General features: G+C 43.3%; 1 long non-coding RNA gene across 1 annotated transcript; it reads left to right on the forward strand.

Annotated features, from left to right (window-relative positions):
* The first annotated feature begins 17,762 nt into the window (after positions 1–17,762).
* Positions 17,763–48,754, forward strand: LOC144682514 (uncharacterized). The gene is made up of 3 exons (XR_013577064.1): positions 17,763–17,911; positions 40,148–40,303; positions 48,689–48,754. It is a non-coding gene; the product is annotated as an uncharacterized LOC144682514 (long non-coding RNA).
* The last annotated feature ends 23,335 nt before the right edge of the window (positions 48,755–72,089 follow it).

The following is a 72,089-nucleotide window of genomic DNA, read 5'->3' on the forward strand; positions in this document are numbered from 1 at the left end:
GCGTGGGCAGGCGGGGGCGCTTGGGGTGCTGACCGCTGACCGCGATGGAGACGATGCGAGTTTGATAATCTCCCTAAGGCACGGAGCTGCCTCCGGGAGATGAAGAGTTGCGAAAAAAAATTGAAAAATGTAATAAAACATGTGACCCTCATGTGACCCTCATGTGGTCATGTTATTAATTCAATTTTAAAACTTTTTTGTTTGAGATTTATTTGCTTTAGTTAAATCCCATCCCGCCCGTGGATGAGGTTTCCTTGGCCTTTTCGTCTGGCCGCCACCCGTAAGGTTCATGCTCGGGCGTGTCGAGGGTGCGCCCGCTCGCTGAGCTAAATATTTTGCCCAACCTCTTTGCTTTAGGTTGACTGAATTCAATCAATTCTGTTTTTAATACTTGAAATATTTGAAATCCTCGGATTTTTTTAAACCAGAGTTTTGGGAACGAGTTTTGGCAATTTGTCCCATTTTTTCAGTGATGCCTGGGATGTAGAAACCAGTATCTGCACTGAGGGTGATAGGAACTTATCAAAGTTTCTCAATACAGGCAGTCAGCTGCCAATATTTCACTGTGTGCATATCAGGGGAAGACTATGTAATAGAGAAGTGCACTTTTGCGAGTCTGGATGAGAAATTTCCAAAGGAGAACATGAGCATCCACAGCATGAGACATGGTCGCTTGCAGCCACACTGCTATGTATCTGCCTCTTTACAGCCCATAGTATCTCAATATTGTGAAGGGGACAAATTTCCAGTCTGTCAACATTCAGATGTTTTGCAACCATTAACTCAAAATCATACATGTCGAATGAAAGTTGGCATTTGGCTGAGAACAAGAGATATTTTTGTATGAGGGCTATCCAAGGGATAGGGAGCAATGGCTGGTAAATGGGGTTGATGTAAGGATCAGCCACAATCTAATTGAATGGAAGAACAGTCTTAAAGGACTGAATGACAGCCTTGCAAAAATTGAAGGAGGAAAGTGGGGAAAAAGTGACAAATCAAATTAAAATCAAACACCCCAGGTGCTGTTCTGAGTTTGTGAGCACATGGTTCTCAAGCCCCTCATGTGTTGCTGCAGAAGGTGGCTGTAAGGACAGTGAGCCTATTAGCATCTCTGGGACATATGTCAGCACTGCAGTGTGCACGGAAGGAGGTGGAGGCAGGGTTGGGCTGACATTGTTAACTGTCGGGGATCTTTGTAGCAGACAACACATCTCGAGGGAGTATAGTCTACAAGTTGGAGCCACCCCTTTCTGGATTGAAATTAGGGAGCACTTCTACATGCAAGGATGGTAGAAGTTTGGAACACTTTTCTGCAAGTTGCAATTGATACTAGATGAATTGTTAATTTTAAATCTGAAATTGATTGATTTTTGTGAACCAAAGGCATTAGGAATATGGAGCAAAGACTAGTATGTGGAGTTAGATCACAGATCAGCCATGATCTCATTGAATGGCTCAAGGGGCTAAATAGCCTAATGCTTTTCCTATGTTCGTCTGCATCTGGCTCTGTACTGACCCAAAGCCTGGAAAGACAGTTCAATTATTACCATCTGTGACACTGCATGTACATATAGCTGATGATACCTCAAAGGGTAAAGCTGATCAAACTTCAAGATTGCAATTGGGTACCTGCTCAGATGTGAGCAGGTGGAGAAGTGAGCAGACTGTCTATCTAGTATTCCAAAATGCACACCTGGCATGTAATCCACTGTGCCACATACACCAAAACTGACAAATGTACCCTTTGGGCTTTTATTTGTTTTGATGTAAGGGTTTGGTTTTCTTTTGAGGAGGGAGATGTAAATATTTAAATCACATCATCGTCCCTGACTATTCTTTGTTCCGGAAGTTGTTTCAGCTGCAAAGTGGAATCAAAGATGGCTGTGGACAAATGAACCAATTTAATTAGCCCTGGAAGCTTTGTTCATTATTACTGACTGGTGTGTAATATCCAACATTACAACTTGACAACATTTAACTCTCCTCCAATCTTCTGGTACTACCCCTGGGTTTGATGAGTTGTGAAAAATCTCTACTTCTCCCTTTGTATCCTTAAGCACTCCTGGATAAATTCCATCTCATGAATATTCAACTATTCCAGCTTTTAATAACCATTTCATTACCCATCTCTATCTACTCTATGAATACAGATAACTCTCATATCACTGCTACTGCCAGACAGAATGTACCAACATCCTTTTACAGTGAAAAATGTTGCAAGAAATATTTAATTGCAAATCCTCCCCTGCAATCTCATCGTTCACTCTCTGTGGTTTCTTCATGTTCCTCAATACACTCTGTGATGTGTGCTCACTCAGAAGTGTTGTTATTTATCAGGCTACCCATTGCAAATTTTCCAGGATTTGTTTTTACGTTTTAGTTTAAACATTTTTAATTTAACCTCCGTTTACAAGCTTTCTCATTTCCTTTTCAGTTCTTTTTTGGACACCATTGAACCATTGGGGCTTATTTCAATATCATTCCATTGGTATAAGAGCATGATTCATTTTACTTTGTCTAATCTACCTATTTATAATATATTAGAAGTCTTGCATCCAGTGCAGATTTTCATAAAGTATCATATGTTCTTCCTGAACCATTTATTTACTTTATTGATATTGTTCTAAAACAATGACACTTCTGACTCATTGAGCAGTGCTATGGAATATGTGCTGGTATGGGTATTTAATATATGTAAAAATCTCACAGCTCCTGAGACAGTAACACCTGCCAGTGCTGACGTTAGAACATAGGAGGAGGCCATGTAGACCCTTCAGCCTGTTCTGCTGTTAATTGAGATTATGGCTGATCTGCTACCCAAATCCATATACCCACCTTTTTACCATATTCCTTAATATCTTTGGCAAACAAAAATTTATCAATCTCAGACTTTACAGTAACAATTGACTCAGCATCAATTACAGTTTACAAAATGGAATTCCAACCCCACCATTGCCCAATGCCAACTGGAAACACTGGGACAAGCCGAGGTGACAGAAAATGTGGGGAGGTAGAGATTTGAACAAAGGAAGAGTGAGAAATAATTGGGGACAAATAGAGACAGAACCAGAATGTAGAGAGAAAGAGAAAAGAATAAAAATAAACAGCAGGACAAGGAGAGTGACAAGTAAAGAATTAGAGAATGGGAACAAATTAGAGAGAAATTTGTTAAAAGTTAGATAAAATGGAGTATATATTTGTCGTCCTTGCCAAGTAGTAATCTGTTTCAGCTAATCGCTGCTCTGTTTTAGAACCTTGGACTTCATTTAAATCAAGAGAATGAAAATCGAGCGGTTTCTATAATATGGGGGCAATCTGCTGCCCAGGGTACTGCATAGACAAAGATACAAATGAGCAATACCTTGAGATATCAACAGGCATCAGTTCAATGTCGTTTCCTTTCCTTTCCCATCTCACTTTGTTTTCCAATTTTACTCTGGTTTGAAAATCAACCTTGCTACATTTCAGTATATTTTTTAGTCCTTGTGCTTCTTCAGGTCACAGTGTGAAATATGGTGATATCACCATTAGTGCTACTATATTCCCCATTGTTAGATTCTCCACTATCTCAGGTTGTCTGCTGAATATGAAATCGAGTCTGTTTTAAAGTGTTTGGCTGGGAAGCAGTGAGGGTCTGAATCCACCCTGACCTTTGGAAGATTATTCTTTCTCATTCCATTTCAAATTAGGGTAGTTAAAAGCCACTATAATTACAACCCTCCCTTTCCTTGATGCAGTCTTTATTTGTTCAAATAATTCCATATCAATTTCCTCCTCTTGTCCGACAGTGGATAGTAATTCCCAATTATTAATTTCCTAGCCTTTGTGTTGCAGATATCCACCCAAACTGGCTCAGATCAACCAACAAACAAAGCTCAATTTCTTCTATGCCACCCTAGCTTAGTTATTCTACCCATTCTGGTTCAGTAGCGTTTAGTTTGGCCTGCCCAGTACTGCCTGCTTAACTTCCTCCACATGAACTGTGTTTCTGATATACCATTTGCCATTTACTGTAAAAACAATCCAATCTGTCAATGTCCTAATAATCACTTAAATTACTTGTTAAACTATATTTACATTTGCCTCCTTACCCTGAATAACATTCCCTTCTAGGCTTTTTTAAAAACAATAACATTAACCTTTTCATTTATGTTTCTCAACCTCTCAACCACCTTCTTGGGTTAAGAGCTAAAGAAAGATTTATGTTGTATAGAACCTTCCATGACCTCAAGACAATCCGAAAAAGCATTACAGCCAATGAAGTACTTTTTGAAGTATAGTCAGTTCTGTAATGTAAGGGAATGCAGCAGCCAATTTGTGCACAGCAAGATCCCACAAACAGCAATATGACAATGAGCAGATAATCTGTTTTTGGTAATGGGGTAATGTTGGTTGAGGAATAAACATTAGCCAGGACACCAGGGACTGCTCACCTGATCTTGATCAAACAGTGCCATAGGAACTTTTACATCCATCTGAGAGGGTTGATGGGGCCTCGTTTGAATGGATCTTACAAAAGGCAACACTTCCAACACTGCCGTCCTCCCTCAGTACTCCTCTGGAACTGTTGGCCTGGATTTTACATTCAAGTCTCTGGAGTAGGATATGAACTCAATCTACTGACTCAGAGATGAGAGCATTGCTCACTGAGCCACAGCTAATACATTTTGTTAGGAACAATGAAATATCAGAAGTAAAGTCCCTGGTCTACAGGAAAGAAAGTAAAATAGCAATCAGACAACTCGCTCTAAAGCCAAAACCTCTTTGTTAGGAGAATTCTTCAACTGACCTGAGAATCAACTCCTTCCCTGGGAGTCTGTTCCACATTCATTATCCCATGGGATAAACGTTTTTCTAATTACTAAATGGCAGGGTTATCTTTCTAACCAGAACCTCTCACTCATGAAAGAAGCATAATGAAGTCCCACTCACCTGCAAAATACTGGATTCTCCCTCCTACAGGCAAATTGATCATGGGTGTGGGGGAGGGGCATAAGGTAATCAGGTTGCTATGGCTGCACCACCTTGTGCAGCTTAACCGAAAGCTTGGCCTCTGAAGCTGTAGAGGAACCTAACAGCTCTGCTCTGTACTTTGCTGCAAGAATCCATTCATGGCTATGATTAATGTAACCATAAATAAGAATATGATTTAATTTGTTTATGATTTATTATTTAATTGTTTATCATTTATTATTTATGAATATGATTTACTTTGTTCTTTTGGGAAAACCCATAATTCTGCAAAATGGACAATAGGAACAGCTTAAAAAATTATTTCAGCAACATTTACTTATCAGTCTGGTCTGGAAGCTCCACTCCCAGTTTGGGTCACAGAATGGCCCTATATCTAACCTGTACTTGCATTGGAGAACAGATTAACCTGCAAACTTCTTTGATTCCAAACACAAAGTTAAACTGAAGCAAATGATATAGAGAATTCATTTTTCTCCATTCCTTGTTCACTACTTATCATGTGGATGTGCTGGAAGGACATCTTCAGCTAAGATCAAACACCTTAATACCCCCTCATCTCCAACTTAATACCCCCTCATCTCCCTGTACAAACATCATGATTCAAAAACCCTTATTCATGAAATAAAAATTTTGATCTGAAGACATAACAAACTAAAGTTCAGGCAGGGATTCCAGATCCTTAGTATCTATCTAATCCACCTGCCACATTTAGTCTGAAAGAGAACAGGCACTGAAAGCCAATGGGCCTTTTCTGCGAGTGTAGGGAATGTGGAGTGGACATCACACCCTCCCTAACTGGAAGGAACTGCAGGGACAAACTCATTCACAGGTTCACAGAATCACAGAATTGCTGCAGCACAGAAGGAGGCTATTCAGCCCATAGTGTCTACACCGACTCCATAGGAACAACCCACGCAGCGCCACTCACCCACCTTCTCCACTAGCCCTGCACAATCTTCTTTTTCAGATAAGAAACCAGTTCCCCCTTAGCATTCCAGAAACTAACACTCGCTGTGTGAAAAAAAAATCCTCGTGTCTCCGTTGCTTCTTTTGCCAGTTGCCTTAAATTCCTGCCCTCTGGTTCTCAATCCTTTCACCAATAGGAACAGTTTCTCCCCATCTACTCTGTCCAGACCCCTCATGATTTTGAAAACCTCCATCAAATCTCCTCTCAATCTTCTCTTCTCCAAGGAAAACAGCCCCAACTTTTCCAATCTGTCTCCATAACTGAGCTTCTTCAACCCAATGACCATTCTCATGAATCTTTATGCACTATCTCTAATGTCTTCACATCTTTCCGAAAGTGTGGTGCCCAGAACTGTACATAATACTCCAGTTGAGGCTGAACTTGTGTTTTATACAGATTTAACATAACTTCCTTGCTTTTATATTCCCTGCCCTATTAATAAATCCCAGGGTTATGCATGCCTTATTAACTACTCTCTTAAACTGTCCTGCAACCTTCAATGAGTTATGCATATATACACCCAGGCCCCTCTGTTCCTGCATCCCCTTTAGATTAAACCCTTTATTTTATATTGTCTCTCCGTGTCCTTCCTATCAAACTGCATCACTTCACATCTCTCTGCATTAAATTGCAACTGCCACTTGTCCACCCAGTCCACCAACCTGTCTATGTCCTTTTGAAGTTCTGCACTATTCTTCTCACACTTCACAATGCTTCCAAGTATCGTATAATTGGCAAATTTTGAAATTGTGCCATGTGCACCAAGGTCTATTTCATTAATATATATCAGGAAGAGCAAGGGTCCCAACACCAAGCCCGGGGGAACTCTACTACATCCTCCAGTCCGAAAAACCACTACTCTCTTTCCTGTCACTCAGTCCTTTTTATTCCATGAGCTATAGCTTTTCTCACAAGTCTGTTTTGTGGCCCTTTATCAGATGCCTTTTGGAAGTCCATGTACACCACATCAACATCATTGCCCTCATCGACCTTCTCTGTTACCGCTTCAAAAAGCTCCAGAAAGTTAGTTGAACACAATTTGCCCTTAACAAATCCAAGCTGGTTTTCCTTCATTGCATTTGCCCAAGTGATAATTAATTTTGTCCTGAATCATCATTTCTAGAAGCTTCCCCATCACCAAGGTTAAACTGACTGGCCTGTCATTGCTGGGCTTTTCTTTACACCCTTTCTTGAACAAAGGTGTAACATTTGCAATTCTCCAGTCCTCCAACTGGAACTTCTGAGGAAGACTGGAAAATTATTGCCAGGGTCTCCACAATTTTCATTCTCCGTTCCCTTGATATCCTTGGATGTATCCCATCTGGTTCTGGTGTCTTATCAACTCTAAGTACAGACAGCCTATCCAATACCTCCTCCATATCATTTTTAATCCCTTCAAGAGTCTGAATCACCTTCTCTTTCACTATGACCTGTGCAGCATCTTCTTCCTTGGTAAAGACAGATGCAAAGTATTCATTTTCTACATTAGCCATACCTCCTGCATACATGCACAAATCCCCTTTTGGGTCCCAATCAGCCCCACTCCTCCTTTTACTACCCTTTTACTATTTATACGCCTATAGCAGACTTCAGGATTCCCTTTTATATTAGCTGCCAGTCTCTTTTCATACCCCTTCTTTGCTTCTCTTATTTGCTTTTTCACTTTCCCACTGAGCCTTCTATATTCAGCCTGGTTCTCAATTGTATTATCTACCTGACATCTGTCATAAGTACACTTCTTCTTCTTCATCTTAATCACTATCTCTTTTGTCATCCAGGGAGCTCTGGGTTTGTTTGTCCAGACTTTCTATTTCAAGGGAATATCTTGACTGTGCCTGAACTATCTCATCTTCAAAGGCAGCCCATGGTTCAGATACCCTTTTGCCTGCCAATCTTTGATTCCAGTTGATCTGGGCCATTTCCTTTCTTACCACATTGAAGTTGGCTTTCCCTCAATTAGTTATTCTTTCTCTGGATTGTTCTTTTCCTTTTCCATAACCAACCTAAACCTTATGTTACAATGACCACGGTCCCCTAAATGTTCCCCTACTGGTGCTTGATCCAACTGGACCATCTTTTTCTCAAGAACCAGGTCGAGCAGTGCTTCCTTCCTCATTGGGCTGGAAACATACAGCCATGGAAAATTTTCCTGAACACACGCTAGGAACTCTTTCCCCTCTCTGCCCTTTACACTACTACTATCCCAGTCTATATTCGGATAATTAAAGTCCCCATTATGACTAATCACAAATCTATCATTCTTGTACCTCTCTGTAATTTCCTTTGCAAATTTCTTCCTCTACATCTTTCCCACTACTTGGAGATCTATAGACTACACCGAGCAATGCCATTGCAGCTTTTTAGTTCCTTAGCTCCAGCCAGATAGATTCTGTCCTTGACCCCTTTGGGACATCCTCTCTCTCCAGCACTGCAATGCTCCCCTTAATCGATACTGCCACCCCTCCCCCTTTCCTAACTTTCCTGAACACCTTGCATCCAGGAATATTTAATACCCAGTCCTGCCCTCCTTTCAACTAGATCTCTGTTACTGCCACAACATCACATTTCCACATGGCAATCTGTGTCTGTAACTCACCAATCTTATTTATCACACTCCATGCATTGACATAATTGCACTGTAACCCTGACTTAGACTTTTATTACATTCTGTCATAGTCTGAACCCCCCTAGTAACTTGATATTTCCACTTAGTCTGCTCCTATCTAATGTGGAATTATTCCCTTCTCTAGTACTCCCTAATGCACATTATTCATCTTTTGCACTTCTATCTGCTGGTGCCCATCCTCCTGTTGAGGTTTAACCCATCCCTTTTGAATAGGTGCCTTCTGACCCAGAACTGGCCCCAATGCCCAAAATCCTGAAGCCCTCCCTTCTGCTGTATTCTTCAAGCCATGCATTGACCTTCAGTATACTTGCTAATGCATGGCATTGGGAATATTCCAGAGATGATGACCTTTGAAATCCTACTTTTCAACTTCCACCCAAGCTCCAGAAAACCTGACCATAGGACCTCAATACCTGCCCTCTCTCTGTTGCTGGTACCAATATGTATCACAGTTTCTGGCTCATTCCTTTCCCCCTTCAGAATACTCTGCACCCTCACTATGATGTCCTTTACCCTGACACCAGGGAAGCAACACACCATGCAGGGCCCACAATAATTGTTACAGAAATGTCTATCTGTCTCCCTGACTATGGAATCTCCTATAACAACTGCATTTCTGCATGTTACGACCACAGCTGATGTTATTCACTGAGCAAGCTAAATCCCAGAGGGAAACTTGACTTCCTGAACATAACCTTTTTTTATATTTTGAAAATGAGGGGAAGGCTACTGTTCCCAGAAGCATAGAATCCCAGTAGCACTTTTTTTGGATTTTAAAATTAAACGATTTATTAACAAGAAGGAAAAAAAAAACTTAAGCACACAAGATGAAAGCTACACAGTTAAAACAGTCTTACAAAACATTCCCCAAAAAAACCCATGTGGTCAGGACACACAAGTAAACTATGGGCAAAATTGTTACCTCAGTGGACAGGTGCGCGTCCGACCTACTCGAGTGTGAAACGATGCGTGTTGATGTTGGCCAAGCGTGCCAACGTCAATGCACAGTCATGTGATAGTTCAGTCAGCGGGCACATGCCAGAGTCAGCAATGTGCCTGCCGACAATGAAAAGGCCTGTTAAGGCCACTAAAGAATCAATTAACTTAAATTTTTCGCTGCCCGTTCAACCTTACAGTTAGCGGGCAGTCAAAAAGGCCAAGTGGCCTTTGCATATTTTTGGAAACCTCATCCACGAGCGGGATGAGGTATCCAAAAGCAAATAAAAATAAAATAAAAGTTTTAAAATTTAATTCATAACATGTTCCTGCTCACGTGACAGAGTCACATGAGAGGACATGTTTTATTACAATTTCCAAATCTTTATATTTTTTTAATAACACTTCATCTCCCTGAGGTAGCTCTGTGCCTCAGGGGGATTATGAAGTGTGCACTTGCAGACATGCGTGAAGGTTGCACTCCCCCTCCTCCCCCGCCCGCACAGGCAGTGCTGAGCGCTGCCGCTCGCATTTTACGCCAAGCCCACCCGACATAGGATAAATTCTGCCCTATGTGGCAATAGCCCCCTTATAGATTTTTAACCATAAAGATCCAATAATATTACCCAAGGCAAAACTGCCTTCACTTTAGTAAAGGTATACCACACGGCTTCTCACTCTTTTCTACTCTGCTGTGGAAATTCAAAAGAAACGTTCAGAAACAGACTCTTTCTGAGAACAAAGACTGGCTTGAAAACATGATGGTTGCTTCAAATTGACAATTCTCACACCTTCTCCCAGCACAGATCTGGTCTCAGGACATCTCCCCCACACAGCCACCACAGCTCAACTAAAAATCTTCCCTTAAATATCTTTTTTCCCGTTCATCTTAGATTCCATTATTCTCAAACATCTCTTTGAACTCAACTTTTCCAAAATATAAAAATCTTTCATGTTTTCCTATCGCTTCCACTTTTGGGTCAATTAAATATTAATAACCTTCCCTTGTTTACCAATACAGCTTGCAAAGGTTTCATAAGTCCCTTGTCACTTCTAAACTCCCCTTTGAAATTTAACAGCTGAAAAGTCATCTCTATTTATCTCATAATGCAAATCTTAAAACCCAAAAAGTAACATCCATCTTCACATACACATTGTTGTTCCCTTGTTTCACTGGTGCCCTGGTCTGGACTGCACTCCTTCAGAATATCATCACTCCCAACAGTCTCCAATGCTGAGTACCCATTTGAAAGTGGCCCACACCTCAAAGATTCCTGTTCTTTCTGCCTCTTCCTACTCTTCTGATGGCCACCCACCTATTATCCTGAACACTTACTGTATGTGGGATAACCACCTCCTGGAATGTACAATCCCGGAAATTCTCATCTTTCCTGATGCGAAGCAGAAACTCCAGCTGTCCTCAAGCTTGGAAGTCCTGAGCTTGAGCTCAAACAGTTGGAGACAGTACCTATCAGGTCACACAAGACAAGAATAAGACAAGAAACGTCCTGAATTTCCCACATGGTTGCACATGGCCATCCACGATGTAAAAATAAACCCTCGATTCCCTCTTTAACAATCTAGCTAGGTTTAGAGTGTTTGGCTGCGGAAGATGAAGTAACACACAACCAACTGCTCCATTAAGCCTGCCCAGACGCTGTTCCTGAAGGGAAATCAGCTCTAAAAAAAACTTTGAATCCAATCAGAGACATAATTGTGGAATCTGGGACCTTTCCTGGAGCCTGTGAGACTGTTTGAGGGAAGGAATCTCTTGATAACCATGACTTAAGCTTGCTGCAGTAAAACTGTGAATTTGAAGACACCATCTTGAACTTCACTTAAGGACATGGATGAGGTCCAGGGGTGACAAGTTAGCCATCCAGTTATACAGTCATTGCACAACAAGACCAATAGACCTTGTAAGCAGAAAGAATGTGAGATACATAGGAGCAGGAATAGCCATTCAGCCCCTCAAGCCTGCTCCACCATTTAAATAGACCATGGCTGATGATCTACCTCAACGTCACCTTCCTGCACTATCCCCATATCCCTTAATGTCATCGTTATCTAGAAATCCATGAACCTCTGCTTTCAACATACACAATGACTGACTGAGCCTCCATAGCCCTATGGGGTAGAGAATTCCAAAGATTCACCACCCACTGAGTGAAGAAATTCCTCCTCATTTCAGTTCTAAAGGTCAACTTCCTATTCTGAGACTGTGACCCCTGGTAATAGATCCCCAACCAGGGGAAACATCCTTACTGCATCCACCCTGTGGAGCCCTGTACACCTCAATGAGATCACCTCCCATTCTTCTAAACTCTAGAGAACACAGGCACAGTCTTCTCAATATTTCCTCATAGGACAATCCCGCCATCCTAGGGATTAGTCTGGTGAACCTTTGTTGCACTCACCCTGTGGCAAGTAGGTAAGGAGTCCAAATCTGCACACTATACTCCAGGTCTGGACTTGCCAAGGCTCTAAACAACTGCAGCAAGACTTCCTTACTTCTGTACTCAAATCCTTTTGCAATAAAGGCTAACATACCATTTACCTTCCTAATTGCTTGCTACACCTGCAAGTTAGCTTTTAGTGACTCATGAACAAGGACACCCAGGTCCCTTTGGACATCAACATTTCTCACTCTCTCACCATTTAAGAAATACTTTTCATTTCTGTTTTTCCTACCAAATGGATAACTTCACATTTTTCCACATTATATTCCATCTGCCATGTTCTTGCCCACTCACTTTGTTTGTCTAAACACCCTTGAAGTCTCTTTGCGTCCTCCTCAAAATTCACATTCCCACCAAGTTTTGTGTCACCCGCAAACGTGGAAATATTACATTTGGTCCCCACATCCAAGTCATTGATATATATTGTGAACAGCTGGGGCCCAAGCACTGATCCCTGCAGTACCCCACTAGTCACAGCCTGCCAACCTGAGAATGACCCGGTTATTCCTACTCTCTATTTTCTGTCTGTTAACCAATTCTCAATTCATATCAGCATATTACTCCCAATCCACATGCTCTAATTATTTTTGCTAATCTCCTGTGTGGGACCTTCTCAAAAGCCTTCTCAAAATCCATGTACACCACATCCAATGGTTCTCCCTTATCTATCGTGCTAGTAACATCCTCACAAAAATTTCAACAGGTTTGCCAAACATGATTTCCCTTTCATAAACCCACGTTGACTCGGCCCAATCTCACCATTATTTTCAAAGTGACCAGTTATCACAACCTTCAGAATAGATTCTATCATTTTCCCTAATACTAATGTCAGGCTAACAGGTCTGTAATTCTCCATTTTTCCTCTCCCTCCTTTCCTAAATAGTAGGGTTATTTGCCACCTTCCAATCTGCAGGGACCGTTCCAGAATCTAGTGAATTTTAAAAGATGATCACCAATGCATCTACCATCTCTACGCCCACCTCTTTCAACACTCTACGATGTAGATCATCAGGTCCAGAGGATTTCTCAACTCTCAGTCCCGCTAATTTCTCCAGTACTACTTTATTATGTTATTTCACAGCAGTTGGTAAAGGCTGAGTTTTTTAAAATCCCAGAGGGAAACTTTAAACAACTGTCATAACCTATATTTTCAATTGGTATGTTTGAGATGCAGCTCTGACTTCAGTAATGAAACCACCCAGCCTTCAGAGGTTTTTTTAATATAAGTTAAATTAAACATTTATTAATTTTACAAGGTATTAAATACATACACATCTACAAATTATTACCATAATAACTATTAAACAAATCCCCAAATTTATCACTCCTAAAATCTTCACCAAGGCAACAACAGACACCAGGCAAAGCACATCTTATCTTACAAATTCAAAATGAGGTCCCTTGCAATTTGTTCCTTCGCTGGCACAGTGATAGGCTTACAGGCTGCTTAGATATTACATGCCTCTGACTCACACACTAAACTCTTCTGTATGTACCTAGCCTTCCCTTTGAATGTAAATTCTCATTGTATCACCAGGCCCTTTGAACTCCACCTCTTCTAACAATAAAACCCCTTTCATAGTACTTATTTTATTAGTAATATAAACATATTGCTTGGTGTCTCCTAGCTAGGTGCAAGAATTCACCCCGAGTCCTTGAATAGTTTATTCAACAAAATGCAAATGTACCTTTCCTTACTGTTAACATCTCAAAACTACTATGCATCAAAGCACCCAGGCTAGCTGGCTTTAATCCAATTAACACACCCACAGATACAGACCCTACTACAAGTCCAATTTAAAAATAATTTCCAATAACATTATATACATTAATATCTCTTCATGACATTTACTCATCCAAATTTCTTTCAGGTCCTCAATCTTACTAGTCCCTTGGCTCCCCAATATTTCTGGGAGGTTTCTTGTACCTTCTCCCATGAAGACAAACAGAAAGTATTTCTTTAGCTTTTCTGCTATTTCTTATTCCCCATTATAAATCCCCCATTCTCTGCCTGTGCATTTGTCTTTACTAATCTTTTTCTTTTTACATACCTATAGAAGCTTTCACAGACTGTTTTTATGTTCCCTGCTAGTTTACTTTCATATTTTATTTTCTCTTTCTTTATCAATTTCTTGGTTCTCCTTTTGCTGAATTTTAAAATGCTCCCAATCCTCAGGCTTACTACCTTTTTTGGGTAAGACTTTTCCTTTTGTCTAATAGAATCCTTAACTTTTATTGTTAGCCATGGTTAGATCACTTTTCCTGTTGGATTTTTGTGTCTTAAAGGAAGGTGAATTTGTTGTAAACTATGTACAAATTCTTTAAATGATAGCCATTCCCTGTCTACCATCATATTTTTTAATGTAGTTCCCCAATCTACCTCAGACAACTTGCCCCTCATACCTTCATAATTTCCTTTGTTTAGATTAAAGGCCCTAGTTTCTGATAGAATTTTACATGAAGTTTGAAAGTGATGTAGTTCAATCATATTATGGTTGCTCTTCCCTAAAAGACCCTTTACAATTAGATTATTAAATAGTCCTTTCTCATTGCACAATGCTAGATTTAAAATAGCCCATTTTGTTGTTGATTCCTCAACATATTGCTCTAGAAAACCATTCTGGGAATTTGTCCCCGACAGCATTAATGCTAATTAGGTTTACACACTCTGTGTAGATTGAAGTCCCCATAATTACAGTACTATCCTTGTAGCATGCACCTGTAATCTCCTGATTTTTAAAAAATTCATTCATGGGATGTGGGCACCACTGGCTAGGTCAGCACTTATTGCCCATCCATCACTTGCCGTTGAGAAGGTGGCAGTGAGCTGCCTTCTTGAACCGATGCAGTCCATGTGGTGTAGGTACATTAACAGTGCTGTTAGGGAGGGAGTTCCAGGATTTTGACCCAGCAACAGTGAAGGAACGGTGATATATTTCCAAGTTAGGATGGTGTGTGATGTCAAGAGGAACTTTCAGGTGGTGGTGTTCCCAGGTATCTGCTGCCCTTGTCCTTCTAGATGATAGTGATCATAGGTTTGGAAGGTACTGTCTAAGGAGCCTTGGTGAGCTCCTGTATTTCTTTCTACCATGCCTTACATTACCACTATTGTTTGGTGGCCTGTAAACAACTCCTACCAATGTTTGCTGCCCCTTGTTGTTTCTTGGCTCCACCCAAATTGACCCTACATCTTGATGTTCCAATCTAAGATCCTCTCTCACTAATGCACTGATCTCAACTTCTATTAACTGTGCTATCCCATCTCATTTTTATTTTTGCCTATCCTTCCTAAATGCTGAATAATCTTGAACATTCAGTTCTCAGCCTTGGTCACCCTGCAGCCACCTGTCTGTAATGGCAATTAGATTATACCCCTTTACTTTTGTTTGTGCCATCAATCCATACTTGATAAAATGGTGAGATATGGTTGGCAATGTTGTCTTTGATGTGAAAAGGGAACAGATTGTGAAACAACAAGGTCATGGGAAATTCCTAAGGAATAGAAAAGATGAACTACTTATTGCAGGACAGATAGGACCATGTGAGGGAAACATTGATACTTGTGAACATCAGTTTGATGGAAAACCATCTGATGTTAACTCGTTTCAAAGTTCACAGTGACACGTCATGTCAAAGGCTTTGGAAAAAGGTCAAGATAATGACAGGTCAGGACAGAGTTGAAGAAGTGTACAAAGTCGATAAAGATCAGTCTCTCACCATTAAGAAAATGTTCCCATTTGTCTTTCTTAAATCCAGACCAGATGACCTCACACTTTCCCACATTACACACCATCTGCAATAATTTCCCTTTCAACTTAGTCTCATCTGCAAACTTGGCGATGGAACCCTCTATTCCTTCATCCGGGTCATCAATATGTGCAATGAAAAGCTGAGATGCCAGAACAGATCCCCGTGGAATGCCACTTGTCACATAATCGCTTTCATTCTACCAGTATCTACTGCCTACTTCTGACCTAACCAATTACCAATCCATGACACAGTCTAGGTTAGCAATCCTGTGTGGTACTGGGCAGTGTGTCACTGTCAGAGAGTGCCATCTTTCAGATGGGATGTTAAACAGAGGTCCTGGTTGCCCTATCGGATGGTTGGGTGTAAAAGATCTCACAGCACTATTCAAAGGAGAGCAGAAAAGTTCTGGTCAATATATCTCCCTCATTGAACATCATTAGAAAAAAGATGACCTGGTCATTAGCACATTGCTGTTTGCTGGAGCTTGCTGTGTACAAATTGGCTGAATTATTCCTTAAATTACAACAAAGACTATTAATCAAAAGTACTTCATTTGTTGCAAAGTGCTTTGGTATATCCTGAGGTTGTGAAAAGTGCTGTGTGGGTCGGTTAGCTTAGGTAGCTAGAGTGTGATGCAGAATGACTCAACACCATGGCTTCATCTGTGAAGTTCATGGAGGCCTGTCTCCATGCCTCATGCTTGGGAATTTTACAGGGGATGGGGTGAATTGGCCATTAATTGTCCAATTAAGGGACTCAATAGGTATGAAGGCAGGTGGATTGGCTGATGCTTTACCCAGCCATCATATTATGGGGGGCAGTTTGGGGGTGGGCAGGAAGGAAGTGGTCAAGACACCTGTCCTATTTTACTGTCCCCCTGCAAATAGGCAGCTGGAGAGGCTGTGAAATCCCCCTCTTGATGTGGAGTGGTGCCTCTCAAGCTATATAACCAATTAATAACCAATTGTCTCTCTCTAATGGAGACAGACGTCCTTCGTGGATTATGGCTAATTACCATTACCGATGTGCTGTATAAATGCAAGTCTGTCTTTCTTAATGAAAGAATTGCTTCCTTGTTGGTGGAAATTAATACAAACTGATTTTAGTGACTTTACTTATTATTGGATCAGGAGAACAGTAAAATGTAACAGCTTTTTTTACAATCACGGTAGTGTTTAATACTTTAATCAGGCTTTCACTGAAACAATGTAGTTCAAGGCACTAACAAGTCAGTTTGAAATATTTTACACAAAATGGGATCAAATGAGCCCAGTGAACTGTCTAGGCAGGGCTAGCAAGTGTGGGGATATTTAAGGGAAATATTTGAGGAGTGGGGAATTCAGGGGATTTTTATTTGGGAGCCTTGGAGGAACCGGGGAGGACATGACTTTCCCATGTTTCCATTAGTTAGTGTTAATTACTTGTATTTATTTAACATAAATCTTGAATGAGCAATCTTCACTTTAGAAGCAGATCATAATCATGCAATCATTTTTTTTTATTTACTCGAAATTCATTTCGTGAAACAACCATCACATTGGTTATGCTATTATTCTATTTCATTTCCGCATTGCGCTCTGATCAGTATTTTCTGTTTAATATACATTATTCAGCAGATAGAAACTCAGGCAAGACACAGAAACACGGCTGGACTGAATGAGCCATTTTCTATGTGACTACGCATCACTCAACTTCTAGCTCTCTTTTGTTTATACTGAGCGTACAATGGGAGCTATAGACCTCCCAATACATCTTTTGTAAGAGTATTGTACCTCTGAATGTACAGACAGAATTGGCAGTGTGAATAAGCTTGGTGAATATTGCCAAGACACTATGCTTTGTTCAGCATTATTCTTCACAATAGATATCACACTTTGGAAGTAATTTTTAAAAGGGAATCAAAATAGTGGGTACTTTTAGCTTTTGTTTCTTTGATACCACCATGCATTCTGCCTCTCACTCAGCTGCTTCTATTATACTGACAAATTAAATAAACCACGGCATTACTGAAGGGCTTTTGGCAGCAATGCTTCCAGTACTCTGTCCTTCCACAATTCGAAGAGTACACACTGTCTTGTGCTTCTCATGTTATTGAAACACTGCTTTTAAACCTAAATGTAGATGGCAGGGCAGAGGCTTCCGTTTGACACAGTCTTGATAAGGCAACAGGAAGCCTTGAAACCAATCGGCATTTTTCAGGTAAAATGAACTCTGCTGCAGCATTTGCTTTTATCAGTAACTTGCAACTCCAGGCTCATCTGCGCTGTGGGCAAATATAAATGTTTCATTACATGGCCATGGTGTGAGTGAGCGAGCGTGAGTGTGTAAGTGTGTGTGAGAGTGCATGAGGTGCGTGTGCGACAGTGAATGTGTGAGAGTGCGTGAAATGGGTGTGTACATATCAGGGTGCATGGGTGAGAGTGTGTCTATGTGAGGCTACATGTGTAAGTATATGCGGGAGTGAGAGCCTGTTTCTGAGCCGAGTTCCCAGTGTTTGGCACACTTCCCGGTTAAACTATATCACTGGGGTTTCTCTACTTGTTTCGAATTATTTAATGTAGGACTGCCAACCTATATTGTTGGGCCGATTCAGACAGTGGGGTTCAATTGCTAGGAAGGTTGAGAAGATTTATTTTTTAAGTTTACATTTTAAAGAATGTTTCTCTAATGTTTTAAACAAGATTTAGAACCAGTTATTCTGTCAAGTGGTTGAATTTCTGTATTTTGGGCTTTACAGTAATGGGATTATTTTCATCTGATGACTAATTTCTTTTGAACTCAGTACCAATTACAAAAAATAACCAGGGGGTGCAGAAGATTCTTCTTGTAGACATCCACCAATTGTTTCTATGACTCCAACATCATTATTTAGTAAATTGTGAGCAGTTTGATTTAAGTAACTTGGGCATGTGGAACGGAATATCTTTGTTAGCATTTTCATACTTTTTCAAAATTTGCATGGTCACCTTTTCAAATTTGAAGTAGCAGGTTAAACAGACGATGCAAAAATGGGTTAATCATCTGCATTTATCCGGAACCATCACTGAGGGAGTTTGGGGTATTTGTTGATATTTATTGTATTGTTTTTGGCTTTCACAGAAAATAACATATCCTGTGTGTGCTGCTTTTAAAAAAGTGTTACATTCTTTAAAAAATAAACTTTGATGTAAGCGTGAAACTTTGCTCTTGGCCAGGGCAGATAATTGATAGAAATCCTGAGGTCTCCAGGAGATTTCTTTGTAACAAGTGAAGTTGTATCTTAGATACAAGCAGAATACTTTCCAAAATCTTCCATTGGTTACAATCAAGTAAATGCCAGTGTGAGGAGTTGGCTTTGAAGAGTTCAGCCACCAACTAGGATGACCTCATTTAGAATGCAAGGAATCAGAAGGACAGAAGTGGCCCTGCTGTGTTCCACCAGGACTAACCAGCTTCAGAGATAGAGAGCCCTGCAGGCACACAGCGAAGTATTGAACCTAAGGAGCTTGAAATGGACAGTGTAGGTTTCATCTTTTATTACTGGGTAAGGACTTTCTAAAAAAGCACAGTCGAAATTCCCTTCAACTGTCTAAATATTCAGTATAATTCATCTCCGGGGAAATTTGACTTTATGGAATCCTAAGATTCCCTTTATCCTCGTCCTTCTCTAAATGTCTGCAGGGTCTCCCAGTGAAAAGAACGGGCTGGAGGAGACAGCTGAAGGTCAGGGTTACCCACTGTGGCTTGACTTTTAAAATGAAGAGCTTTTCATTTCTCTTGTTGCCATGTCAGATCTAATTTACTCCACATTATGCTGCCAGAGCTTGCCTGCTCCTGACAGGAGGGGGTTAAATGAGATTACAAGCTTAAGAGCTTGTCAGCAGCAACTGCTGACTGGGATGTGAAATGCCGATTTAATGATCAGTTTTATCAGAGTTAGTGGAAAAAGTGCTGCTTTCAGCAAGTCAGCCAGATATTTGGCATTTTTGGTACATTGGAGGGAGGATGAAACTGATCTAAATTTTCAGAAATACATTAAAGTATTGATACAATAGTCTCTTTGACAAATGACTTGTATTTATATAGTGCCTTTCATGCCCACTAGACATCCCAAAGTTCTTTACAGCTAATGAAGTACTTTATGAAATGTAGTAATCATTGTAATGTAAGAACCCCAGAAATTAATCTTCACACAGTAAACACCAACTAAAAGAATTAAGATTTTACCTCCATGAGGTACTGCTGTCTCCCTCACATATTACCTCTTCAGATACCAGAAAGCAGATTTAAAAAAAAGTTTTTCATGTTTTAATTTGCAGTTGGTACAAATTCCAGTAGGTTGATAATATAACAAACTTCTCTTCACCTACTGACCATTGAATGACTTTATCCTTTTGGCTTGTACATTAAAACAATCAGTTTGCATTTTAGTTAATTCCATTTACTTTGCTCTCCGGTATTGGGTTTTCAGTTGAGTTGCAGTCATTACCAGCACTGTTTACTCTTCAATAAATGTAACCAAATTGGAAGGGAAATACATGACATTTTACTGTTCACAAGATTTCATCAACAAAAACATACCTTTTATGCAGTACCTTTAGCATAAACATCACAAAGTGCTTCACAGATGTGCAGTCAAAAATGGCTGCTGAGCCAAAAAATTATTAAGTTGGTGGCAAAAGCTTGGTCAAAGAGATGGGTTTTAAAGACCATTGTAAAGGCGGAGAGAGAATCAAAGGCGGAGAGAGAGTCAAAAGGTCCCTGGAAAGAATTCCAGAGCATGAACTTTAAACACCTGATGGCATGACTACCAATGGTGGAGTGAAGTGAGGGAGGGGGTGGATGCACAAATTGTCAGAGCCAGAGGAATGGAGACTTTGGTTGGGATTGTAGAACTGGAGAATGCTATAGGGATATGGAGTGGCAAGTCCAGGGGGGAATTTAAGCACAAGGATGAGAATTTTGGTGGTGGTAGAGCCAGGAGATGATGTAGGTCAGAAAGGACAAGGTTGATGGGTGAACACAACTTGGGACAGCGGAGTTTTGAGAAAGCTGAGATTTCTCAGAGGGTGGAGAACAGTCTGGTAAAGGCAACATTGGAGCCTGGAGGCATGTTAGTCAGGGATGAAGTGTTTCTTAGCAAATAGGCTAAGGTAAAGTTGGAGACAAGCTATGTGGCAAAGGTGAAAGTAGGTGGTCTTTATATTAGAGATAGGGGTCATCTGAGTTTGCAAACATCTGGTGTGACCTGGGAAGGATATGGAATCAGTGGGAATGGTACAGAGATACTGATTGACACTAAAGGCAATGGTGTCAGTTTCCCCAATGTTTAGCTTGATAAAATTGTGGCTCATTCAAGATTGGCTGTTGAACAAGCAATCTCAGTAGTGGAGAGGTAAGTCTACATGTCATGAGGAAGCTGGGTCCATGTCTGCAAAGAGATTGAGGATGAATAGTGCACCATAGTCAGATACAGAGGAAATCATTCATATGATTTGTGATTATCAACAGTACAGTATGACCAGAATTTGCACATCATGCCTTTGGTAAACAGACTCCCTTTGATGGAAATTTACTGCAGTAAATGATGTAACTTCTGCAAATACAGTTCTACACAAAAACAGACAAGTTTTAAAAAATAAAAATGTGATCTAAAATTCAGATGTCAAAACATGCAGACTCTTAAATAGGCTCCTTATAATTCAGTAGAGAATATTTCTGCAAATATATTCTATGGTTCATCCATTAGGTTAAATTTTTGTACTCCAAACCCAGAGAAAACACAGTTCAAGAATATTCAATTTAGCAGCTATTTTAATTTTTGTTTTATTATTGCACTTAGCCTGCAAAGAGTTGCTGGCTTGAGTGTGGGGTGTAGTTCTGGTGGGCACTACACTTTCTATTCAATATCTATCCAACCTGCTGTTAAATAATGCAAAACCACATTTTATAATGAGAGCAGGTTGAATAGAAATGGAATCATCATTCCATAGATTTATGGAATGTTTATTTTCATGTTTTATAATGCTCTTATGAAGCGACTTGGGATGCCTTATTACGTTAACGATGCAATATAAATGTAAGTTGTTGTTGTGTTTCCATGACAGGGCAGATGGGACCTTGCTTTAACATCATTCATCCAAAGGACAGCACCTCCAATGGTGCAACAGTGCAACACCCCCTCATTACTGCACTGGGATTGTCAGCCTGGTTTATGCGCTCAAGTCTCTGGACAGGGAATTAAACCAATGACCATTTAACCTGGTGGGGAGAGTGATACTCCCAGTGACACTAACTTGAGAAACAACCAAGTTACCACTGAAAAGCTCTTCACACTGTTAGATGTACCAAATCATTTGGACTAATACTGAAGTTCAGTTACTGTTGCAATTTACGAAATATGGCAACAAATTTGTGCACAGCAAGCTGCCAAAAAAAACAGCAAATGAATAAGACATAGAAGCAGAAATTAGGCCACTCGGCCCATCGAGTCTGCTCCACCATTCAATCATGGCTGATAAGTTTCTCAACCCCATTCTCCTGCCTTCTCCCCATAACTTTTGATCCCCTTACCAATCAAGAACCTATCTATCTCGGTCTTAAATACACTCAATGACCTGGCCTCCACAGCCTTCTGTGGCAATGAATTCCATAGATTCACCACTCTCTGGCTAAAGAAGTTTCTCCTCATCTCTGTTCTAAAAGGTCTTCCCTTTACTCTGAGGCTGTGCCTCGGGTCCTAGTCTCTCCTACTAATGGAAACATCTTCCCCACGTCCACTCTATCCAGGCCTTTCAGTATTCTGTAAGTTTCAATCAGATCCCCCCTCATCCTTCTAAACTCCATCGAGTATAGACCCAGAGTCCTCAAACGTTCCTCATATGTTAAGCCTTTCATTCCTGGGATCGTTCTCGTGAACCTCCTCTGGACCCTCTCCAGGGCCAGCACATCCTTCCTGAGATACGGGGCCCAAAATTGCTCACAATATTCTAAATGTGGTCTGACCAGGGCCTTATAAAGCCTCAGCAGCACATCCCTGCTTTTATATTCTAGTCCTCTCAAAATAAATGCCAACATTACATTTGCCTTCCTAACTACCGACTCAACCTGCAAGTTAACCTTAAGAGAATCCTGGACTAGGACTCCCAAGTCCCTTTGCACTCCAGATTTCTGAATTCTCTCCCCATTTAGAAAATAGTCTATGCCTCTATTCTTCCTACAAAGTGCATGACCTCACACTTCCCCACGTTGTATTCCATCTGCCACTTCTTTGCCCATTCTCCTAACCTGTCCAAATCCTTCTGCATCCTCCCCACCTCCTCAATACTACCTGTCCCTCCACCTATCTTTGTATCATCTGCAAATTTAGCCAGGATGCCCTCAGTTCCTTCATCTAGATCATATGCATGATCAGGTAATCTAATATAGACATGTTGGGGTTGAGGGATTAAACATTAGCCAGGGCAGCAGGGAGAACACCCCTGCTCTAATCATTTGACCCTGAGATGAGCTTCCGATCTCATAATCACACCATCACTAACAATGCCTATTTCCACCTCTGTAATATTGCCTGACTTCATCCCTGTCACAGTTTCTTTGTTGCTGAAACCCTCGTTCATGCCTTTGTTACCTCCAAACGCAGCTGTTCCAATGCACTCGATGTGGTTTCCCACATTTTATCCTCCATAAACTTGAGCTCATCCAAAATTCTGCCCGTGTCTTAACTCGCAGCAAGTCCCATTCCCCTATCACCCCTGTGCTCACTGACCTACACTGGCTCCTGGTCAAGCAGCATTTTGATTTTTAAAATTTTCATCCTTGTTTTCAAATCTCTCCATGGTCTCACCCTCCCCTATCTCTGTAATCCCCCCCCAGCCCCAAAACTTCCAAGGTATCTGGCCTCTCTACATCCCCAATTTTAATTTCTCCACCATTGGTAGCTTTGCATTCAGCTGCCTAGGTCCTTAACTCTGGAATACCCTCCTTACACCTCTCCATCCCTCTACCTCACTTTCCTCTTTTAAGACACTCCTTAAAACCTTATTACCTGGAAAAACTCAGCAAGTCTGGCAGCATCGGCGGAGAAGAAATCAGTCAACGTTTCGAGCCCTCATGGCCCTTCGGCAGAACAAGATTTCCTTATGTGGCTTGGTGTCATATTTTGTTTTATAGCGCTCCTGTGAAGTGACTTGAGGTGTCTCATTACTTTAAAGGTGCTATATCAATATAAGTTGTTGTGTCTACCTGAAAGGACAGGTGGGACCTTGCTTAAACATGACTCATCTTTCAATGGTGCAACAGTACAACAGCCCCTCAGTATTGCACTTGTAACTGGTCAGGTGGACAGGAAAGTGACAAATAGAATTCAACCCAGAGAAGAATGAGGTGATGCATTTGGGGAGGTCAAACAAGGCAAATGATTACACAATAAATGAGATGATACTGAGAGGAGTAGAGCAAGTGAGGGGCCTTGGAGTGAATGCCCAGAGATCCCTGAAGGTAGCAGGGCAGGCTGATAGGGTGGTTAAGACAGCATATGGAATCCTTTCATTTATTAGCGGAGGCATAAAATATAAGAGCAGGGAGGTTATGCTGGAACTATATAAAACATTAGTTAGGCCACAACTTGAGCACTGTGTGCAGTTCTGGTCACCTCATTATAGAAAGGATGAAGTTGCATTCGAGAGGGTACAGAGCAGATTAATGAGGATGTTGCCAGGACTGGAAAATTGCAGCTATGAGGAAAGATTGGATAGGCTGGGATTATTCTCCTTGGGACAGAGGAGGCTGAGGGGAGATCTGATTGAGATATACAGCATTGTGAGGGGCCTGGATAGAGTGGATGGGAAGGGCCTATTTACTTTAGCAGAGAGGTCGTGAGTAGGGGGCATAGATTTAAAGTGATTGGTAGAAAGATTAGAGGGAACATGAGGAAAAGCTTTTTCACCCAGAAGGTGGTAAAGGTCTGGAACTCACTGTCTGAGATGGTAGTAGAGACAGAAACCCTCAACTCATTTAAAAGGAGTCTGGATATGCACCTCAAGTGCTGTAACCGGCAGAGCTACCGACCAAATGCTGGAAAGTGGGGTTAGGCTGAGTGGCTCGTTTTCGGCCGGCACAGACATGATGGGCAGAGTGGCCTCTTTCTGTGCTGTAAACTTTCGATGATTCTAATGCCAACCTGGATAATGTGCTCAAGTCTCTGGAGTGGGAATTGAACTAATGACCATTTGAGTCAGAGGTGAGAATGATACCCTCGGTGACACTAACTTGGGAAAGTTAAGCAACATTTTAACACATGTATATTTTTAAAGATATCTTGGAGTCTGCTGTGGATTGCGGTGCAGTTGTGAGATTGTGACAACGATATAATCGTGTTCTTCTGATCACATACTCTCACTGCTTTTCATCCCATCGCTGATACACCCCGTCGCTGACACACCCCGTCGCTGACACACCCCGTCGCAGATACACCCCGTCGCTGATACACCCCGTCGCTGACACACCCCGTCGCAGATACACCCCGTCGCAGATACACCCCGTCGCTGACACACCCCGTCGCTGACACACCCCGTCGCTGACACACCCCGTCGCAGATACACCCCGTCGCTGACACACCCCGTCGCTGACACACCCCGTCGCTGACACACCCCGTCGCTGACACACCCCGTCGCTGACACACCCCGTCGCTGACACACCCCGTCGCTGATACACCCCGTCGCTGACACACCACGTCGCTGAGATACCACAGAGTCAATCTGGTATTTGTGGAGAAATAGAATTTGCCTCCAAAATAGTTTGTGCCAGAAATGAGCTTTGCCTGTTTAAAAGATCATCTGGAAAATTTTGGGATGAATACATTTAGTATCCTATTAATAATCTTGTGATTATGAATCATCATCAAGCTGATCGAATGGACATGACAGCAACAATACTAGAACAAGAGACTGAAAATATACCCATTGATGAAACTGAGGGTGCGGTTACGTTGGGATGAAGTTAACTGGGGTTGGACGGCAGTATTTTGTTTTTAATTTGCCCTGTCGTGTATAAAGATCAAAAACATGCAAATGTTCTTTTATTATTTTACCCATTCTTGTCACTTTGTCTCTTGTTCTTCCCAATTTCATCAGAATATCACAACAGTGTTTCACAGAAGGAGAAGGTTTGGGTTGGTGGCTCAGATGACTGTGTTCAAGGTTTACAGTCTGTCTAAGCAGCTGTCACATTCTTACATTATGGTCACTGAATCTGAATGAGGCTTTCCACATCAAAACCCTGCATCCATTGTGATATCATCTCCTGCTCTAAGCTATAATGCTTATTAATTCTGCACCCTTACACTATGAGCTTTGGCAAATATATTCCATCAGCCTAGCATTTAATTTAATTAGAACAGCTGGGTTCTCATTCTGCCTTCTGTGTCAGCACGTTATGATATAACACAATTACTGATTACTTTTAGATAGGGCAAAATATGATTAGGGTTTTGGGTGACTGTATCATAAGCCTTATTAGATTCATTTTAAATCTAGAGATAAATAGAAAAGTTTTATTTATGGTGTAATGAGATTATGCTTATTAGGGCAAGGCCTGGTAACCTAGAGTGGGGATCAGTAAGTGGAGGATTATGCCTGAAGGTACACTCCAGGATCGGTTTGTAATGGAGAATTCCTCCCTTTAACATACATCCTGCCCTTTCCTTGATCCTTGATCTTCCTGTCTGGACAAATCCATTCTGATATCATTTTCAGGCCTTGACCTGCACTGAAGCTGCAATAGTCTCCAAATACCTTTTATGTGCTGCAGGTTAACTAAATCTGATTTTCAAATACACACATCATGTCTTGCAGGAAAGTGTGGTTACCACTAGGAATATTCAGAATGCTCAGAGGCAAACAGAAAGCTCCAGGATCTTCAGTGGGGCTGATAGTGAGAATATGCTCATCAGTTAATGCAGTCAGGTTTAGTTATCAAACCTAGGGAGTATTTAAAGGGATTGGGGTGGAGTATTTGTGGGCCATTTTTAGTCAGTATAATTAATTTGAGAATTCTTGGCACAGTAATTATTTTACGATGGGTGCTTACATATATTGTGTGTGTGTGTGTGTATGCTTATATGCGTCCATATATGCATGTGCGTATTTTGTATATGTCTTTGTATAAGTGTGAGCATATGTGTGCGAGTATATTGGGGTGTGTGTATCAATTTGTATACGTGTAAGTGCATATTGCCTGTGTACGTGTATTGTGCATGTGAGTATATGTTTATATACGTGAGTGTATAATTGTGTGTGTGTATATTTGTATATGTGAGTGTATAATTGTGTGTGTGTATATTTGTGTACATGAGTGTGTATTGTGTGTGTGTATATTTGTTAATGTGAGTGTATAATTGTGTGTGTGTATATTTGTGTACGTGAGTGTGTATTGTGTGTGTGTGTGGATCCAGCAGAAGATTTATTTGTACTATCATTCAGACTTGCTGAACTCATTAGAAAATCTGTAGCAAAAATTGAATAAATGACTCAAGAGTCTGTTTCCATCTTCCCATTCAGACTGAACTTGACAGTGTGTCATCGATTGTCCTGTCTTATCCTGATCTCGAGGGAGACTTATAACTTTTAAGAAGAAATTTGAACTTTTAGTTATTAACTGAAAGAAATTACACTTCAATATTTCATGTTTTAAACAAAGGTTTTGAGTGTACATGAGTTAAACAAAGTAACTAACAGCATTATATCTTATAAACCCTTATTCGTTAAGCCTGAAAATCTCACCAGGACTTTTATTTCTACCCAAGAGTTCCCCTACACATTATAGGACCTTGAGGGTTCCTTCACTTCTCTTGGGACCAAATCAAGGTGTGCCACAGCTTTCAGGAATTCACTTTGATTCTCTTCAGTGTTACCACTCTTTTCCAAGGTATGAAATTTCTTGTGGTCTTTCGACTAGCATCCAGCCAAGCAACCCTCTAACTCTCCTTAAGCACCTCATAATTGTAAACATCCCAGCTCAAGAATGGACCTCACTGCATTCTTGCTCAGTGACTCCAACTCAAGAATATCTCTGATTTCTGCATGCCCTTTGCTTCTGGAAAATTCTGTCTCTGCTTCTCAAAGCTGCTTCCAGCCTCCAACTGCCTGCTTCTGTGAGAAAACATACAGATAAACCCAAAACCAAAATATACCCTCCCTATCTATCTTGGATTGCACATCTTAGATGGCCCAGATAGAGATTTAAACTAATTAACTTTAATTTTAAGACTGTGCTTTGATCTGAAGAGTATAGGGATACTTTAAGCCCTTCCCTTGTTTATCTGTTGCTTTTAACCTTTCTGTGATGTGAGAGCCACATGAATAATTTAAACTTCTTATGAAGACAACTGTAGACATCTTGTCTCTACCAAGAAACTCAGAAAGAGACCATTCATTGCTTAGTCTTTTTCCCACTTGTAACTCTGACCTTGTTAAATGAACACAAGTGATCCTCTGAATTTCAAATACTTTAGGTCTGTTTAGCAGCCTCTCGCCAGGTGCTCCCATTGCCTTACATATAAAACTTCAATCCACACTAACAGCTATACTCCTGAAACATATGATCATGAAATTAGCCATTTTTGCATCGATACCTTGTGTGCCTTGACATTCCCATTAGAGCAGCCTGTGGGCTAGAATTTTGTCTGACTTGGTTTTTGGGCATGGGACTCATGATTCGTGACCTAACCTTTGAAATTGGGGTGTGCAGAACACAATTGTCATCCACCTATTTCATTTAACTGACAGCAGTGTTGGGCCAAGTGGCTTCAGTGCTGGTCCCGTGCTGCTTTGCTGCCCTCGGAGCTCCCTGCTGTCTCTGCGCACAGCAGGAGGCCCTGACAGCATTGTTTGGCCATTACATGCTCCAGGCAGCCTCTAGCCTTCATGGAGTCTCTGCCTATTAAGGGGAGCCTATACACCTGAAATCAAAGCTGATAGAAAATCAGTTTGAAGCATTGGATGTCTCAGCAGGTAAGGGAAAGAACACCTCGATTTGGTGACATTACAATGGACGCTGTGCTCACTGGAATCCAGGAGGGGGGCAATGGTTCCCTGGGTAGGAGAGAAATCCTCCATTCACAGCTGGAAGTGGGAATGGGAGCCTGTCACACAGAATATGATTGCCCAAAGTCTGGCACCATGGATGAGGCAGGAATGCAGGACAAAATACAATCACCTTGACCGCCTGTGTGAGGCCAGTGAATGTATCCTCACATTACAGCCCATGTCCATCACACCAGCAATCTCTCCCTCTGCTCAATGCACCATACCCCCATCATTCACCCGGCAGCAATCACTGGCACTCAGGGCTTACACCCAACATTAACATACTCTCCCTCACCCTCACACCCAACCCTCCCTGCCTTTCACACCTCCATCTCCTTAGCACATCAGCCAAGCGCAGTGCCACACAATCACTGGTGCTCTGCCCTCTCCTCTGCAGAAGGAGTTTGGTTGTTACAGCAGGGAGGGGCAGCAGACTGGAGGGGAGCTCCATGACTCCATCCCCTGATCCCCGGGGGTGGGGTGGGTTCCACTTCATGGGGCTGGTGACAGTGCAGCCTCTGGTGTCTGTACAGCAGAGGCAGTGCACGGTGATGGTTAGTGACAGCCGTCTGCCCCTTTCCAACTCCTTCCTCAACCTCATCCTGAGTTGTAGCATCAAGTGGGAACTGAAGATGGTGTGACCTTGATCCTCCTACTCTCCTCCCCAACCCTCTTCCCTCACCCTAACACTCTCCTTCTGGGAGCATTAAGGATCATGGTGCATTCCTGTCTTTTGCCCCTTCTCATCTTCATCCTGCTATTTGGAAAGCTGAGCAAGGAGCTGATGGTGTGACCATGATCCTCCTGCTTTCTTCCCCAACCCTCTCCCCTCACCCTAACACTCTCCATCTGCTTGTACGCTTTCAGAAACAGAAGAGCTTCTGCCTGAAAAGCCTCAGTGGAGACAGGAAGGAGGGGAAGAACTTCCTTGTGAAAGTAATGTCAAGGCACCGTCTCTTGATCTGACACTCACAGCCACCAACTCAAATATTGGCACTGTGAGGACCTTAGAGGCTAGCACAGATCAACATGTAGTGAGTCACCGGCTTGCAGCCAGGCCCAGGGAAAGGATACTTGTGTGACAGCTCACTGGAGAATAGGGCTGCAGATGAGTTCCACTATGGGGAGTCGGATGAGGATTTCAATAGAGCGGCATTCACCAGGCAGTCTGTTGTCACTGTCAAAGAGGAATCCAGCTCCAATGTGGAAGATTGGGGAGATCATGCTGCCTCAGACCAGGAAAATAGAAGGAAGATGCTTCCTTGAGCTGATAGGCAGCCAGCAAAGTAGCTCCCCACATCTGCAGCAGCTCCCAACAGCTACAGCTATACAGTTCTCTCAATGTCAGCAACAATGAAGCTTCCTCAACACCTGCATGCAGTTCTCTCGCAATCCTGCAACAATGCAACACCTTACACAGAGGCAGCAATGCGACTCCCCATCACCGGCAGCTGTGTAGTTCCTCAACATTTGTAGCAATGCAGCTCCCGTTTCACCTCCCCGCATGCATTGTGCAGTTCTGACAGAGCAATTAGCTAAGTCATAAGAACAGGTCCGAGAGTGGGGCTTGAACCTGTGACCTTTCTAGCTGGTTTGGTGTGTGACTGATTCAACAAACAAATTGTATGGAAAATATTCTGTTTTACCAACAATCCTCAGTCTATTTATTGCATCTCACACTTTTCTTAAGATTACGTTTTAATTGCATTATGTAACTGGATAACAATGAGAGATCAAAGGTTTAAATAGAAACCAATTTGCAGGATGAATGATAATAGCTTGAGAGCTGAGGTTATTACTTTAACTCTATAGTATTTCCAAAATGAGTCCTTAAATATAATACATTTCTTTTGCTTTCCAACATATAATATCTTTTGGTGAACAAACTTTATTGTCTAGGAAATTGACTTACTTAATGTTCCTACAGTGTCACATATTGTGTTTAAGTAAGAATTTCTAAATTCTAATGTAATTCACCCAGAAGAGTATATTATATTCCAATCTGTCACAAACAGTGTATTAAAGCATGCATTTAAAGACTAATATTTTAAAAAGGAAGTTTATGAAAAGAACATAATAGCAAAGTCAGCACTCAAGAAGTTCTTGTGATCTCCCTCAGGACCTCCCCAAATGTACTCATTGCGAATGGCTGCTCCATTCAAGATTGGTTATTATACAAAATAATAGCAACTGAGGCTGAGAGAAAATGGGTCCATTGGCAATTTGTAATTTACAGCTGAACTATGCATGTATCATTGTATTGTGGTGCAAAGTGCTGCACATCATTAGACTCCTTCACAACCGTGATTTCTATATTCAGATGGATTCAGATGTGCGTGTGTGAAGTGTTTAACAGATCCTGGAATGGGGCCCACAGAATACAGGGAAATGGGCAGTGTTTTATTTTCGGTCATCCCTTCCCCCAATTGAAGGCATCCCTCCTTTCCATGGGTTTACTATTGTTAGACCTGGGGCCTGGAGGTTAACACATGGGTAAGTTCACTGATCCAGCCAGGAGCTGGCCTGAAGGGAACATATCTTGAAGATTCAGTGTCACTGTGTCCTATCTGTCTTAGAGCTGTAGGTATTAGTGAATTTATCCTCATAACTACACCATCTTCACCATTGCTGAACAGGATCCATCCGTTCTAATCCAAAGGTGACAACATTTGAAAATATTACCCCCTGGATTGGCACAAGAAGGAAATAATTTTAAGTGGCTCTGTCTCTTGCTGCTGGAGTTTCAAAGCGATGCTGCATGAGTTTGTCTGACTCTGGTTGTACGGCTGTGATTTGGGAACAGTGGTTTTGAAGATTGTGTCCAGTCCTGCTGTATTGTTCATATTTAAACACAAGCGCCTGCCTCTGATTCAAATCCAAAATGTACAATAAAAATCCAACAGATTTGATTAACTTTCCATCTAACACAGCCTCATTAATATTTATTTGTTAGCCTGGGATTTACAGTGCCAGACAGACTGTACTTATACTGTATAGGAGGCATACAGCCCCAGACTGACTGTAGTTATACTGCACCCAGTGCATACAGTCCAATCTGTTTGTTTCACAGTTTTGATCTGCAACAGACTGGGGCCCTGCTCTATCACAGGACCAGAATGGCTCCTGTCATTACATCCTATATGAGTGTGATAAAGATAAACCATGCCTTTTCATCCTTCTTGTCCTGTCTGCAGCCTTTGACATGGTTGGCCACACCATCTTCCTCCAAAACCTCTCTACCACTCTCCAGCTGGGTGGGACTGCTCTCTCCTGGTCCTATTCTTATCCATCTAATCACAGAGTGCAGAAGAGGCCCTTCGGCCCATCGAGTCTGCACCGACACGTGAGAAACACATGACCTACCTACCTAACCCCATTTACCAGCACTTGGCCCATAGCCTTGAATGTTATGACGTTCCAAATGCTCATCCAGGTACTTTTTAAAGGATGTGAGGCAACCCACCTCCACCACCCTCCCAGGCAGCGCATTCCAGACCATCACCACCCTCTGGGTAAAAAAGTTTTTCCTCACATCCCCCCTAAACCTCCTGCCCCTCACCTTGAACTTATGTCCCCTCGTGACTGACCCTTCAACTAAGGGGAACAGCTGCTCCCTATCCACCCTGTCCATGCCCCTCATAATCTTGTACACCTCGATCAGGTCACCCCTCAGTCTTCTCTGCTCCAACGAAAACAACCCAAGTCTATCCAACCTCTCTTCATAACTTAAATGTTTCATCCCAGGCAGCATCCTGGTGAATCTCCTCTGCACCCCCTCCAGTGCAATCACATCCTTCCTATAATGTGGCGACCAGAACTGCACACAGTACTCCAGCTGTGGCCTCACCAAGGTTCTATACAACTCCAACATGGCCTCCCTACTTTTGTAATCTATGCCTCGATTGATAAAGGCAAGTGTCCCATATGCCTTTTTCACCACCCCACTAACATGTTCCTCCACCTTCAGAGATCTATGGACACACACACCAAGGTCCCTTTGTTCTTCAGAACTTCCTAGTGCCATGCCATTTATTGAATACTTCCTTGTCAAATGACTCCTTCCAAAGTGTATCACCTCACACTTTTCAGGGTTAAATTCCATCTGCCACTTATCTGCCCATTTGACCATCCCGTCTATATCTTCCTGTAGCCCAAAACACTCAACCTCACTGTTAACCACCTTGCCAATCTTTGTGTCATCCGCAAACTTACTAATCCTACCCCCCACATAGTCATCTATGTCATTTATATAAATGACAAATAATAGGGGACCCAGCACAGATCCCTGTGGTACGCCACTGGACACTGGCTTCCAGTCACTAAAGCATCCTTCTGTCATCACCCTCTGCCTCCTACAACTAAGCCAATTTTGAATCCACCTTATCAAATTACCCTGTATCCCATGTGCTTTTGCCTTCTTTATAAGTCTCCCATGTGGGACCTTGTCAAAGGCTTTGCTGAAATCCATATAAACTACATTAACTGCACTACCCTCATCTTCACACCTGGTCACCTCCTCAAAAAATTCAATCAAATTTGTTAGACATGACCTCCCTCTGACAAAGCCATGTTGACTATCCCTGATCAAACCTTGCCTCTCCAAATGGAGATAGATTCTCTCCTTCAAAAATTTCTCCAGTAGTTTCCCTACCACTGATGTGAGACTCACTGGCCTGTAGTTCCCTGGCTTATCTCTACAACCCTTCTTAAATAGCGGACCCACATTAGCTGTTCTCCAGTCCTCTGGCACCTTCCCTGTGGTCAGAGAGGAATTAAAAATTTGGGTCAGAGCCCCTGCGATCTCCTCCCTTGCCTCCCTCAGCAGTCTGGGACACAACATCCGGACCTGGAGATTTGTCCACTTTTAAGCCTGCCAACACCTCCAATACCTTGTCACTCCCTATATCAATTTGCTTAATTGCAGCCTCTCTCCCCGAGTTCGAGAGCTTCTTCCTCATTTTCTTGGGTGAAGACGGATGTGAAGTATTAGTTTAACACTCTATCAATGTCCTCTGGTTCCACCCATAGATTGCCCCCTTGGTCCCTACTGGGCCCCTCTCTTTCCCTGGTTATCCTCTTCCCATTGATATACTTATAGAATATCTTGGGATTTTCCCTACTTTTACCAGCCAGAGCTTTCTCATATCCGCTCTTTGCTCTCCTAATTGCTTTCTTAAGCACCACCCTGCACTTTCTGTACTCCATTAATGCCTCTGCTGATTTGCTTCCCTTGTACCTGCTAAAAACCTCTCTCTTCCTTCTCATCGTATCCTGAATACCTCTGGTCATCCATGGTTCTCTGGGCTTGTTACTCCTTCCTATCACCCTAGAGGGAACACGTTGTGCCTGTACCCTTCCCATTTCCTTTTTGAACACCCCCCACTGCTCCTCTGTAGATTTCCCCACAAGTAGCTGTTCCCAGTCTACCTTGGCCAGATCCTGCCTTATTTTACTAAAATCCACTCTCCCCCAATCCAAAACATTTTTTTGCAACTTGTCTCTTTCTTTGTCCTTAACAAACTTAAACTGTACCATGTTGTGGTCGCTATCACTAAAATGCTCGCCCACCACCACCCCAGCCACCTGTCCGGCTTCATTCCCCAGAATTAGGTCCAGCACTGCACCGTCCCTTGTTGGACCCTCTGCATAATGACCTAATAAGTTCTCCTGTACACATTTCAAGAAATCCACTCCATCCAAGCCCTTAACACTATGTCTATCCCAATTAATGTTGGGAAAGTTGAAATCACCTAATATAATTACCCTATGGTTATTGTTTTTACACACCTCCACAAATTGTGCACATATTTGCTCCTCAATTTCCCGCTGACTGTCTGGGGGTCTATAATAAACACCTAACAATGTGGCAGCCCCTTTTTTATTCCTAAGCTCTACCCACAAAGCTTCATTTGATGTCCCCTCCAAGATATCATCTCTCCTTACTGCAGTAACTGACTCCTTAACTAATAGTGCAATGCCTCCTCCTCTTTTACCCCCTCCCCTGTCTCGCCTGAAGATTCTATATCCCGGAACGTTGAGCTGCCAATCCTGCCCTTCCCTCAACCTTCCCTCCATTATAGCCAGAGAATCACTCGCAGGATCTCCTCTTCCTTTTCCCACATCATTACTCCTGATAACCACCCCCCATGATCTATCTTTGACATCCTCCAATTTTTCAACTATGTGCTTCCCCTCAGCTGGACAGTCGTGGTGGGCAGTGGGGAGTGGGGGGTGCTGCGGGGGTGGTGGTGGTGCGGGCTGCTTCAGCTGGTCCTGGAAATCCTGAGGCTGTGGTTTATGCTCTGCCCCTCACCCCCACCACCCAATGTAATCAGAGGGCCAGCAGCTCTTCCGTCAGTCCCAGGAGCACCATTGGGAGTGGTGGCCATTGCTGGGACTGCAAAAGGCCTGAGACTAAGGGCAGCGCTGGAGCCCAGAAGATAGGTGAGTGGATGGGCTCACCAGGGCCAGTGAGGGAGGGGTCAAGTAAGAGGGGAAGGGGGTCTTCAAGTGAGGATGGTCTTTGCTGGGGGGCTCTCCATGGGGTACAGGGTTCCAGATCAGGAGGGTCACCTCCTGAACCCGCAGTAGGCTTCCAGGGTATACCTGGGCCCTTCCACTGCTAGTGAAATATCAGTGGCAGAGGTCAGTAGGCGACTGGCACAGCATGCACCTGCCATCTCCTCTGTTCCAACCGTACTTAAAATATTCCAACCACATTGTTAGTTTCCATGTGAATGCTGATGACTTCCAGCTCTCTCCCATCACCACAGCTCTTTACTTTCCACTGCCTCCAAATTGTTAGACTGTCTGACATCCAGCACTGGATGAGCAGTAATTTCCTCTGGCTAAATATTGGGACAACCATCGCCTTCAGTCACCACTACAAACCCCACTCCCAAGCTACTGATTGCATCACTCTTCCTGGCAACTAGCTAAACAAGTCTCTTCACAAACCTGTTGTCATATTTGACCCCAAAATGATCTTTCAACCACATTTGCACCATCACTAAGACCACCTATTTCCACCTCCTTAACCTCACCTCATGTCTGTCCCTGTCTCAGTTTATCTGCCGCCAAAACCCTCATTAATGTCCTTGTTACCAACGATGTGCCTGTTCCAACGCAGGCCTGGCCAGTGCCCAGGTTCCACCCTTCAGAAAGTTGAGCTCATCTAAACTCACGTTCTAACTCAGGCCAAGACCTTTTCACCCATCACCCCTGCGCTTGCTGACATACATTGGTCCCTGTTTAAGCAAAGTCTTGATTTTAAAATTCTCATCCTTGTTTTCAAATCCCTCCATGGCCTCCCCCTTCCATCCCTGTAATCTCCTCCAGTCCCACAACCCTCTGAGATATCTCTGCTCCTCTAGTTCCAGCCTGCTGAGCATCCCTGATGTGAATTGCTTTCACCATTAGTGATCATGCTTTCAATTACCTGGGCCCTAAGTCCTGGAATTCCCTCCCTAAACCTCTCCAACACTTTACGTCTCTGTCTGTCTTTGAGACACTCCTTTGTTTATGACCAAGCTTTTGGTACCTGCCCTAATACTGCCTTATGTAGCTCAGTATCAAACTTTGTTTTATAAAACTCCTGTGAAATACCTTGGGATGTTTTGTCAAGTTAAAAGTGCTATATAAATGCCAGTTGTTTTTGGTGTTGTTTGTTTATAGATATGACTCTGCCTGTATTTAATTACAATGGTGACCAACTAAAATTCAATTTCTTCCATAGCTTGGGTTTTACCAATTTTAATTCTGCAGTCAAATTTAGGAATGAAAAGATGAAATATCCTTTGGCAATTAAATCATTACAGTGTGGACTGATTGGAATGGAGGAAATTGGGACAGGAGTAAGCCTGCTCCGTCAAGATCTTGGCTGCTCATCTACCTTGACGCCATTTTCCCACACTGTCCCCATATCCCTGGGGTAGAGAATTCCAAAGATTTATAATCCTCAGAGAGAAGAAATTCCTCCTCATCTCAGTCTTAAATCATTCTATGCACCAAGTGCTCGGCTGTTCCATATGACAGGTTTCTGCAAATTATGTGAATTACATAATTACTTAGCTCATTTCCTTACACAGGAAACCTCTGGTTCCACTTCTGTTACCTTCTCCTTAAGGTATATGGTGTGTTAGCTGTGACTATAGCAACAGGGCTCTTCTCAATAGGAAGCAATGCTGTGCAGTGCAGAGCATTGTTCCCATTGCAATTACTTCTCTTGGTCACTCTCTTAATGTTTCCAGGATTTGCCTGTAGATTATTGTGCTCCTGTTATCATTTCTGGCAAAGCGTTGACAGTCAGGATGAACTTCTAAGAACAAGTACCCCCAATTTGAAGCCTCACCCATTGGGAGAGCTCTTGAAGAATGATGACAAACCCCTCTGCAGGTCAGGTCACATTACTGAGCATTACCATACTGAATCATGACCTCCCATGCACTAGGTCAGCAGCCTTGGCTGTGATGTGATGTACCAACTTGATGCTGAGCTGCCGAACAGCCAAAGGAAAGTGGAGACCACTTCCATTGGCTCAAGCTGACTGAGAATCAGTCAAGTCCTTTGCTTCACATGAGTGATTCAGGAGTTATGGCTATTCTTTCAGTGTTAGATGTTAAGGTACCTAATAGGGACCAATTGCGTGTACTCATCCAGCTCTTGTCATCAACATTACAGCAAAGGGACTTGGAAAAACTACTGAGCAGAGCATATATATTGACCTGGGTTCATAAACCTGGGTTTCAGGTAGAGAATTGGGGATCTAGCTATCTAGATTTATATGTACATTCTGAGTAATGTAATAACACACTGCTCTCTGTGTACACTGTGTATAATTTACCCAATTTGGTTGGATGAATCATATATCACCACCTTCCCAAAGAAAACACAGTAATTTCTGTTTTTCTCCTTTTATTCCAGATGAACAGTAAGTAATTCACAATCTCTTAGGAGGAAATTAAATGTCTTGTTATAAAGTAGCACTCTTATAAATGTATACATTGATATTCTAAAGGGCACATTTTTATTTTTTCTTGGACCGTGACTTTAAAAACTACCATGGCTGCAGTTTAAAAGAGATGTTCACTGGAGCAGGAAGAAGAAAATCTACAATGTTGCTATCTCCTGGAACAGTGTGTGCCATGTTGGACAGAATGGTGCTGGAAAAGAGACCTGGTTTGAGAAGGAACTGCCTATCAATGGCGCTTTGGTTGGCTCCTGACCAAGTGGCCAGGCTCTGTGTGAGGATAGTGCAGTGGATCAGCCTGAAAAGAGGAAAGACCTGAAACCTCTCTCTCCAGTGTTTTGTAAGACTCCAGTAATCCTGCCACAGTAGCTAACTGGCTATTCGTCACATCATTGTATCCTGCTTTCTTTGAGAAACCCCAGTCAGGACGAAAAGGGGCAAAATCACCAGTGGAGACATTAAAAGCAAGTTTCAACCAGAGAACCACAGACTGCAAGTGCTGGGAGACCACCTCATGTCAACCACAACAACCTGCAAGGAATTTGGAAGAAAGCAACCAAAGTCAACCCATCTACCCATCTAGCTCCAGATTGGTGCCATTGAACTGTTTTATCTCACCCTTAAAATTCATGTTTTGTGTGTCTTATGTGTGTGTGTGTTTGTGTATAGGGGTTTAAGAAGGGGTAGAGTTTAAGTTATAGAGTTAAAAATTAGCAGTTCATATTTCTTTCCTTTGCTACTGTTAGGAAATAGAGATAGTTTAAGTAAGTTATATCGGTATTTGTAGGTGTTAGGAATGAGTTTTAGCTTTAAAGTTTAATTTTAATTTGTATTTCTGTATCTCTGTGTTAAGAACGGTCAAATGGAGTTTTAGTTTCATTTTAGAAAGGTGCTTGCATTTCTAATGAGGAGTTTTACAACTCTTTAAGAGAAAGTAAACATACAAGACTAGAACGATTAGACTGTTGCCTAGCATAGGGGTACAGAGAGGCAGTCCCCTCCCACAGACGCACACAGAAGAGGAGAAACAGTAGTTTGTTTTGGAAGTTGTTTGAGTTCAGTTGATTTGAAGACAGCTGTGAAGCAGAAGCAACCTAAAAGGGGGCAGATTGCAAGCCCCAAGCTAAGAAAAACCCAAAAAGTCCAGGGGAGTGGAAGAAGAGAAAGCGCAAAGATGATCTTCGAGTCAAAGGAAGGACAGGAAACTGGAAAAGGTCCTGTTAATGAAGTTAAGAATGAGGGGCAGAGAGAAAGGCTTCAAGCTTTAGATTTAAAGAGACAAAAGCTGCAAAAAGCAGTCGTAAAGCGAGAACGGCTTGCAAGAGGCCAGAAGGACCAAAGAGACAGCTGAAGCAACTCTTTGCTATGGACATGTGAAGCCGTGGTACTCTCGACAGCTGAGACAGTGAGAGAGAGAGTGTGCGGAAGACGGTTTGAATGCATGTGGTGACCCAGGGAAGAGGAACATCAGAGGCAGAGTTTGAAACTCTGGAGGTGAACCCTTGCGGAAGGCATCTGAGAAAAAGTGTCAGTTTGGGAGAAGATTCCAATGCGAGTTCTTGGAGAGTGGAGATTGGAATGTCTTGGGTGAAGGATTCAGTGAGACTGGTCAGCTCACAGTGTGACAAACGTCTGGGGGGAGTGGAGGAGAGATCCATAACATCTGGTTGAAGTGGCATCTGTCACTTGATTTGGGAGTGTGGTGTGTCTGACCACAGGGTGCCATAGATTTACATGGACTGTGTACATTAGACTATAAGATAGCTTTTATAACTTGTGTTATCCTTACAAACCTGTATAATCTGAAAAGGTATAGTTGTGGGTGAAGGAATATTGTAATATAGTTCATCTTTTCTTGTTGAGTAAATGTTTTATTCTTTCATTAAAAGTTCATCAGCTGACCCCTGTGATCCTGTTCAGTAGCTACTCTCCACGTATCTAAACAAACAAATAAAAGTTAGGATCTATCGAGCTGGGTTCCACTCTGAGATCAGGCTTGTCCAGGGGTAACCTCAGCTGCGATCGTAACAGCCACTGGTTACAGACAATTTGTTTAATAAACAGTTATCTACTTATAAAGTTTACAAACCTGGTGCTCGTATTCTGTTAACCTAAATTAAGCAGTTCAGTAGAATTGGGTCAATCTGGTGGTTTGGTCAAACCTTTCACATCTATCATGGCTCGGGGACCAGTGGAGCTGATATTACAGCGCACTATCCCCAGTGAGTTGTGACAATACAAATACTTGTAATATAGCTAGCTGTACACTAATACTGTTATCCAGTTACATTGCTATATAGCTACACAATTAAATAATTACACCACTTGACAGTAACATAATTATACAGCTACACCATTATAATGTTATATGTTCATACAGTGGCACTGTTATGTGTTATACAGATGTACAATTATTAACTCCTGGTGTGAGCAGAACAGTAGATTTTAACAGCAAGCCAGAACTAGCGGCACCGATGCAGAGTGAGCAACACCAGAGGAACAGAGCAAAATACTCAAAAAAGTGATGCCACAGTGAGCAGAGAGTTCGGAGTGGCCCAGGTATGTTACACTTAAATATAAAGTTTATTGGTTAGTGTTTGTAGTCATTAGCATTTGTGTTTTGGTATTAGCTGAACAATTAACTAACTTAGAAGCTAAAAAATATTATACAAATATAGACTAAGAGGTAAGGGAGTGTAAGCATCAGGGAGAGAGGTGTAAACAGCTAAAGTGTCAGCATAAGAGTAGGAGCTGATTAGTGAATAGCTGTTGGGTGTTTTTTTTTGCAGGTTAGATCAGGGATAAATCTTGAGTTTTCTTTTTGGAAAGTTTAGATAGTGGTGTCATAACTAGCGGAATTGCAGGGTGACTCAGTTCCGTCAAATGCACATCCTGTGCCACGTGGGAACTCCAGAACACTTCTCATGTCCTGATCATCAGCTGGAGGAGCTCCAGCTCCAGATTTCAGAGCTTGAACAGCAGTTGGAAGCACTGCGATGCATGTGTGAGCCTGAGAGCTATGTGCATAGCACAGATCTGGAAGTGGTCACCCTGCAGCTCAAGGATGCACAAACAGCAAGGGAATGAGTGACTGCTGGACAGAAAAGGAGGTCCAGGCAAGTAGTGCAGGAGTCCCCTGGGTGCATCTCACTCTCTAACTATTCAACTCTGAATACTGGTAAGGGTGATGGTTCTTCTGGGGGACATAGCCAGAGCAGATGCCATTGCAGTATTGGAACTTAACTGTGCAGCAAGGGGGGAGGAAGATTAGGAGAGCAATAATAATAGGGAATTCAATCATCAGGGTAACAGACAGGCAGACATGATTCCAGGATGGTATGTTGCCTCCCTGATGCTAGGGTTAATGATGTCACTGAGTGGTTGCAGAATATTCTGAGAGGGAAGGGTGAACAGCCAGAGGTTGTGGTCCATATCAGTACCATTGATGTATGTGGAAGAAGGGTGAGGTCCTACAGGCACATTTTAGGTAGCTAGAAAATAAATTAATAAGTAGGACCTCAGAGATAGTAATCTCCAGATTACTCTCGGTGCCACGTGAGTATAGAAATAGGAAGATAATGTAGGTGAATATGTGGTTGGATAGATTGTACAAATGGGAGGCTTTTAGATTCCTGGGGCACAGGGCTTGGTTCTGGGGGAGATGGGACCTGCACCTGGTTGCTCCTTTAACAGGTCCGGGACCAATATCATTGCAGGGGGGTCTGCTAGTGCTTTAGGGAAAGCTTTTAAACTGACTTGGCAGGGGAATGAGGAGCTGAAGATTCTTTCAGAACAGGAAAGAAGCAAAGCTGGAAATAGAAGGCAGAAATTAGTGAGTGAGAATGGATGGCAAAGGAAATAAAGGGGTTTGACAGTGCTTGATGGTAAATACTGAAGAGTAGAGAATAAGACAGGAGAGCTGAGGGCAGAGGTAGCTACTGGCAAGTATAGCATGGCTATTACTGAAACATGTCTTAAACAAGGTCAGGAATAGAAGTTCAACATTCCTGGATACAACATTTTAAGACAAATGGGGGGGGGGGATTTAAAAAAGGAGGGCGTGTCACAATATTTGTTAAAGAACCAATCGCAGCTTTGAGGAGAGTTAAAATGCAAGAAGGAGCATCAAATGGGGCCACATGGGTTGAAGTAAACAACAACGATGTTGATACTCACACTCCTGGGAGTGTACTATAGACGCCAAACAGTCAAAGGGAGAGAGAAGAGCAAATAGGTAGGGAAATTCCTGAGAAGTGCAAAAACAATAGGGCAGTAATAGTGGCAGTAATGGTCAACTACCCTAACATTGACTGGGATAAAATCAGTGTAAAAAGTATAGAAGACGCAGATATCTTAAAGTGCATTTAGGAGAATCTCTCTTGCAAACATCTAGAAAACCCAACATGGGAAGGGGCGGTTCTGGACTTAGTTTTAGGAAATTAATCTGAGCAGGTGGAAGGGGTATCAGATGGGGAGAACTTTGATGTGTTACACGATCCAAACTGACGTTATTGGCGAGCGGGGGCTGGGAACTCCAAACCCTGACTGGCCGTGGGAGTTTTGCGCATGCGTGGACCGGGAGTGGGTGGCGCATGCGCAATCGAGCGTTTTGTACTTCTTCAGGCCAAGGGTGGGCCCAGTGAGCCTGCATTATTAAAAAGAAACGGCGTGAAGAATGGATCATGTGACCGGGAGTGGAGCTCCATAATTGAGAAAAGTCCCAGACAGGGGACAAGAAGAGGTCCCAGTTAAGAAAGAAAAAGAGGAGCAAAGAAAGAGGCTCCAAGCAGAAAAAGGGGCTGTGGTTGACAGAATTAAAGTAATGAGGGCTCAGCAGAAGCCCTGAAGATCTAAAAAGGCAACAGAAGGTTGATGACTCCATGCTACAGGCCACTGGGGAGAAGGTAGCCCTTTGGAGCAGCAGTGTTCTGTTTGGCATTGAAATGCAATCATGTACTAAAGGTCCTACCTGGCTTGCCGTAGTCATGTGACCTCTGCCATGAGGCACAGGCTGGGGACAGCCATGCTACATTCAGTTCTAATAAAGACATTGTACAAGAAGCACTATGCTCTTTGAGCTCGTAACAGATCTGAAGTTGTGCTAGTGAGTTGGCGCTGGTGTGCAGACTTGGGTATCCAGGGGAACAGAGTCTCCGAGAATACACTGAAACCCTGCAAGGTGGGCCAACGTGGAAACTGTCAGAGTTGGAGCAAAGTTTGGGGACAATTCCTCAGGCCAGATCTTTGAAGGTGAAGACTGAAACCCCCCCGTGAGAGCGGCAGAGTTTCAACGAGATTATTGACTCAGTGTTTACTGACATCAGGCTGGGTTGTTGAGAAATCCGTGGAATCTGTCTTGGTCGCATCTGCCATTTATTGTGCAGTGTGGTGTGTTTGACCACAATTTGTCTGTAATTCACATGTAGATCGTATTTACCCTGAATATTAGAGTATTAGATAGATATAGTAAATACCCTGAATATTAGAGTATTAGATAGATATAGTAAATACCCTGAATATTAGAGTATTAGATAGATATTGTAAATACCCTGAATATTAGAGTATTAGATAGATATAGTAAATACCCTGAATATTAGAGTATTAGATAGATATTGTAAATACCCTGAATATTAGAGTATTAGATAGATATTGTAAATACCCTGAATATTAGAGTATTAGATAGATATAGTAAATACCCTGAATATTAGAGTATTAGATAGATGTTGTAAAATGTTTAATTTTGCAGACCTTGAATAGTAAAGTTTATTTTTGTTTGTTCAAAACCTGTGGAATCTTGTGATTTTATTCACTGAGCAAGTGTCTTGAATTGCAAACTTTGGCTACTTTAAACAGTTACTGGCCCTTAACCGGCTCATACCAAGAACTTGGGGGTCTGGTCCATGATCATAACAGATGATAGTGATCATAGTTCAGTTCAATTTAGCATATTTATGGAAAAGGACGAAGACAGACCAGAAATGAAAGTTTTAAATTGGGGAAGAACTAATTTTACTAAACTGAAATGTGATTTAGCTAAAGTGGACTGGAAACAGCTACTTGAAGGTAAATCGAGGTCAGAGCGATTGGAGATTTTCAAGGCGATAGAGAGGGTTCAGAACGAATATATGTTTTTGAAAAAAACATGGGGCTCTCAAATCTGGACCCCACTGGATGTATAAGACTGTACAGAGCAGGATAAGGCAAAAAAGGAAAGCTTATGTCAAATACTGAGAGCTCAATACTGCAGAAAAACCCAGAGGAGGATAGAAAATACAGGAGTGAAATAAAAAGAAAATTACGAGAGCAAAGCGAGGACATGAGAAAACATCGACAAGTAAATCAAAGAAAGCCCAAAATTGTTTAATGAGTGCATAAAGAGCAAGAGGGTAACTAAGGAACGAGTAGGGGCTGTTAGAGACCAAAAAGGTAACATGTTGAGGCAAAGATGTGGGAAGGATTCTTAATGAAGCCTTTTGAATCCACTTTCACAGAAAGAGGTGAAACAGACGCTAGTTAAGAAGGAGTGCGAAATATTAGAGAGGATAATCATAGTGAGAGAGAAAATATTAAGGTGTTCAGCATTTTTGAAAGTAAATAAGTCACCTGACCTAGATGAGATATATCCGAAGATTTTAAGAGGTGCAGGAGATGAAACAGTGGAGGCTTTTACCATTATTTTCCAATCCTCTCTGGCTTCAGGTATGGTGCCAAAGAATTGAAGGACTGCTAACATTATAGTATTGTTTAAAAAAGGGAGAAAGGAATAGACTGGTTATTTATAAGCCAGTCAGCTGTATCTCAGTGGTGGGCAAATTATTGGAACAAAATTCTGAGGGGCACTATTATTATTTTAGAAAGCCACACTTTATTCAAAGACAGTCAGCATGGACTTTTTAAGAGAAGATTGTATCTGATTAACATGATTGGATTTTTTTGAGGAGGATCTGTGAGAGTAGCATGTTTGATGTAATCTATATGGATTTTAACAAGGCCTTTGAAAAGGTCCTACATTGCAGACTGAGCAAAAAAGTCAAAGCCTGGGGCATTGAAATAAAAGTGGCAAGTTGGATCCAAAATTAGTTCAGTGGCAGGAAGGTAAGGATAATGGTTGACAGGTGTCTTTGTGACTGGGATACTGTTTCCAGTGGGGTTCCATAGGGCTCAGTACTGGCTCCCTTGCTGTTCATGCTGTCCATCAATGATTTGGACCTAAAGGTAGGGGATATGATTAAGAAGTTTGAAGCTGATGCAAGAATTGGCTGTGTGGTTGATAATGAGCAAGAAAGCTGTAGACTGCAGGAAGAGATCAATGGACGGGTCAGATGGGCAGACAAGTGGCAAATGGAATTCAATTCAGAGAAGTGTGAGGTGATGTATTTGGGGGGAGAAAACTAGACAAGAGAAATCAAATGCTTGGTAGGTTAACAAGAGGAGTAGAGGAGCATAGGATCCTTGAAGCGCATGACAAATCCCTGAAGGTAGCAAGAGAGGTAGATAAAGTGGTTAAAAAGGCTTACGGGGGGTGGGGGGTAGGGAGTGGAGGATGGGCAGCAACTTCGTAACAAAAACAGAATTACCTGGAAAAACTCAGCAGGTCTGGCAGCATCGACGGAGAAGAAAAGAGTTGACGTTTCGAGTCCTCATGAGGTCATGAGGACTCGAAATGTCAACTTTTTTCTTCTCCATCGATGCTGCCAGACCTGCTGAGTTTTTCCAGGTAATTCTGTTTTTGTTTTGGATTTCCAGCATCCGCAGTAGTTTTTTGTTTTTAGGCAGCAACTGCATGTCTGTTTGCAGACTTCTCTTCTGTGTTCTTTCTCCTTGAACTAACCAGGTACTGGAACCTTTCTTTCCCAGTCGGAAGGTGCTGGAATCTCTCTTTCCCAGTCGGAAGATGCTGGAATCTCTCCTTCCCAGTCGGAAGATGCTGGAATCTCTCTTTCCCAGTCGGAAGGTGCTGGAATCTCTCTTTCCCAGTCGGAAGGTGCTGGAACCTCTCTTTCCCAGTCGGAAGGTGCTGGAACCTCTCTTTCCCAGTCTGAAGGTGCTGGAATCTCTCTTTCCCAGTCGGAAGGTGCTGGAATCTCTCTTTCCCAGTCGGAAGGTGCTGGAATCTCTCTTTCCCAGTCGGAAGGTGCTGGAACCTCTCTTTCCCAGTCGGAAGGTGCTGGAACCTCTCTTTCCCAGTCGGAAGGTGCTGGAACCTCTCTTTCCCAGTCGGAAGGTGCTGGAACCTCTCTTTCCCAGTCGGAAGGTGCTGGAACCTCTCTTTCCCAGTCGGAAGGTGCTGGAACCTCTCTTTCCCAGTCGGAAGGTGCTGGAACCTCTCTTTCCCAGTCGGAAGGTGCTGGAATCTCTCTTTCCCAGTCGGAAGGTGCTGGAATCTCTCTTTCCCAGTCGGAAGGTGCTGGAATCTCTCTTTCCTAGTCGGAAGATGCTGGAACCTCTCTTTCCCAGTCGGAAGGTGCTGGAACCTCTCTTTCCCAGTCTGAAGAAGGCTGCTCCACTCTTTCCTATCCAAAGTGATTTTTTTCCCGCTCTCGAGAGTCTGTTCTTAACCTTTTCTCAGAGTGTTGGTTTATGTATGAGTCACGAGATACAATCTTATTAGGAATGTCTGTGCTACAATCTCCTTGCCAGAGATAACAGGTCAGCCTGTGTTGTTCAGCCAACAAACTACTATGGGAGATTTCTTCATAAGATTTCTATAATAGTCAATAAATTTCTTAAGATTTATAACGCTCTTATCCGGTGATTTGTTACAGAATGTTAAAATTTGAAGGTGTTATGATTTCAGTCAAGACCAGTAACATTTTTGAAAAAAAATTCAAAATCCTAGTTATTTACTGAAAGAATGAAGCCACAATATTCCACGGTTTAAACAAAAGATCTTTTTTATTATACAAGAGTCAAACAAAACAAACAGTAAACACTACCACCTATACTCTAAAGTCCAGAATCAACACAAGTTAAACGTGAATTAACAGGCAAATTGTGGACGATATTATACTCTAAATTGCACATTAAATGGCAAATACAAGTAAGATATATTTTACAAATTGGCTTGGCAGTCCAATCAATTATATGTCATCAATCTCAATCACAAATCCTTCAAAACACTCTATTCCTCACGAAGAATTTCAGCTCCTCTTCTTCTGGATTTAGGTTGATCCCCGGCCAACAGCAGGACACAACCAACCCGAGTCCCATGGGCACAGTCTTCAACAATGGTACACGTCTGCAGAACCACTTCGACTATACTTACGATGGATGGTCTACATCCACAAATCATACCCTCAAATAACAAAAGCAGCTGCAGCAACTTGGCCTATCCTCCAGCTTCTTTAACCTGCCTGTACTGCACCACTGGGATCATCATCTGAGCTCTGTGTCCTTTTCTATAGGCCGGGATTTTCTGGTTTTCGGGCAGGCTTGGTGGGGGTGGGCGGGAGTGGCACCAAAATCAATCGCTGCCCGCAATCGGGTCCCGGCTGCGATTTCATGCTGGCTGGCCAATTAATAGCTAGCCAGTATGAAATGTGCGCTGCAGCGCTCAGCACTGCCTGTGTGGGGGGAGGGGGGTTGGGAACAGGAGGAGGGCAGGTGCGCACAATAAAACCTCCCTGGGGCACAGAGCTGCCTCAGGGAGTTGAAGCTTTTTAAAATAAAAAAATAAAGAATTGAAAAATGTTAGAAACATGTCCCCTCATGTGACTCTGTCACATGAGCAAGGACGTGTTAGAAATGAGTCTGAAAAAATGTTATTTATTTTTTTAATTCACAGATTGAAACCTCATCCCAGCCGTGGATGAGGTTTCGCAAAACTTCCAAAGGCCGCCTGGCCAATTTGCCTGCCTGCCAGCCATAAGGTCAACTGGGCAGCAAAACCTTTCTTTCAATTAGTTCATTAAGGGCTTTAATAGGCTGCTGAATTGTTGGCGGGCCAACTGCAACTGCCAATTCCCATGCACACCTGCCGACCGAAATATCGCACATCATGTTCTGCTCATTCAGGTCGACGAGCGCAATATTCTGCCTATAGTTTCAACTGGTCTCAGTCTCCCCAGAAGTATCGGTTTCCAGTCCCACTTTCAGTCTCAGTTTCCTTGGAAACTGGAAGAGTTGGTTTCCTTTCTCAATTTGCCTTTTCAATGAGGGTCTGTCTCAAAAGAGACAAGCTTTGAAACCAGGGACTCTATCCAAAGGGGCTTGAGCTACTGTGGATGCAGATCAGACATTGGGTTTCGTGCAGCTGTTGAAGTTGATTTTCAATTAATGTGATTCAGCTCCTGTACACTTGGATTTTGATGATTTTAATAATGATCCTACAGACCTGAGATATTGAACTTTTACTAAAAGTTTCTCTTCAGTGTTGTTGTCAGGACATGATTTCTGTTTACTGAAGGTATGTTTTTATTTTTCTGTCTCATTTTAAATGTCTCCTTACATTCGTTCACCTTAATGCCCCAGTGCCTCAATGTCTTTCTCTGTTCCTCTGTTCCACTCCCTTGCTGCACACTGACTACCCCCCTGACCCCACAACTGGAGGGAACAGTTCATCACCTGCAACTATTGTGAGGAAAACATCACCAATGCCTGAACAGCATGAAACTGGCTTCATGCCTCTAACAAACTCCCAACTGCTGTGACAACACAGCATTAACATAGCTGTGAAGCCGAGACATCAGAATTCCTGGGGCACTGGCTTCTCTGACTGAGCAGGTTAGAGGAAATAAACCCAGAATGATACTTTCAGATTCATCAAAACAGCAGGACAAGAGAGGACCCATTAGAGTGTCACATTGGGAAGTGTAGACTCACTAGAGAGAGTCACAGCTGGGAAAATCTACATAACTATAGTTACCATATTATAGTGTTGCCCGGTTATACTCTTACCTTGTTATACAGTTGCCCTGTTACCCTGTTATTTGTTTGCTTTTGTAGATGTTCAGACTGCTCACCATTCGGGACTGGGAGTGGGGTAGATGGTGACAGCAGGAGTCTGAGAGCTGGAGAGAGGGAGCTCTCATTGTCGTTTGGGGATATTGCAGGATGTCAGATGTGACTGACGAGCAGCGGCTTGGAGAAGAGGATGTCACAGCAGGAGTGGATCAACAAGCCTCAGCCAGAGAGGGAGCAGGAGATCTTCATTTCTGGTTACATGGCTGACCTGATTTTTCTACTTGAAATAAAGACATCAGAAACCGAACAGTCAGGACTACACAGATGAGTGAACAGCTTACCTCGTAATCTATCAAGAGTTTCTATGAATGAAACAATCTCCAGCAGATGTTTTGGAAATTTCCTGCCTGTTTCTCTTCCATCCTGATCAGGTATTAAACCTTGGCAGAGAGCCAATGAAGTTTGGCTTGATGATATCAACACTTTTAATGGTTTCTAAAAGCAAGTGAATACATTTTAGAGATCTGAGAAATTGGATCTTTTTTATCCATGGGTTAGAGTTACAGTCCATTGATACCTCAAAGGTGCACTTTGCACTAAAAAGTATAGAATGATCAAATAATGTAAGTGGCTTTGAATTAAGAGTATCATTTACACCAAAACTAATTAGGCTGTTTCATCTCTGAACCCTTCAGTCCGGGTAGGGTGGGATTGTTGCCATTTGTCCCTCGTCATTTCTCAGAAGTCACTGACAGTTTGGGTTCTATCCAATGACGCTCACATCATTCTCAGCTCATTAGGCCTTAGCATTACACACACAATGCCCCTTTTTTCATGAGTGACCCTGCAGGCAATAGTCCTAGTCACTTGACCACTAAATTCAGGACAGTTCTGAGGGTCCGATTACTGGGCCAGCCCTGTATGGAACACTGGGCTCAGCTGACACATATCACCTTAACCAACCTTAAACAACAACTTGAATTTATTCAGTTCTTTTAATGTGATAAAATGTTTCAATGTGCTTCAATGAACCACATAAGGCAATATTGGGCCAAAAACCTGGTCAAAGAGGTCAATTTTTAAGGAGTATCTTAAAGAGGACGGAGAAGAGGAGAGGAAAAAAGACTTAGGGAGATAATTCCAGAGCTGAGGGCTCAGGCAACTGAAGACACAGCCACCACTAGTGGAGAGATGAAGATCAGAGGTGCTCAAGAAGCTGGAATTAGAGGAATGTAGCTATCTCCGAGGATTGTGGGGTGGGGGTGATTACAGAGATGGGGAGGGGTGAGGCCATGGAGGCTGAAAATTTTAAAATCAGTGTGTTGCTTAACCACAAACAATTGTAGGTCAAAAGCCCAGAGGTGGTGGGCAAGTGGGACTTGATGTGAGTGAAGACACAAGCAGCAGAGTTTTGGACAAGCACATGTTTAGGGAGGGTAAGATGTGGGACGTTGGCTGGGGGTGCATTGGAATGAATAGTTAGGTTTTGAGGTAACAAAGGCAGAAAAGGTCTTCAGCAGCAAGAGAGATATTGAATGTCAGTGAACGTGGGTGAAGTGAGCTCAGTGTTAACTTATCTTTAATGAGCTGACTTTCACTGTTGCTGTGCAACAGGAGGTGGCAGCAATTCATATTTACAGGAATAGGAGGAGGCTGTTCAATTCCATCATGACTGATCTGTGTCTTAACTCCATCTACCCACCTTGGTTTCAGAATCATTAATATCCTTACCTAACAAAAACCCATCAACCTCAGTTTTGATATTTACTGTTGACCCCGCCCCGCCCACACTCCCCCCCCACCCCGCCCCCCACCCGCCTCTTCCTCCCACCCAGGCTCAACAACTTTTTGGGAACAGAGTTTCTTTTCATTCTTTCATGGGGTGTGGGTGTCACTGGCAAGACCAGCATTTGTTGCCCATCCCTAATTGCCCTTGAACAGAATTACTTTCAAGACCGTTTCAGGGGGCAGTTAAGAGTCAACCACATTGCTGTGGGTCTGGAGTCACACATAGGCCAGACCGGGTGAGAATGGCAGATTTCCCTCCCTAAAGGACATTAGTGACTCAGATGGGTTTTTACAACAATCGATGATAGTTTCATGGTCACCATCACTGGGACTAGTTTTCAATTCCAGATCTATTCCAGATTTGTTCCAGAATTCCACTACATTTTGTGTAGTGAAGTGCTTCTTGATATCATCCCTGAATGACCTAACTTCAATTGTCGTCTTGTCCCATTGATCTGGATTCAACACTCGAGTCAAACCCAGAAGAAATCATTTCTCTCTCTCTCTACTCTAGCAAATCTATTAATCATCTCAATTAGATCACCCCTTAATCTTATATATACAAGGAAATACAAACGTACTCTATGAAGCCTATCCCCATAATTTAACCCTTGAGCTCTGGTTTCATTCTGGTAAATCTAAACAGATTCAGCAACACCCAGTTTGTTATAGAATTGTACGTCCTGTCACTGCAGGGACGAGGCTGTAAAATGCAGTGAGCCATTTCAAACTGTCTTGACTTCAGCAGGACCGTAAAATCCGACTGTCATAAAATTGCACCCACGTGTTGGGTAATCATTCCACAGGAAATTGATGAAAGGTTCATTTTTCTATGGCGGAGGTGAGAGCACAACATCCAAGTAAATTTTGTGATAGCGCAGAGCTGCAGGGGTATTCCTAGATTCAACTGCAAATATTTTAGTTCCACAATGGTTCAGGATTGTACCTTCTGAGAACCCCTTCTGCTCACCCTCCCGAGTAGCTGAATTGGGGGAAGGGCAGTGAATTTTCACTGTTATTACCTGGGCATTAAACTATTGCCCAGGCATTAACTACTGTCCAGTGTCCCAGAGCATGAGGTGTGGTGAGATTTGAACTCCTGGGGCTCCAGCGGGAAGTGAAAGTTAGTGTGAGGTTGGGCCCGCTGCTGGGGACTGTAACTGGGCTCTGAGCAATTCCACATTTTACAGGGCCAGCCCATAACTCAGGCCAATGCCTGGTGTTCCAGCTTGTTGGATGCCGAGTATGCCTGTCCTGTGCTTCTGAATTATCAGAGATCGCATTTAACTCTCCTCTCCTCTCCAGAGCTCCTTGATCTGAGTGCACTGGTCAGCTGCTTCCACACCCCGTGTCCCCAAACCCTGCCCCTCCCCCCTCCCCCACAGTCTACACACCCCACACCCCACACCCCGTGTCCCCAAACCCTGCCCCTCCCCCCTCCCCCACAGTCTACACACCCCACACCCCACACCCCGTGTCCCCAAAACCTGCCCCTCCCCCACAGTCTACACACCCCACACCCCGTGTCCCCAAACCCTGCCCCTCCCCCCTCCCCCACAGTCTACACACCCCACACCCCACACCCCGTGTCCCCAAACCCTGCCCCTCCCCCCTCCCCCCTCCCCCCTCCCCCACAGTCTACACACCCCACACCCCGTGTCCCCAAACCCTGCCCCTCCCCCCTCCCCCCTCCCCCCTCCCCCACAGTCTACACACCCCACACCCCGTGTCCCCAAACCCTGCCCCTCCCCCCTCCCCCCTCCCCCCTCCCCCACAGTCTACACACCCCACACCCCACACCCCGTGTCCCCAAACCCTGCCCCTCCCCCCTCCCCCACAGTCTACACACCCCACACCCCGTGTCCCCAAACCCTGCCCCTCCCCCCTCCCCCCTCCCCCACAGTCTACACACCCCACACCCCGTGTCCCCAAACCCTGCCCCTCCCCCCTCCCCCACAGTCTAGACACCCCACACCCCGTGTCCCCAAACCCTGCCCCTCCCCCCTCCCCCCTCCCCCACAGCCTGGACACCCCACACCCCACAGTCTACACACCCCACACCCCGTGTCCCCAAACCCTGCCCCTCCCCCTTCCCCCACAGTCTACACACCCCACACCCCGTGTCCCCAAACCCTGCCCCTCCCCCCTCCCCCCTCCCCCACAGTCTACACACCCCACACACCGTGTCCCCAAACCCTGCCCCTCCCCCCTCCCCCCTCCCCCAGAGCCTGGACACCCCACACCCCACAGTCTAGACACCCCACACCCCGTGTCCCCAAACCATGCCCTTCCCCCTTCCCCCCTCCCCCACAGTCTGGACACCCCACACTCCGTGCCCCCAAACCCTGTCCCTCCCCCCTCTCCCACAGTCTGGACACACCACACCCCACACCCCATGTCCCCAAACCTTGCCCCTCCCCCCTCCCCCACAGTCTGGACACCCCACACCCCGTGTCCCTAAACCTTGCCCCCTCCCCGCTCCCCCACAGCCTGGACACCCCACACCCCGTGTCCCCAAACCCTGCCCCCTCCCCCCTCCCCTTCCCCCACAGCCTGGACACCCCACACCCCGTGTCCCCAAACCCTGCCCCCTCCCCCTTCCCCCCTCCCCCACAGTCTGGACACCCCACACCCCACAGTCTGGACACTAACCTGCACCCCCCTCCCACCCCGCATGCTGACTCCCAAAGTCTGGACACCCCCTGCCCCACAGCCTGGACACTCACCCCCCACCCCCCCACCCCTTCCTCCCCATTGCCGGGCCTGGACATTCCCCACACAAACCCCAAACCTCCCGCTCCCAGAGCCTGGGCACCCGTCCCACTCCTCTCCACAACTCCCACTGTCTGAACACAACACCTCCCCCGCTCCCCCCACTCCCAATACTCCCACACTCTGGACACCTCCTCCCCCATCTCCACTCCCACACTCTGGGCACCTCCTCCCCCATCTCCACTCCCACATTCTGGGCACCCCTCCCCCCCTCTGCTTCCCCCGCTCCCACAGACTGGACAAGTCTGGACAGCAATCCCGCCAAAGTCTTACGGTTCCCCACCTCAAGATGTCTCTTATTTATTTCCCTGAGAGTTGGTCTTGTGGTAAAAATGGTTTTTACTCCCCGATAGGAGTTTGTCACTGAAATGAGGTCACTGCTCCTCTAGGGTGGGCGCCCTTACTTTGTCTGAATTGAGGCAAGTAAAAATGGTGGGGGTGGAAGCACATCAGGATGAGAGTGCCAAGTTCCTCCCCCCACCATCCACCACTCAACTGGCTGTCATTCCTATGAGGTGGAGGGAGGGGTTGTAAGGTTAATGCCCAACCTTTAAACTAGAGCACAAAACGAGACCAAAATCTCAATGTGCCTCTCTCTCCCCGATTCCAAACCAATCCGGTAAGTCCACTCTCTCCAAATAGCCCTGTATCACTCCCCAACTAACCCCAAAGCCCCGCTCCTGTAAGTGTTTACTACAAAATGGGTCCTATGGTGCTCCAGCCTCAAATCCAAAATAAAATTTGCACTTCCTTGTGGGCAGTTTCCATACTGTGAGCAGATTCTGATTCCTTGTCTTTATGTGAATCTGTTCAAACTCATTACATGTCTTTCACATTGTGACTGATTTCACTTTATCTAGATTATTCTAGAGAGTTAATCAGTTACTTGGTCAGCTTTGGGAAGACAATGTTTATGATGGTTCCACCACATTTTACACAGACTTCTGGAGAATACAGACACAACGAGGTGCATAAAGGCAATGAATGAAACAGATTAATGTTTAAATCACCTTGGGGAGTTGTTCTCCAGTTCATCCCATGTATGGTTTGCAGGTTGCACTCCCTCTGCTCTCCCTCTCTGCTCTCCGCTGATGAAAATGTTCACCTTGTAGTGCCTCCATCCTTACTCTGCAAACACAGAATGAGAATGAGCAAAGAAAGATGCTAAATGGCAGCCTCTTACTCAGGTGGCTGTGTTTGAAAGCACAATATTAGGTGAACCTTATAAATGCATATTTCCAGTAAGTAAGAATATAAATATTACACAGAAACATTAGCAGTGCCAGTGTAAGAGTCTTTAATAAAGCTGTTTTTCATTCAAGCCACTCAATTTATAAGCGAGCCAAATTGTGATACCTCGGAACTAAAGACACTGCAAGGCAGCTCAGCTTTGGCAGCTACAGATTCGCTCCCTAACAAGTCTCTTGACGCTTCTGAATGAACAACCCAGTAACAAGTGCTAATTCGAGATGGTTTACAAAATCGCACCGGAAAACAGGCTGAAATGCTGACCAGCATTGCTGCTGTGATACTGGATCAGGAATATCCCACACCCACACCCATCCCTTCAATCACAGGATGCCCTAAAACACTTTAACGGCAATGAGCTGCTTTTGAAGTGCAGCTACTGTATTACTATAGGAAATGTGAAAGCCAATTTGCACACAGCAAGCTCCTACAACAACAACAATGGAAAATCAACCAGCCTTTTGGTGGTGTTGGTTGAGGAATAAATACTAGCAACTGGGAGAACTCCTATGACCTTCTTCAGATAGTGCCATGGGATCTTCTACATCTGCCTGAGAGGCCAGATAGGGCCTTGGTTTAACTTCACTTCCAAAATGCAGAACCTCCAACAGTGCAGCACTCCATCAGAGCTGCTGTGGATCATTAAAATGCCATGGAATGGGACTTGAACACACAACCTTCTGAGTGAGAGGTAGGAGTGCTACCCACTGAGCTACAGCTGATACACAAGGAGCTGGGCTGTTCCACTGAGAGATCTCTGTCACAGGTACCCATCAACAGGATGAGTTTCACAAGATCCCATTAGAAAGAGTCAACAGTAGGTGCACTGGCTGTTCATTCAAAGGACTCCATAACATTTTAAATCAGCACCTTTCCTTTTATTTCTTCTTGTATATTCACTGCTCAATAGTTCCAGCGGCAACATCAATTCAGATAATGGGATTGGATAGTTTGTTTAACAATAGGAGCAACACAAGCAGTGCTGTTGCAGGTAATTTATTTTATCTTTCTTTTACTATTCGCATGTGCATGTTCTTTCATGTGGGTTCCAGCTTGATATAATGGTCATTATCTGTGATCTCTCTATCAGACAGATTGCTGTGTGAAGTTTGTGGCCTTGACATAAGAAATGGTTCCTTGAAACCAGATTCTCCTTAATCTCCAGCATCAGCCTTCAGGCTGTTGGATTATCCACTACTCCATGGCCAATACCAACAGTTCAATAACAACAACAACTTGCATTTATATAGCATCCTTAACATACAAAAAGCGACACATTGACCTTTTACAGAAATGTGACACTGTCAATTTCAAGGAAGAGGCCTTCTGAATATCTAAAACCTTCATTCTGCAGCAAAGCACAACCCTACTCGAGACAGTGACTCTTTGATTTTGTAAAATCCTCCTGCCATCCCTACTATCCCCACCCAACCACAAGCTGAATGTGAGATCAAGATAGTGAGATCAGTGTTGGAGGAACTGGACCATGAACTCTAAGCTGAACTATCACATCCTGTCTGCATCAACTCCTGTAATAGGACCGGGATTTATATTTTTGCCTGTTGTCTTGATTCTCCAATGGACAACTTTGCAGTCGGTTATTGTGTTCCGGTTCGATGGGGAAAAGCAGCTCCCTAAAGATGAAGGAATCCAGCTCTAGAATTTCCACTAGCAGCTTCTTTCGACCAGAGCAGATCAAGGCATTCAAATCATCCTCATCAACAGCAAAACCCAGGCTGGTAAAGAGATCAGAAGCAGCAATATCACCAAAGAATTGTTTAGCACCTACAAAGGAAGAGAAGCAATATATGATCGCTTGGGTAGAAAGGCGCATGTTAGGACATCCAACACAGCTTCATAAAAAGAATGCCATACCTCCTTCATCCAATAGTGTTTTTGAAGTAGTATTGGAGAGATTAATTGGACTGATGGCCTGGATCTGATGGCCTGGAACTGATGGCCTGGATCTGATGGCCTGGATCTGATGGCCTGGATCTGATGGCCTGGAACTGATGGCCTGGAACTGATGGCCTGGATCTGATGGCCTGGATCTGATGGCCTGGATCTGATGGCCTGGATCTGATGGCCTGGATCTGATGGCCTGGATCTGATGGCCTGGATCTGATGGCCTGGATCTGATGGCCTGGATCTGATGGCCTGGATCTGATGGCCTGGATCTGATGGCCTGCATCCTGGGGATTTAAAAGAGATGGCTGCAGAAATGGTGAATGCCTTCATTTTGAGTTTGCAGAACTCCCTAGATTCCGGAACAGCTCCCATGGAGTCGATAGTGGCAAATATAACCCTGCTATTCAACAGAGGAGGAAGACAGAAAACAGGGAACTCTAGGCTGGGTCAAAACCCTGGAACTCCCTCCCTAACAGCACTGTGGGTGTACCTACACCACATGGACTGCAGCGGCTCACCACCACCTTCTCAGGGGCAACTAGGGATGGGCAATGAACACTGACCTTGCAAATGATGTTCACATCCTGTGTCAGAACTAAAAAGGTTAGCCTGACATCAATAGGGATGTGATAACAGGGCACATGCAAAATCATGTGATTAGGCAGAGTTAATACAGACATTTAAAGGAGAAATCATGTTTGACAAATCTATTTGAGATTTTGAGGATGTTTTCAGTAGAGTGGATAACGGGGAATGAGTGAATATGGAGTTCCAAAGAGTGATAATGGACTCGAAACATTAACTCTGTTTCTCTCACCACAGATGCTGCCAGACCTGCTGAGTTTTCCCAGTACTTTCTGTTTCTAATTCAAATCTCTAGCGTTTGCTTTCATTATAACCAGTGTATTTTTTTTTAATTTTTCATAGGATGTGGGCATCATTCACAATGTCAGAATTTATTGCCCATCCCTAATAGCCCTTGAGAAGGTGGTGGTGAGATCCCTTCTTGAACTGTTGCAGTCTGTGTGGTGTGAGTAATCCCACAGTGTTGTTTGGAAAGGAGTTCCAGGATTTTGACCCAGTAACAGTGAAGGAACGGCGATATAATCCCAAATCAGGATAGTGACTTAGAGGGGAACTTGCAGATTGTGGCATTCCCATGGGCATGCTGCCCTTGTCCTTCCAGGTGGTGGAGGTCACGGGTTTGGAAGGGGCTATCACAGGAGGCTTGGTGAGTTGCAGTAGGGCATCTTGCAGATGGCACACACTGCAGCCACAGTGTGCTAGTGGTGGAGGGAGTAAATGTTTAAGATGATAGATAAGGAGTCAATCACATAGGTTGTTTTGCCCTGGATGATTTTGAGGTTCTTGAGTGTTATTGGAGAATACATTCAACACACTGACTGTTCTACACTGGACCCCCACACTGGCCCACCTCCCACACTGAGCCCCCAAAGCGACCCCCCCCCATGCCCCCTCACAGTGACCCACCCCACAGTGCCCCCTCCAAAGTAACCCCTCGACACTGTCCATCCCCACACTCAACGCTCCCCGCACACTGACCCCTCCACACTGACCCTGCCCACTCTGACCCCACCCACATTGACCCCACCCCCCCACACTGTTACCTTGCCAACAAGGCAAGTGGGAAATATTCTATCTCACTCCTTACCTACAGATTGTAGATGGTGGATAAGCTTTGGGCAGTCAGGGAGTGAGCTATTTGGATTTTCAAAAAGCTTTTGATAAAATGCCACATAAGAGGCTATTACACATAATCAAGACTCATGCGTTTGGGGGTAATATATTAGCATGGGTTGATGATTTTTTTAAAAACTTATTCATTCATGGGATGTGGGTGTTGCTGGCTAGGCCAGTATTTATTGCCCATCCCTAATTGCCCTTGAGAAGGTGGTGTTGAGCTGCCTTCTTGAACCACTGCAGTCCATGTGGTGTAGGTACACCCACAGTGCTGTTAGGGAGGGAGTTCCAGGATTTTGATCCAGCGACAGTGAAGTTATGTACAGAAAGCAGAGAGTAGGATTAAACCACTCATTTTCAGGTTGGCAGGTGGTAACTAGTGAAACACTACAAGGATCAGTGCTTGGCCCTCAGCTGTTTATAATATAAATCAATGACTTAGGTGAAGCAACCAAATGTAATGTATCCATTTTTTCTGATGACACAAATTAGCTGAAAAGGTAAGCGTTGAGGAAGATGTAACAAGACAGGTTAGATGGATCAGCAGGAACATGGCAGATGGAATACAATGTGGAGAGGTATGAAGTTATCCACTTTGGAAGGAAAAATAGAAAAGCAGATTTTTTTTCAAATGGTGAGAAATTGGTGGCATTCAAAGGGATTTGGGTGAGTGTTTCTCCTGATTGGGTAGTCTGAACTAGGGGTCATAGCATCACGATAGCCCCTTGTGGGAAAATGGTGGCATAGTGGTAATGTCATTGAACTAGTAATCTAGAAACCAAGGCTAATGCCCTGGCAGCATGGGTTCAAATCCCAGCACTCCAGCTGCTGCAGTTTGAATTCAATCAATAAGATTTGGAATTGAAGGCTAGTGTCATTGTCATAAAAACCCATCTGGGTCACTAATGTCCTTTAGGGATGAAAATCTGCTGTCCTTACCTGATCTGGCCTACAAGTGACTCCAGACCCACAGCAATGTGGTTGACTCTTAATTGCCCTCTGAAGTGGCTGAGCAAGCCATTCAGTTCAAGGGCAATTAGGGATGGACAATAAATGCTGGCCTTGCCAGTAATGCCCACAGCCCCATCAAAGAGTAAAAAAAGATAAGGGGTTGGCCATTTAGGACTGAGGTGAAATTTCTTCACTCAAAGGGTTGTGGATCTTTGGAATTGCCTAACCCAGAGGGCTGTGGATGCTCATTGGTTTAATATATTCAAGGGGTCGATAGATTTTTGGATGCTAATGGGATATTGTGATAATGGAGAAAGGTAGAGTTGAGGGAGATGATCAGCCATGATCATATTGAATGGTAAAGCAAACTCGAGGGGCCCAAATAACCGACTCCTACTCCAATTTCTTATGTTCTTATGGAAAAGTTATGAAGAGGGTTGATGAGGGAAGCCCAGTAGGTATTGTCTACTTAAACCTCCAAAAAACTTTAGATAACATATCATATCAGAGACTTTGGTACAAGATCAAAGCCTCTGCTACTAGAGCTAATATATTGAGCTGGTTTGAAAACTAGCTAAAAATAAAAATTGACTAAAAGATTTGGAACTCTACACCATGGAGAAGCAAAGACTTAAAAGTGATCTGATTGGGGTTTATAAGATATTGAAGGGAATAAATTGTGTTCCAGTTGACAGTTTGTTCCAATTAAAAAGGGTAGGGAGGACTTGGGGGGGAGGGTGGCGATTTAATGTTGTGGAAGACAAATCCATTTTAGATGTCGGAAGGTGGTTCATTTCCCAGTGAAACATGAATCTCTGGAGCAGACTGCCAGCTCACCTGGTGGACACTGAATTCACTGAATTCCTCCAAGCAGGAGCTGGACCTGTTTCTGCAGGAATTCAGGGCCAGGCTGGATTAGCTTTGATCACCTAGATGGCTCAAAGAGGAATTTCCCAGGTCATCCAGTTCTGGTCACCACACTTTAGGAAGAATCCTTGAGAGAGTGCAGAGATTTACCAGAATGTTTGCAAGATGAGAGAATTTAGCTGCAAGGTTAGGTTGGAAAAGTTAAGATTGTTCGTCTTGGAGCAAAGAAGGCTGAGGACAGCTCTACCAGAGGTGTTCAAGATTGTGACAGCTTTAAATAAGGTAGACAAGGAAAAACTGTTCCCATTGGCTGATGGTACAAGGACTAGAGGACACAGATTTAAGGTTTTGGATTTGAGATGCAGGAGATGTGAGGAAGAACTTTTTTACCCAGCAAGTAGTAATGACCTGGAACACACTGCTCATGAGGATGGTGGAAGCAGAGCTGATCGATGATTTCAAAAGGAAGTTGAACAGGCACTCGGGCTGCCGATATAGTGTGGAGGAATGGGACTGACTGGATCGCCCGACAGAACCAGCATGGACTTGATGGACCAAATGACCTCCTTCTGTGCCATAATGACTCTGACTATTTTTCCCAAATTGGTCTGGATTTATTCTGCTTTTTATCTGGGAATGTATATATTGAGATACACAGGTATCACAATTATGTGGAAGAAGTTGGATGGACCAAAGCGTCTTCCCCTCTCCGACCTGGTTTCTATGTTTGTAATCCTGCCATTCAGTACTTCTCAAATGGTCAAACAGGGTTTCTCTAACTGATACTGAAGGTTATCACCTCTGAACTCCCTCTCCTGACAGGAGAGCTATTATCAGCATGGGAAGAGGTAGCAGGAAGGATCAATATGGTGTCCAACGTTTGGAGGACCTGCAATTAGAGAAGAAAGGAATTTTGCTAGTCAGAAAATCTGCTAAGACTACCCAAAATTTCCCTATTCAAAATAGATGAAGGCACCCACTCCCAACATAGGCTGAGATCTGATCCATTTGGCTAGGTATGATGGCCGCTACAGGGTCTTTTTCCCCCAAACATGGCATAAGCAACCTTCCAACACTTGGGCCCCATTCCCTGTCATCATTCACATGCAGCAGGTTGAGCTGTGAGGTAAAATAATGAGGAATAGCCAGACCATTGTGAGTTAATGGAATAGCACACTGTGGGTTAAATGTTATAACACTGTGTGTCATTATAAAATGTTGTAGGATCGAACACACTCAATAATTACACAGCGTGATCCAGTTATATGTTAAAACTGTAGTCTGGATTAATTGAGTAGTTTTATTTTTAATTTCTGTTGCTTTATTCACTTGGGAATTCATGTTCTAGTCCATAGTTGAGAATAAATGTGTGATTCATATCTTTATCTAATTACATTTAATGTTGGTTGTTTTGTTCTGTTAAAACTGTAATCAATATTGAATATCAGCCAATCTGAAGTGACTATGGTAATGTATCATCAACCTATGTTTAATCCATTAAGAAAATTACTGTAAATAGAAACCCTTGGGTCAGACAACTCTGTAAGGGTAAATATCTGAAGAATACATACTTTTAGAAAGAAGGAGTGCTCTGGAAACCAACATGAAACTATTTAAAGAGATGTTAAAATTAAGCACCTGAATTATAACTGATGTAAGTAAACATTGGTACAAGGTGCTGGTTATTAAAGCAATCTAAAGCTCATACCAGATAAATTGATGAAAAAATCAAAGACTTGCACTCTTATGATGCCTTCCACAATCTCAGGACATCCCCAGGCACTTTATAGCCAATTAAGTACTTTTGATGATTGTAACGTAGGAATCACAGCAGCCAGTTTGTGCACAGCAAGCTCCCACAAACAACCATGAAATAAATGACCAGATAATTTTTTAATTCGGACTCAAAACATTAACTGTGTTCCTCTCCACAGATGCTGCCAGACCTGTTGAGTTTTTCCAGGTATTTTTGTTTTTGTTTTGGATTTCCAGCATCTGCAGTTTTTTGCTTATTGCTTTTATCTTAATCTTTTAATGATGTTGGTTGAGGGATAAATATTCGCTAAAACACCAGGGACAGCAGCTCTGCTGTTCTTCAGATAATGCTATGGGACCTTTTACATCCACCCGAGAGGGGATATGGGGCCTCAGTTTAACACCTCATCCTCTGACAGTGCAGCAATTCCTCAGCACTACCCCTCTGACAGTGCAGAGCTCCCCAAGCCTGCATTATAGTGCTCAAGTCTCTCCACTGGAGATTGTACTGACAGCATACTCACTCATGAGCATGAGCACTACTCAATGAGCTGACACCTTCTGGACCAGTTTTCCTGGGCTGCTCTCCCATGCACATCCTAAAGAATGCTGTATCAGCAGAGCCCAGATCCCCTGGGTTTAGATGACCGGGCGCTGGTCCCTCCTTCCCAGCAGGAACAGTTTTGATGGAATTGGGCTAACAAACCTCTGCTCAGCTCTGACCAGCCTCACTCACTAAGAACCTTCAGGCTGCTGATCACAATTATCAACCAGAAGATGTTGATTGAGTTTAACCTTTGGTAAGTGGGGTCGGGAACCTAAAAATAAAACTTGTGACTGGCTGCCTCTGCAGGACTCCATGGAACCACCAGTCAGTGGAGTTCAATATCCCCGAGGTAGGATGCATAGTAAATGTTTGATAAGGGAAAAGAACCCAAAGGCCCTCCCCTTCACATCATTTAAATAGTCCATCCAAGCTGCACCTATTTCAGGCACAGGCCAAACCTCACTCTCCCAGGAAAACTCCAGGTATCCTAAAGTACATCTCTGGCCCTTTTCCCCAACCTTTCCACATAGTTGTCTGGCTGCAGTGATGAGAAATGTCCACTTTGGAATCTGACCTGCTGACAAATAGTGGATGTGCCAGTCTGTTGTGTAACTGACAGCACATTGCTACCTGCATGTCCAATGGCTTAAACTGTACAAATAAGAGATGCTGCACAATGAGGAGAGGGTGACTTTTGTGTTTGTATTCATGATGAGATTGTTTTCAGTTAAGAGAAACTCGCACAGTCTCCTGGGGGGAAGCTCTCAACAATGAAAGATGAGATAAGAATCTGTCGATTATTTATTGCCATACAACAGCCAACAGAAGTTGTGTAAAGATATTAGTGACTTGGTCCTATATGCCCTTGATCTGGCCCCTACCCCAATGTAACATTCAGTCACAAGGTTACTGACCTCCCCCAGGCAGCATGTCTCTCTTGTAGCTCTCCAGTGGGAGTAGAGGACAGATAACCTTGCAGTAAAATCACTGCAGCATCAAATAAAACCATTTTATTCCAGCAAATCCTTTAAACAGGATGGATCAAGAAAGCAAAGTCAATCAAAGAGATTCTTGGGGGTAGAATGTGTGGTAAAATGTGAACTTGTCACTTTGGCAGGAAGACTAGAAAAGCAGCAAATTATTTAAATAGAGAGAGATTGCAGAACTCTCAGGTACAGAGGGATCTGGGTGTCCTGGTACATGAATCAGTAAAAGTTAGTATGCAGGTACAGCAAGTGATTAGGAAGGGAAATGGAACATTGTCTTTATTGAAGGGGAATGGGATATAAAAGTAGGGAAGGTTTGCTACAGTTATATAGGGTGTTCCACATCTGGAGTAATGATTACAGTTTTGGGCTCCTTATTTAAGAAAGAATATAAAGGCATTAGAAGCAGTTTGGGGAAGGTTCACTTGACTGACACCTGGGATGTTGGGGGGCAGTTACTTTATGAAGAAAGGTTGGACAGGCTGGACCTGTATCCACTGGAGTTTAGAAGAATGAGGGGTGATCTTATTGAGAGATGTAAGATCCTGAGGGACTTGACAGGGTAGATACCAGGAGGATGTTTCCACTTGAGAGGAAGACTAGAACTAGGGGGCACAGGTTAAGAATAAGTTATCTCCTGTTTAAGTGGAGATGAGAATTTTTTTCTCCCAGGGGGTTGTTAGTCTGTGGGATTCTCTTTCCAGAGAGCGGTGGAGGCTGGGTTAGTGAATATTTTTAATGCCGAGTTAGGTAAATTCTTGATTGACAAGAGAACCCAAAGGGTTTAGGAGTAGATGGGAAAATAGAGTTGAGGCCACAATCAGATCAGCCATGATCTTATCAAATGGTGGAGCAGGCTCAAGGGGCTGAATGGCCTACTCCTGCTCCTAAATCATATCTTCATATGTATGTAAGTTCATATGACTGAGCTGAGGGGGAGGAATAGGCTGAGAGAAGTAAGGGTGTGGCTGAGAATAGGGAGGATGAGGGAGGGAGGGAGGAGCTGTGATAGGGAGAGAAGGGGCAGAACTGGGGATGATCTGGGAGGAGATGGAACTGAAGTCCAGGATGGAGTGGAGATGGGAGAGAGGGCTGAGCTGGAGGATGGAAGGGGTTGAGATGGGGGAAAGGCTGAGAGTTGGGGTGGGCACTACATTGTTTACCTGCTGCACATGGCGACCTCAGAACCGTTTCTTGGTGTCCATCGCCCATGGACACCAAGAGGCAGGGCTGACACAGGCAGTCGAGTGGGAAATTAGCCAGTGATCTAGCAACAGCGCCATCACCACCCTTCCTCCCAGGTGCAAGTCAACCTCTGCAGCTTTTACAGGCTCTGAAATGATCTCTTGCTGCTCAGGCTGTGGTACCAGGTCAGTTACCAATATGGGAAGAAACTTGGATTTCATCCCATCCAAGTGGAAGCAGCAAAACTGCCTGTGAACAGGAGGAAATCAATGTCCCATCTGAACTGAATGGCTCTTCTCAGCCAACTGGGGTATTGCAGGAACTGCAGTGAATATGAGGCTTCAGCTTTATCTCATTTAAACCAATCAGTTATTGTACCATCAACCGACTTCCCACCCAAATCTACATGAACTGTAGAATATTCTGATTCTCTGAATGATCAGAGCACATTTGAAGCAGCCTTTCTTTACGTCTCGTTAGGTTTTGAATCAAATGCGTGACCCTGTTTTTGTTGATATTTTCATTCACAGGATGTGGGTGTCACTGGCTGGCCCAGCATTTATTGCCCATCACTAGTTGCCCCTTGAGAAGGTGGTGGTGAGCTGCCTTCTTGAACCGCTTCAGTCCCTGTGGTGTAGGTACACCCACAGTGCTGTTAGGAAGGGAGTTCCAGGATTTTGACTAAGTGATGATAAAGACAGTATATTTCCAAGTCAGGGTGGTGTGTGACTTGGACTGGATCTTGCAGGTGGTGGTGTTCCCATGCTCCTACTGCCCTGGTCCTTCTAGGTGGCTGAGGCTGCGAATTTGGGCAATACTTTTGGAGAAACTTTGACAAGTTGCAGTAATGCATTTTGTAGATATTACACACTGCAGGCATGTTGCATGGTCCTTGGAGGCAGTGAATGTTTAAGATGGGGATGGGATACTGATCAAACAAGCTGTCCTGGATAGTGTCAAACTTTATGAGTATTGCTGCAGCTGCACTCATCCAGGCAAGAAGAGTGTATTCCATCACATTCCTGACTTGCACCTTGTAGATCATGGAAAGGCTTGGGGAGTCAGGAGATGAGTTACTTATCATAGAATATCCAGCTTCTCACCTGCTCTTGTGGCCACAGTATTTAAGTGACTGGTTCATTATGTTTTTGGTCAATGGTAACCCTGGGATATTGATGGTAGGAGATTCAGAGATAGAATTGTTGTTGAATGTCATGGGGAGGGTTTAGACTCTCTCTTGTTGGAGATGGCCATTGCTGGGCACTTATGTGGTGCCATTTAACAGGTCAAACCTGAATATTGTTCAGCCCCTGCTGCATGTGGACATGGACTCCTTCAGTATCTGAGAAATTGCACAAGGTATTAAACCTTGTGATGGAGGAAAGGTCATTTTCTTGGAAAATTGATTCTGTTAAGATGTTTTCTCAAATGTGGGCCTGAACACATTCAAGCAATCTCCCTGAGGCAGCCCTGCATATATGTGTTTTGACAGGAGGGTAAATGCCCTTTCACCTCCCTGTCACAACACTGATGTAGAACTGACTCAGCAGGTTTGCTTGACCCTGCTTTGTCCCTCGTCATTGGAAGTTATTCTTACTGAAAGCAGCACCTTACACAGGATTCTTAACTTTGCCTTTCACAAGGAGTAAATGGACAAATGGTTGCAGTTAGATTCTAACAGGCCTGGATACTGGATTGATAAATGGAGCATTATCTTAAGTACAAAGAAGAACCCATCAATAATTCAGTCAGCAAAGCGTGGCTGTGATACAATTGACAACCTCCCTTCAAAATGGTGTTTCCCTAAATAAATTGCCCATTGCTCCGGACTTGGTGAACACGTGCAGTTAATAAGCAGCAAAGATGGAAATTCTGAAGTAAGATCTGTTTTTGAGAATTAGTAAAGCTGGTTGGCAAGTTTCTGTTTGAACTCGGTGTGGCTATGAAATGTCTTTGAACCTTGTACAATTTTGTTGGGCACATGTATCTCAGAATTCTGTTTCATGTCTAATCGTTACTCCCCCACATTATCCAGACACTGATCATGGTCAGTCTAACTATAATCTCCAGCCGGAGCTCAGTTGGTAGCACCCTCATGTCTGAATGAGCAGATTGTGGGTTCATGTCCTGTACCAAGACTTGAACATGAGAATGTAGGCTGACATTCCATTGCAGTACCGAGGGAGCACTGCACTGTTGAAGGTGCTGTCTTTGGATGAGACTTTAAATCAAGTCCTGTCTGTCACTCCCAGGTGGACATATTTTGAAGAAGAGCTAGTAAGTTATCCCTCGTGTCCTGACCAATATTTACCCCTCAATCAACAGCACAAAAAACAGGTTATCAGGTCACTATCACATTGCTGTTTGTGGGATCTTGCTGTGTGCAAATTAGCTGCTGTGTTTCTTACATCCCAACAGTGGCTAGTCAAAAGTACTTTGTTGGCTGTAAAGTAATTTGGGATGTCTGGTGGTCAGGAAGAGCACTGTATAAGATGCAAACCTTTCTTTTTTCCTGGTCCCTCTCTAGGTCTCTCCTGGCTGATTCAGTTTGATTTGTCGTATTCTTCTGCTCTACAATATAACTCACCTTTTGTTATTTTGTTTCTCTACCTGGCTGCATAACTAAACCAACTCATAGAATCATGGAATGATTTCAGCACAGAAGGAGGCCGTTTGGCCTGTCAGCCCTGTACGAGCCTCCACAAGAGCAACTGAGCTAGTCCCCCTCCCCATCTTTCCGCTGTAACCCTGCACTTTTTTCTCTTTAGGAAATGATCCTTTTGGAACCACAATTGAATCTGTCTCCACCACAACCTCAGACACTGCATTCCACTTGCTGTGTAAAAGAATTTTGCTTAATTTCACTGTTGATTCTTTTCCCATCCATCTTTAATCTGTGCCCTCTGGTTCTCAACCCTTCTGCCAATGGGAAGAGTGACTTACTTTCTAGTCTGTCTAGACCCCTCTATCAAATCTCCTCTCAACATCCTCTTTAAGGAAAACAACTCCACTTCCTCAATCTATCCACAGAACTGTTACAAGACCATAAGATGTAGGCCATTCGGCCCATCGAGTCTGCTCCGCCATTCAATGTGATCATGGCTGATCTGATAATCCTCAACTCCACTTATAGGCCTTGCCCCCACAACCCTTGGTTCCCTTTCTGATTAAAAATCTGTCCATCTCAGCCTTGGATATGCTTAATGACTCAGCCTCTACAGACTTCTGAGGTAAAATGTTCCACATATTGACTACCCTCTGAGAGAAGAAATTCCTCCTCATCTCTGTTTTAAATGGGTAACCCCTTACTCTGAGATTATGTCCTCTGGTCCTAGACTCTCCCACAAGGGGAAACAACCTCTCAGCATCTACCCTGTCAAGCCCCCTAATAATCTTTTATGTTTCAATAAGGTCGTCTCTCATTCTTCTAAAATCCAATGAGTACAGCCCCAACCTACTCAACCTCTCCTCATAAGAAAATCCTTCCATACTTGGAAACAACCTAGTGAACCCTCCCTGGACTGCCTCCAATGCCAGTATATCTTTCCTTAGATAAGGGGACCAAAACTGTTCATAGTATTTTAGGTGTGGTCCAACTAGATAGTATAGTATACTGTATAGATTTAGCAAGACTTCCCTGTTTCTATACTCCATTCCCTTTGAAATAAAGGCAAACATTCCATTTGCCTTCCCTATTACCTGTTGAACTTGTATGTTAGCTTTTAGGGATTCATGCACAAGGACTCCCAAATCCCTCTGTGCTGCAGCTTTCTGCAGTCTTTCTCCATTTAAATAATATTCAGCTCCTCTATTCTCCTTACCAAAGTGCATAACCTCACGTTTTCCCACATTATATTCCATCTGCCAAGTTTTTGCCCACTCATTTAACTTGTCTATATCCCTCTGTAGACTCCTTGTGTCATCCTCACCACTTGCCTTCCCACCTATTTTTGTGTCATCGACAAACTTGGCGATCGTACGTTCACTTCCCTCATCCAAGTCATATATATATATTGTAAATAATTGTGGCCCCAGCACTGATCCCTGTGGCACTCCACTAGTTACAGGTTGCCATCCTGAAATGCCCCCCTTATCCCAACTCTCTGTCTTCTATTAGTTAACTAACCTCTGCCCAAACTAGTATATTACCCCAAATGCCATGGGCTCTTATCTCATTAAGTAGCCTTATGTGTGGTACCTTATCAAACACCTTTTGGAAATCGAAATATGTTACATCTACTGGTTCCCCTTTATCTATCCTGCTTGTTACTTCCTCAAACAATTCTAATAAATTTGTCAGGCATGATTTCTCCTTCATGAAGCCATGCTGACTCTGTTTGATTAGATAATGTATTTCTAAATGCTCTGCTATTATATTCTTTATAATAGGCTTTAACATTTTCCCAATGACAGATGTTAAGCCATCTGGCCTTTAGTTACTTGGTTTTTGTTTCTCATTTTGAATAAGATTATCTCTGGAACCATTCTTGTAAATCTTTTCTGCAACCTCTGTAAATCTTTCACATCCTTCCTAAAGTGCAATGCCCAGAATTGAACAACTTGGGCTGACAAGTAGAAGTAACATTCACACCACACAAGTGTCAGGCAATGACCATCTCCAACAAGAGAGAATCTAACCATCACCTCTTGATGTTCAATAGCATTACCATCACTGAATCCCCCACTATCAACATCCTGGGAGTTACCATTGACCAGAAACTGAACTGGACCAGCCATATAAATACTGTGGCTACAAGAGCAGGTCAGGGGCTAGGAATAGTACAATGAGTAACTCACCTGCTGACTCCCCAAAGCCTGTCCACCATCTACAAGGCACAAGTCAGGAGTGTGATGGAATACTCCCCACTTGCCTGGATGAGTGCAGCTCCCACAACACTCAAGAAGCTCAACACCATCCAGGACAAAGCAGCCCCGCTTGATTGGCACCCCATCCTCCACTTTAAATATTCACTCCCTTCAGCTCAGCCCTGCAGTGACAGCAGTGTGTACCGTCTACAAGATGCACTGCAGCAACTCACCAAGGCTTCTTTGACAACACTTTCCAAATCTGTAATCTCTACCACCTAGAAGGACAAGGGCAGCAGACACATGGGAATACAACAACCTGGAAGTTCCCCTCCAAGTCACTCACCATCCTGACTTGGAAATATACCGCTGTTCCCTCACTGGGTTAAAATCCTGGAATTCCTTCCCTAACAGCACTGTGGGTGTACCTACACCACATGGACTGCAGCAGTTCAAGAAGGCAGCTCACCACCACCTTCTCAAGGGAAATTAGGGATGGATAATAAATGCTGGCCTAGCCAGCGACACCCAAATTCCATGAAAGAATTTTTAAAATCACTCCAGTTTAAGGCCAACCAGTGTTTTATAAAGGTTCATCATTGCTTCCTTGCTTTTGCACTCTGTGCTTCTATTTATAAAGCTGAGAATCTTTTTCATTACGTTATCAACCTGTCCTGTCACCTTTAACAATTTCTGCACATATATTCCCCAGGTATCTCTATTCCTGCACCTACTTGAGAGTTATATCCTTTATGTTATATTGCCTCCCTTCATTCATCCTCCCAAAGTGCAACACTTTACAATTTCCTGTGTTAAACTTCACCCTCCCACTCCACCAGCCTGTCTATTTCTCCTTGAAGTCCATTACTATCCTCCTCACAGCTCACAATGCTTCCAAGTTTTGTGTCATCTCCAATTTAGAAATTGTGCCCTGTACCTGAAGGAATGAGAGGTGATCTAATTGAAACGTATAAGATCCTGAGGGGATTTGATAGGGTAGATACCAGGAGGCAGTTTCCACTTATGGATGAGACTATAACTAGGGAACAGAGTTTAAGAATAAGAGATCTACCATTTAAGGCTGAGATGAGGAGAATTTTTTTCTCTCAAAGGGTGGTTAGTATGTGGATGCCTCTTCTCCAGAAAACATTGGAGGCTGGGTCATTGTATTTATTCAAGGCAGAGTTAGACAGGTTTTTGATACACAAAAGGAGTCCAGGGTAATGGGCAGCAGATGGCAGAGTGGAGCTGAGACCACAACCAGATCAGCCATGATCTTATCGAAATGCAGAGCAGGTTCAAAGAGATGAATGGCCTAGTCCTGATCCTAAGTCCAATGTTCACATGTCCAGGTTATTAATATATATCAAGAAAAGCAGTGGTCCTAGTATCGACCCCTGGGAACACCATAGAGTCATATAGTCATAGAGTCCTACAGCACAGAAAAAGGCCCTTCAGCCCATCGAGTCTGTGCCGTTCAAACAAGTACCTAACTATTCTAATCCCATTTTCCAGCACTAGGCCCATAGCCTTGTATGCCATGGGCATCACAAGTGCACATCCAAATACTTCTTAAAGTACCACGATTTACATTCCCTCCTTCTGTCCGAAGAAACAACTGTTCACCATTACACTCTGTTTTCTGCCACTCAGTTAACTTTGTATCCATGTTGCCATTATTCCTTTGATTCCATGGGCTTCAACTTTGCTGGCAAGTCATTTTACATGTCACTGTTCAAATGCCTTGAGACACATATCCATTGTGACAATGGCATCACCTTCATCAAACCCTCTCTGTCAGCTCATAAAAATCTCAACCAAATTAATTAAACCTTTACCAAACCTGGGCTGCCTTTCCTTCATTAATCCACATTTGTCCAAGTCACTGTTAATTTTGTCCTAGATTATTATTTCTAAAAGCTTTCCCACCACTGAGTTTAAACTGTCAGGCCTGCAGTAGTTGGGTTTATCCTTATTATGGTCCTTTTTATGGTCGTGTGTGTAACATTTGTAGTTCTCCAGTCGCCTAGCAGCACCCCTGTATCTAAGGACACCCTTACCCCCCTCAACATCTTTGAATGCATCCCATCCAGCCCTGGTAACTTATCAACTTTAGGTAAAGTTGGCCTTTCTAATACCTCCTCTTCATCAATATTTAACTCATCTAGTATTTCAAATGCCTCCTCTTTCACTGTGTCTCTGGCAGCATCTCCTTCCTTAGTAAAGATAGATGCAAAGCACTCAGTTAGTACCCCAGCTATACCCTGTCTCCTTGCCTAGACCCTTACTACCATTTTACTATTTAAATACCTATAGAAGACATTGGAATTCCTTTTTATGTTAGTTTCCAGTCTATTCTCATAGTCTCTCTTTCCTGCCTTTAATTAATTTTTCACTTCTCCTCTGAAGGTTCTAAATTCCACCCAGTTCTCACTTGCATCATCAGCCTGACGTCTGTTATACTCACTGTTTTTCTCTTTCTCCTTGCTCTCTTTCTCTTTTGTCATCCAGGGACCTCTTTGTTTGTCCCACCTTTCACTCTTGTGGGAATGTACCTCGACTGTACACATCCATTTTCCCTTTAAAGGCAGTTTATTGTTCTATTATAGTCTTGCTATAAGATCCTGGACCAGACCCATAGGTTTGATCTGGTTAGGGACCAAAAACTTTTTGTTTGAAGTAGACAAAGTTTGAGACTCAAGATGAAAGCAAAATGCTGTGGATGCTAGAAATCTGAGATTCAAGACACTTGCTAAGAAAATACAGCCACAACATCCCATAGGGTTTTTAACAAACAAAAATAAACTTTACTAAACAAGGTCAGAAAGATAAAATAATTTACAATATCTATCTTAAACTCTAACAATCAGAGTTAATATGAGGTACACGGGAATTAAAAGGCAAATTGTGGTCAAACACTCCACATTGC

Source organism: Cetorhinus maximus, chromosome 7 (assembly GCF_964194155.1).
Source record: "Cetorhinus maximus chromosome 7, sCetMax3.hap1.1, whole genome shotgun sequence".
NCBI classification, from domain to species: Eukaryota; Metazoa; Chordata; class Chondrichthyes; order Lamniformes; family Cetorhinidae; genus Cetorhinus; species Cetorhinus maximus.